Source organism: Myxocyprinus asiaticus, chromosome 6 (assembly GCF_019703515.2).
Source record: "Myxocyprinus asiaticus isolate MX2 ecotype Aquarium Trade chromosome 6, UBuf_Myxa_2, whole genome shotgun sequence".
NCBI classification, from domain to species: domain Eukaryota; kingdom Metazoa; phylum Chordata; class Actinopteri; order Cypriniformes; family Catostomidae; genus Myxocyprinus; species Myxocyprinus asiaticus.
This window is the reverse complement of record NC_059349.1, coordinates 37,411,075-37,483,163: the sequence shown is the minus strand read 5'-3', so window position 1 is coordinate 37,483,163 and position 72,089 is coordinate 37,411,075. Positions and strand designations below refer to the sequence as shown.

Here is a 72,089-nt window from a genome sequence, read left to right as displayed (position 1 = left end):
AATATATTTTTTGTGTGTTTTTATAATATTTATATGATATTATATTATGCAATAGCAAAATATTTCTGTCCTAATTTCTTCACTTTCACAATACTCTTTGATGAAACCCACGAGCCCTAAATTCACATGAAGCAAAACCTTTGAGATTTTGTTTCATCATTTTATCACTCAACAGAAATAGAGTGAGTGTGCATCAAGTCAACCTTTATTTATAGAGCACATTTAAAAATGACAGAAGTTGACCCAAAGTGCTTTACAGATCGAACAAACAAAATGATAGAGTGATATTAAAACAGATTGATTTAAGGTTAAATATAAAACATAAAATAAATAAAAAACATTTAAATGCAACATCATGTATTTATCCATTTCAAACTATTCAATGATCTATTCAAAAGCTACAGAATAAAATATGTTTTTAAAAAATATTTAAAAATGGTGAAGCTGACCTCACATGGAAAGGGAGACTATTCCATAGATTAGGACCTATCACAGAAAAGGCACGGTCACCCTTAGATCTATAGCGGCAACGAGGAACCTTCAGTAGAAGTTGATCAGAAGACCTGAGCACTCTGGTGGGGGAGTAAGGTTGTAGAAGGTCACTGATATATTGAGGCGTGAGACCAGATAATGCCTTGTATACAAAAATACGAATTTTAAAATCGACCCTGAATTTCACAGGAAGCCAGTGTAGAGATGCTAAAACCAGGTAAATGTGATCCCTCTTTCTTGACCCTGTTAAAAGCCTAGCTGCTGTGTAGGTAGCTGTAGCTAACTAGCTGTAGGCAGGATAATGCAGTTTGGGGCAGACCAATGTACAATGAGTTGCAATAGTCTAACCTTGATGTAATAAGTGAGTGGATCACAATTTCCAAGTCTTTATGAGAAAGAAAATGTTGTATTTTAACAATAGATCTCAGGTGGAAAAAGCTACCCTTGACAACAGCACTGATCTGCTTGTTGAAAAGTAACGAGGAGTCTAAAATCACTCCAAGGCTCCTCACATGATCTTGTACATTCGACGACAGAGGACCTAACTGGGCAACCAGGCCAGGTAAGGAGGACATGGAGTTTTGCTTTCATTTAATTGTAAGAAATTGTTTGCCAGCCAATGTTTAACATCTCTGAAGCAATTTAGGGGGTTCTCAGATGAACAGTTCTTGTCTACACTCACTGGAAAATAAAACTGCAAATTGTCCGCATAACAGTTGTAATGAAGCAGGTGAGGATGGAGGATCTAAATGCAGCTTTTAATATAAACAAATGATGAACAAGGTAACTCATAAATAAAATGAAAACAAAACACAGGGAACCAGGTACAGAACATGACAATACATGTGAAGACTGACAAACTAACCAGGGGAAACAAGGGCTTAAATACACAAGGGAAAACAAGGAACACCTGGGGAAACAATCAGGGAGAACCAATCATGAAATAAAACTACAAAAGGACTACAAAACTAACACAGGAATCAGGAACGGGGAACTAAACAAGAATTTCAACATAAGTCTAGACAAAAACAGGGAATACATGACAGAGCCCCCCTTTAAGGAGCAGATTCCAGATGCTACACACACAAAAAAAAAACAGTCCATGGGGTGTGGGGGGAAGGGGGAAACAGGTAGTTCAGGGGGGCACAAGGGATAAACAGGCAGTTCAAGGGGGCACAAGGGGCAATGGGAGCAGAGGAACAAGGCAAAGTCAGGGAGGCTTGAGACCAAGGTGGAGCCGGAGGGATGGAGAGCTAGGGAGGCGCTGCAGGCTCGGAGGACCAAGCTGGAGCCAGAGGTTCATAGGGCTGAGGTGGAGCTGGGGGCGGATTGAAACAAAGAGTCCTGGATGACTGGGAAACGATCTCCGTGGTTGCGAACATGGGAAGAGACTCGGGAACGACCTCTGTGGTCTGAAACACTGACAGAGACACGGGAATGAACTCTGTAGTCATAAACACTGGCTGAGACTCAGAAATGACCTCTGTGGTTGTGAGCATGGGCAGAGACTCGGGAACGACCTCTGTGGTCGTGAGCACGGGCAGAGACTCGGGAACGACCTCTGTGGTCGTGAGCATGGGCAGAGACTCGGGAACGACCTCTGTGGTCGTGAGCGCAGGCAGAGACTCGGGAATGAACTCTGGGGTTGTAAACACTGGCTGAGACTCAGGAATGACCTCTGTGGTCATGGGCATGGGTGAAGACTCGGGAACAACCTCATTGTTCGTGAACATGGGCAGAGACTTGGAAATGACCTCTGTAGTCGTGGGCATGGGCAGAGACTTGGGAACAACCTCTGTGTTCGTGAACACTGGCAGAGACGTGGGAACGTCCTACGTGGTTGTGGGCATGGGCGGAGACTCGGGAACGACATCTGTGGTTGTGGGCATGGGCGGAGACTCGGGAATGACCTCCATGGTCGTGGGCATGGGCGGAGACTGGGAAACGACCTACATGGTTGTGTACACTGGAAGAGACTTGGGAACAGAACAGAAGCCTTTCTTCTCCTCCTCCGGATGGCCGAAGTTGGCAACACTGAGTCTGGGACGAGGCTGGCAACACTGGCTCGTTGGCTGTGGCAGTCATGGGCACTGGCTCGTTGGCCATGGCAGGCGTGGGCGCTGACAATTTGTGAGGTAGGGTCTTCATGGCCCTACGCATTGACATCAGTGGAAGATCATTCAACTTGGAGACAGGGGCCATGGAAGGATTCGAGACTGGGGCCGTGGGAAGCTTGGAGCAAGGAGTTGCGGAAGGCTTGGCTGTGACATGGCGTGGAGCAGACTCAGATTTGGTTGTGACAAGACGTGGAGCAGACTCAGGCATGGCTGTTACATGGCGTGGAGCAGATACAGGCATGGGTGCTGGCTTGGAGCAAGGAGCCGTGGAAGGCTTGGACAAGGGAGCCGCAGATTCGATATTATATAGCATGCTATAAGTTTCCCTATGGAAGGCTTCCGTAGCTCATGTGGTACATGATTAAATGTGTTTATAAGGAAAGTTCAAAATGTTAAACTTTCATATAAAATTTACTAAGTTTAATTAAGTACCATGTACATCAGATTTGTAAGTAAAAGTTTCTGTATTACCTGAAATGTTACATTTAAATTGCTCACTCACTTTTATCAATATTATGTCATGAAGTTAGGTAGATTTTACTTAAATTTACTTAGGAAAAAAAGTGTGCAAAAACTTGCTAAATAAAAAATTAAGTACATTTTACTAGTCATTTTTTTCAGTGAAATACTGCTGACATCCTGTAACAAACATTATTTAACATGAATCCTGCCAGGAGGTGGAGCTATCTGAACTATTCTAGTCTGGTCTCAGTTGTTTCTAAACAGAGCACACAGTTATACATTGAGTCAGTTATACTCTAGGAGGAAAGTCTTGATCCTTAAACATCATTGCCTTTTATTAATATAGATGTTGCTCCTGATATTGATTATATTTTCTCTTCTAAAATGAGTTATTCATGTAATTTACTTTTGAAAATGACATTTATTATACATTTTATCCTGTTGACATCTGAATACTGAAATCTCAATAAGACCCTAACAAAACCATTCTTCACAGAGAACTTTTTAACCTGAATGTGGTCTTCAGCATGGAAGCAGCATTGTGCAAATGAATATGGTCCTTACACTCAAGCAAACAATAATTTACTGTATTTGCCATTCTTTCAGTCTGTGAATTCTCATCAAAGTCTTACAGACAAAGTCTTTCTCTCAACCATTAGAAGCAGGAATAACATGGCTAGAAGAAGAATATACTGTCATTGCACCTTCATTCCAAACCTGTTTGACTTTGTTTCTTCCATGGAACATGAAAGATGTTAGCCAGAGTGATGTTAGCCTTGTGGTGATGGAGACATGGAGTAAATTACAAAATTATTATTATTATATTTTTATTTATTTATTTATTTTTTGTAATAAATATAGGAATGTTCCATATTCAATACAGGTTAAGCTCGATCAACAGCATTTTTGGCATAATGTTGATTACCACAAAAATTTGTTTCGAATTGTCCCTTCTTTTATTTAAATGTGAGGCACTTACAATGGAAGTGAATGGGGTCAATAAAAGTGCTACACTTTAAGAGGTATGTTTATTTATTTTTTTACATACGGCGTATTTATATTTGTTTATATTTATATATGTACATATTCTAGCTAACTTTGTTTTCATTGATTTTTTAAAAATAAACATTTACACATTGTTATGTGAGTAATTGACATGAAATTTTAAGCATTGTCATCAGTGTCCTGCTGTGTGACACTTTCTTCATCTAACTATTTTAAACATCATTTTATGATCTTTTATAACTATATATATATAGCTACATAAATAATATAGTATTAGTATACTTGTTGTTTCCACAATCTCTTATTAACTAAGACAATAGATTATTTGCACTTCTAGAAAAAAGTTGAAAGATGATTAAGATCTTTAAAAACTTCTAAGAAATGCTGACTTGTCACAGCACATAAAATATAAAATTTCCCTTGAACATTCATGTACATTTTAACCTAACATCTGTATGTTGTGAAAAAAGTTTTCGGACATGTTATTTGTCTGAGCTATAAAGTGCTTATTTTTAGTGCTTTCTCTTAAAAAAAAAAAAATCAGTTTTAAAGTTATGACCATTTTTGCACTGCTGGGGACCGTTGTCATGACTAGCAGTCAAGAGAAATGTCTTATTTTAAAACACAAAAATTGGAAATTGAGCCGGATATGGTGTGGTGTGTTGCGGCTGGGTTTGGTGGGCCGCTCTTGGCCAGAAAGTCCAGGACCACTTTTTAGTACTAGTCCGCCCCTGAAATTGTGTAAACTTCACTGACATGAAAACAGATTATTTATTCTGCAAAACATTGCCAACAACACCACCTGCTGTTCAATAAGCTCTGGTACAGGGTAATTTCTAAAACGACTCCAAAAATATTTTCTATCCGATTGAATCAATACTCAAACTCATTTACATTATTTAAGTCAGATTCTTCAATGTACACACACACAATGCACATCTTTAATATTCTGCTCATGTTGATACTGTCTAATCAGTTGTACGGAATTCTTACAGTTCTTTCATGAATTGCTATTTTGTAATGTCATAAGGATGGATGTTTCAAAGTAAGTCTGATAAATCAATATCTAACTGTTATATATGCTCTGGTTACTCCACCTGGTCACAACAAGAGAACAATAACAAGACCAAATAATAATAATAAACCAAAATAGAGCACAAATCAGTAAAAAAAAAAAAGGTCAGCTACACAATCCACCAGCTTTTGTGCTGCCTTGCTTAAAACTCTCTGACAAAGGAATTTTTTAAAAACCTTCCATTAACTTAGTTGCCAGGAATCAGTAGAAATAATTGTTACAGCTCTTTAACTGGAGTATGAGCCATGATGTGTACAGGGGGAACTGAAGAGTGATCAATTAATTTATTATAACAGCACACACCCACATTTCCTGTATAGAATAAAGTCTTAAATATTTTAAGCAAAAACACATAGATTTTTACCCATTACCCCAATTTTGCCTCCCTCATTCTGGTGGACCTGTTTGCTGTCTTCAACACAGTAAATCAACAGATCCTCACAACTACCCTCTCAGCCAAGTAATTAAACAGCATTACTGAACATCCCCCCTCTCCCTTTCTGGCTGTCCCACTGCCAGATGGTCTTCCACGCCTGCTGAGAACATGAGCAGGATGAGGGGAGGGAGAGGGGAGAGAGAAAGAGAAAGAGAGAGAGAGAGAAGACAGAGGGAGAGACAAAAAAGAAAAAGAAAAAAGAGAAAAAAATAACATGCCGGTCCCTGATCACACCGCCAGTTGGTCCTCAGCCAGCTGTACATCAGGCAATGGTATTGGACCCCTCAGCCGTCCCTTTCGGCCGCCGGCTGACGCACTGCTCCAAACCCACCGAATCGAGCTCTCCCTCGGCGTCGTCATCCTCCATCAGCGGCAAGGGCTCTCTGACGGCACATCTTCCTCCAACTCCTGGGTTTCGGCACCAGCCTTCCCACTCACCAGCACAAACAGCTCCTTGTGTTGCTCACACTGTTGGCCTTCCCGGCTCAATTCAGAAGGCCAATGCAGAATGCACATGTTCATCAGCTGCATGTCCCTCATTCTGAACTCAACCCTGTCACACCAACAACTTTTAGCCCATAAAAGATTTGGTTCCACCCATATGTGACATTATAAACCAGAAGTGATCCCATTCAGCTTTCTTCAACAATGTGGTCTACATGAAATTAAGTTATTGTATATTTATGTGATTTTTGGAGCTTCAAATGTCTGGTCAACATTTACTTGCATTGTATGGAGAGAATTTTCGTTTTCAGAATCAGAATCAGCTTTATTGCCAAGTATGCTTACACATACAAGGAAATTTGTCTTGGTGACAGGAGCTTCCAGTGTACAACAATACAAAAACAATACAAAAACAGCAGCAAGACATAGATAATAATAAAAAAATAACAAATAAAACTAATTATACACATACATACAGACACACACACACATACATACATACACACATACACATGGGTAGTGCAAGTCTAATACAATCTGTTATGTACCGTGCAGAAAACAAAACATTTTAAGGCCTATATAAATTTATTATTTCAGAATAAAATGCACATAAGCAGTATTCCCACATGACGCCCATGTCAAATATTACACAAAGAAGAGCTGTAAAACAAGTGTGTGGTCTATGATGCAATAGCTCCATCTAGTGCAGATGATAAGATACTAAATGCATTTGTGAACAAAGAATTGCAAATTAGAACACTGTCAATAGGTGGCAGTAGGTACTTACACTATGCTGGAAAAACAAATCTGGACCAAAGCCCTCTACTGGAGGCTTCTGACACTGTCTTCAGATTAGGAGTTCAGCAGATTTACTCAGCAATTAGTCCAAATCATTTATGCATGATGTCAATTTAGAAATCTCTTGATCTGCACATAAAATCCCTATATGTCATGCATTCTTTAAAAAATGTGTTTTGCACATGTATGTGCATGCATATACAACAAATCATAACATGTTAATGTGTATGATAAACTGATTATAAAAATAAAAAATCTACATATGCAAGATGTCTATTGCATACAGGCCATTGCATGAGTACAAAAGGCAATCCAAAATATAATAGGCCATAAGATAAGGATGCCAAATAAATAAACAATAATACAAAAAATAATAATAATAATAACTTGAGGCACTTTGGCCTTCATGTTTTTACATGAGAACAAATTGGTATTACTGAACAAAAATGAGCACAATACAGCAACCGTTAATTGTAAAACACAATTTTAAGGAAAGCATAAAGGTTAAACACTGGACAGTCGTTTACAGCAGTTATGAAATCATTACTCACGAATGCTTTCACATCAGAAGTGTTTTATTTACTTGCAGTATACTGTATGACTAATAACACCCTGTATTATTACAATTAACTGAGTGATACGCAGACATTTCTGAAAAGTAAAAATAAGTAAATGAACAACATATGAGAGTGTCAAATATACATGAAATGCTGTACATTTAGGGACTGTCAATGAATTACACTACAGCTATTTATGTTAAAATTGCTTCAGTGCAAAACGAATAAAACGTGGAAGTATATAGAGACAGGCAAGCTTTACAAAAAGTTTTTAAACAAAATTTTTGCGGGGAAACAAGGCCTACATGATGGCAGATTATATGGTTCATAGTAGTCAACCGAAGTCATGCATGTGACACATTTCTCTTTCCATCTCTGCAAAGTGCAAAATGTGCATGCATCAGTCTTCCTGTCCTCATTTCTGTCACCCACCCATACACACAAAGACACATGCGCAAACACACACACATCCTGTCTTGCTTGCCTCAAGAAGAGAAAAACAACCACAGATGTCTGTGACGCAAACAGGAAGTAAGGCACCATTTCTTATTTCTGCACAGCGCCCACTTCCTGTGGAAAATAATACTGACATGAAAACCCTTGATACAAATCATCCCACTTACTACTTTCAAAATGATGCCAGAGGTTAGCTTTAAGACTTTTAAGGTGACTTTATATAAGAACAAAAATCATGCTGCTAAAAGATTGTATACATTTTATTTTATTCAATATTTAGCCTGGGTTCTTGCATTATTACAGCATCATCATAAAAAAAGGGTTGTTAGTACATGCAATAATATAATTATGACATGTGAACAATACAAAAAGAATAGCATTAAAACAACTGCATGCAATTCTAAACACAGTTTAGCGCACTTCTTTAAAGCTTCAGTTTAAAGAAGCTATGACATTTATAAATATCAATGCAATAGATTTTTAGATTATTTTAGATGCATTAAGTACAAAACAGTGTGAATGCAGTTGCCAATGGAAAGTGCAAGTATGCACATAAAAAACTGTGCCCAATTCTTTGTGCTGATGTTTTGTAACAGTAAGGGGTGGATAGCAATAACATACAAATATCCAGTCTTTGTTTCTGTAACTTTTGGAAAAAGTGTGTTAGACTTTTCTGTGTGGTTTTTCAAGTGCTTTTTTTAATTTTATTTTTTCTACTTCTTTTTTGTAAAATGCTCTTTCAGGTATCTACAGTTGAAGTCAGAAGTTTACATACACTTAGGTTGAAGTGATTAAAACTAATTTTTTAACCACTCCACAGATTTAATATTAGCAAACTATAGTTTTGGCAAGTCATTTAGGACATCTAGTTGTGCATGAGTAATTTTTCCAACAACTGTTTACAGACATATTTTTTCACTTTTTTTTTTTACATACACTAAGTTAATTATGACTAATTAAATTGGCATGTTTCAACAGAGCAAAAGGAAATATGTTTTGTTTGTTATAAATGATTTTTGATGGGAATGTGCCTTTAAGCAGCTTGGGAAATTCCAGAAAATGATGTCAAGCCTTTAGACAATTAGCCAATTAGCTTCTGATAGGAGGTGTACTGAATTGGAGGTGTACCTGTGGATGTATTTTAAGGCTTACCTTCAAACTCAGTGTCTCTTTGCTTGACATCATGGGAAAATCAAAAGAAATCAGCCAAGACCTCAGAAAACAAATTGTGGATCCTTGATCCAAATCCTTGGGAGCAATTTCCAAATGCCTGAAGGTACCACATTGGGAGCATGCAGCCATCATACCGCTCAGGAAGGAGACGCATTCTGTCTCCTAGAGATTAACGTAGTTTGATCAGAATGCTATTCTGAGATGTGGGTTAGCGCTGTTTTGGCAGCATGAGGGGAACCAACACAATATTATGGATAAAATGTGCAAACAACTTAAAAGATTGAGTGGTAAATGATTAGAAATGAGCATGCCTATTATTAACTAACTAGTTAGTTATTTAATTAGTTAGTTAGTTAGTTAGTTAGTTAGTTTGACACTTTTTGGTGTCTTAACCAACTTCAGCTTTGTGCTCCAGAGTCTATACAAAAAGCAGCATAGACATTTGAAGGTTACATCCATGTGGTTATCTGACAGTATAATTAACTTTTATTCTTAAACACAGGACAACGTTACAACACTATACTCATAGCCTTCATGGATTTAGTGCAGTACCCATATGGGTAATCATATGATCATATTTGTTTTCAAATAATGTAGTGTGAGAACCAGGATTGTCCTGCCCCTAAAATGCCTTTCATCACAATAAAATAAATTAAAAAAAATCTAAGAAATGTGGCTTGCAAAATGTACAATGAGGTCATCTTGACCTAATGTAAACTGTGGTCTGCATTAAAGGGCATATGGTTGTAGTGCTCATGACTGTGTGCTGATGAGGTGTAGGTAGGCCCTGTAAAAACATACTCTCCTTGAATACAACAGAATGATATAACCTGAATTACAATGCAGTTCTGGTTGTATTTAGGGGGTCATGTCTTCAGCAGTTACTGTAAATTTCCTTTACTAAAGATGGCCTGCTAAAATGTTAGATTTGACTTCTACTTTACATCAATCATAACATTATTATAATTTTGTTGTGTGCATTTGGTTTGTAGCAAACAGAGAAAAATGCATTTTTAAAAGGCAGAGCACAACATTTTTAGAATGTTGTACAGCCAAGATACATTTACATACGAGTATGTATGAGATTATATAAACAGGTTTCACCAGCCTTTATTCTAAAAATGCATTGTATGCTATTTATATCATGCCATTAACAGTTTGCAACATGATAAAACATTTAAGTACCTTATTTGTTATTATTATTTTTATGATGCTCAAATGATTATGACACAGAAAAACATCAACAGGAAGTGTGAGTGATATTGTTTGTGTGGAAAACAGGTGTTGTAGATGTGGGCTTTGAGCGGTGAGTTTATGTCTGTGTGGGGTGTGTAGGCATAGTTCTGACAGCAGGTCTATCTCGAGAGCTTGGTTTTCCGCTTTACACCGCTCTAGTTTTAAACCATGGAAAACACAACATACTTCCTGGATGATGTGGACAAGTTTAGAAATTTGGATGTGTACTTTGTTTTTTACTGTTATTTACAGATGTTGATTTAAAAAAAAAAAAATGCTTGGTTTCACATAACTAATTTACTGGTTACTGGCATTTAATTAAATTAACGACAATTGCAATATATTTCACTAAATGTCTTTTAAAGACATCAATAATGATTATTATACACTGAAAAAAGGGAAAGCAGCTCTATTGAAAATACAAAACCAGTACACTTGAAATCAACAACACATTTATGTTTGAGATGAGAACTTAACTATATTGTGTAAAGTCCAAGTGATATTCAACACAGTCACCAGAAAGTGAAATTATCACATTGCTATGAAGTGTTCAAATGGATTCAGACTTCTTACGGATGGTGTTCACTTACCCTGATTTTTACTGCTTGCTCAATTAACTTATTTAAAATGAGCTAATGCAACACAATTCTTTAGCATTTGGTCTCAGCTTAATTTCATTGTGTACAATCCATCATATGTTCACTTAATCCAACTGTGTTGGGACTATGTGAACAATATTTGTTGCATTGATGTATTGCTGAAACCAGGCAGGGGATTTCCAGTCCCCAATATGCTTTGAACAGGACTGGACTGGGAGAGTACATTTTTTATTTAAGTGTTATTTGAATGTATTTCTATGCTAAATGATACAAGTAGGAGCCTTTTTAGTATTTAATGTGTTAAATGTTTAAACTCTTAGTAGTTTAAGAAGTTCTGAATTTTTTTTTCTCCAAATTGTAATAGTAATTTTTCATGTTATTAATGTCCTGACTATACTTTGTGATCAGTTGAATGCCACTTTGGTGAATAAAAGTACCCATTTCTTTCCATAAGAGCAAAATCTGTACATTATTCCAAACTTTTGGCCACCATTGTGTGTGTGTGTGTGTGTATGTATATATATATATATATATATATATATATATATATATATATATATATATATATATATATATATATATATATACAATTTTATTACATGATTATGTATGTGTTGCATAAACTGTAACAATACATTTTATAACACAGTCTTTACACATAATATGTAGTCATCTACTCTAAATGGTTTTATATAGTGAGGTGTAGCAAAATTTACAATCCCCCAAAATGTTGACAATGAAAGAACATTTACAAAATAGTCTGAAGGAATTATAGTACACAGTCTACCTGAATCTGGGATCAATTTTCATTTAAATGAAAATTGTACATATACTGTGTATTGTATTTTAAAACAGACAACACCCTCAACTCATTCTACCCATCAGTTTTAACTCAGATTGGCCTGTAAAAAAACAAGTCAAAAGATCGAGAGTGCAGATTCAGAATAATCCAGTAAATGTTCAGTTTAATTTGTAATTACCATGAGCAAGTCACTACAGGAAATCCAGTTGTTCTGATATTATCACTATTTGTGCGTTCTTTTATGTTGTGCATATGAAAAATTAACCCAATGAGACAAACTGACACATACTATGCACTCCTACCTACGGTATTTCTTAGATATGTGAGAAAAACACATATGTGGGAGAGACAAGTTTGTGTATGAGGCATTAGTCTGGGTATCAAGCATGATAACCATCTGCCTCAGTCAGACATCAGATCTTTGATGGTATACAGTAAATGAACATCATGCTAGCAGTCAGAGAAACTGTGTTCCTGTAGCAGGAACTGTAACTAGTAGAGCATGGTGCTACTAATCCCATACAGAAATCTTATATATGGCAAAATATGTAAAACACATATACAGTCTGAAATATATGTTCATATATGGTTTTCACTGATATAAAAAGTCACATACTTGTACATATATGGAACATATATCTCAAAATACTACCCAAATGGCTATTTTAATCTACAGTATTTAATATATTTCCCAAATACTAATGGAATTTGAATATGTACATACAGTATACTGTATGTTAAAATATATGAACTATATATATAGTCATAGTATTTCAGATTACTGTATGGGATGCCATGCTCTAAAGAAATCCAGAAGTCGGTTCAATTTCCAGGGAACACACATACAGCAGCCTATTGATAAAAAGCAAAAACTATAATAAAACCTCAAATGCACTGTAAGTTGCTTTGAATAAAAAGTCTCTGCCAAGTGCGTAAAAGTAAATGTGGGGAAAACAGAAACATGAAATACTTTGAATGGTGACATAAGATTTAATCTATTATTTTATTTTTTTGACTGATCAATAATGGAAAGTAAACAACAGACTAATGATTATGGATGGATAAACAAATGGATACAAATATAAACAAACCTAAACATCACCAGTTGAAACTGAATCTCAAGCAGGCCTGAAGGGGAACATCACTGCAATATCAGAGACCACTGCAATATTTCACAATACATACTGTTACTCTTTTAAGAGGCATGTCATTTTTGTTTATTTGTTTGCTTTCTACATTTTTGTTGCCTAAAACTTGAACCTCATCATTCTTTGTGTAGCAGTGAAGCCTCCTCCCATCCATCTTCATTACAGGTCTCTTGCAGCCACCAGTAATTTCCAGCATGTGGCCAGGAGGGAAGGCCCCTGATAGAGCACTGCTGATGGCATGAGGACACACCTAAAACCTGTTGCAGTGTTTCGCAAAAGGGCCAAATAATGTAAAGTGAAATGAATGGCAGTTCTTAGCTGCTACTGAAACAAAATTCCCCCTTCTTTCTGAAATTCTCTTTGTGATTTATACAGTCTTTACATTAGGTGGAGTTGGTGGGAAACTAAAAGTTCTTAGTAGAGTCTACCAAATATTTTGCCCACACAGGCACAATTTAGATTCCATGTTTAGTGTTCAGTTTAGGCTAACTTTAATACTGGTATAGTAACTCTGCAACAGGTTTTTTGTCTTAAATTCAATGCTCAAACAGGTCATTTTGTATTCGGCCACAACTGTAAACATTTGAAGCCCAGTTATGCCATCTCAATCCTGAATACTCAACATTTCAATTAAGAGAGACTGGGCTATCACACTTTTTAATTATATTATCCTCTATGCAAGGAGAAATTCGATTAAACCTAATAGTTCTAAGTGTACAGTATTTCCGGATGTCTGTTTTTAACTGAAATAAAAATTAAAAAAAGAAGAAGAAAAAAAGTATCTATAACTCTGTAAAGGGCCATAGAAATAATACTTTAAAAAAGTGGTACAGAAACACAGCTTGCTCCACATTAGGGCTAAACTGTCACGCCAAGGCATAAGTCAAATCATTGAGGAATATGTGAATGATTTACGTTTCAATTAAAAATAAGAACATAAATTAGAAAGAACAATTTCCCAATGAACAGTCCTATTCCAGTCTTATTTTGCAGCACATTATTCACATTTTAATAAAAAAAAAACCAGGAAAAGGCTACATCTCAAAATATTGGAACATAGTAACACTGACACAGTTAACCCGAAGCATCTGACACACTTTTCTCCACAGGTTAATTTTTGTGAACATTTACATTTATGCATTTGGCAGATGCTTTTATCCAAAGCGAATTACAGTGCATTTATTACAGGGATAATCCCCCCAGAGCAACCTGGAGTTAAGTGACTTGCTCAAGCACACAATGGTGGTGGCTGTGGGGATTGAACCAACAACCTTTTGCTTACCAGTTAAGTGCTTTAGCCCACTATGCCATTGTGAAAATGCTTCATTTAATAATTGATCTGTAACCAATAAAAGGTTTTATACACTGAAAATTCACCAACTTGTATAATTTCTAAATCTGGATGTGTTTGATTTGACATCAAATTACAGTAGTTTTAACTACCATGTAGGTTTAGGCTTAGAGGTGAAAAAAAAAAAAAAAAACAGTTCAGAACATAAAAATGCATTTTGTTTTCTCATGTGGATCTTTCAATCACAGAAAATTTGATGGGCTTTTTCTGAATATATATATGTATGACAAAAATTAGGCACAGTTTGTTAGATAAAGGGGGTGACACAGCTTACCCACTGAACAGTGGCGTAACTTGAAGCCCTATTGCAAAGAACCTGTCAGGCCCCTTTCCTCCTCCTTGGGAGTGGGAGTCCTAGGGCCAGGGTCCTAGGGTGGCTGCCCACCCTGCCCTCCCTGTAGTTACACCAATGCCACTGCCACTGCCAAATCTTACCCCATTCTCCCCTATAAATCAAATATACATTGCACACAAGAGTAAACTGTAAATGCTTTATTCAATGAAATAGGTATGAGGGATTACAAAAAACAAGGTGACAAAAGTGCTGGGGAAGAAGCTATGAAGGTTAATTAGTCTTGGTTTTAGTGCTCTCTCCATTGGTCTGCTGGAGACACTGGAAGAGGAAGTGACTAGGATGCATGATTTTCAGCACCCTTCTTCTCATCCAAGATGCATGTAGATCTGAGAGGTCAGACATGTGTGGTTTTCATTGTGATTTCCATGAACTAGGGTTTAACCAAACAAAGAAAGTGGCAGAATGATTCTGTTGATTCGTAAAAAGACTCTCCTGACCATTTTTAGAGGGATTTACTCATGTGTTCTCCTGGCAGCTCACTTCCTCTCTGTATGTGGTTTCATTACCATTTGAAATGAGGTCAATTAGAGATATCGTCTGCCAACTGTAAAAGTTTGACATGTTCACTGTGAGATGCACAGTCATTAGTATAAATTGAGCCGAGTGTGCAAGAAAGCACATGGCTCTGTGGCGCACCACTTTTAAGATGGTGTCACTCAACCTGTCAGGCTGTATCCAGCTGCAGAGTTACAGCTCAGAATAGTACTGAAAGTCCAAAAACTAAATATGTACATGAGTATGAGAGCTGTCAGAGTACTTTAAGATTTCATGCAGTGCCATATTAATGACATTATCAACAGATCTATTGGTTTTCATGAACTGTAGTGAGTCTTGCAGAGCCAGTCCTGTATTTGAAGTGAAACAGTATGTCAATGTGTGCTTCATGACAATGGACAATAGGGTAACTAACTGGTCTGTAGTGGTTCAATTAGGACCTCAGGTAGGTTTTTTGTTTGTTTTTGTTTTAGATCTGAAATAATATTCACATGTCTATTCTATGTAAATAGGCAGTTCTATTATGATTAATAGAATAAAATGGAAGGTCTTTATGTTTACTGGTCTTTATTTATAGAGTTTATACCGGCCATATTATTGCTTGATGTTTTAACTGTGCTATTTTGCACCTTGAAAAGTATGAAAATGTATTGCAATGCTACTGTATGTGACATTAGCAATGTGTTGAGAATCAGTGTTCACCCAAATATCAAAAAGAGCTTAGAATGACTTTTTGGGCATTATCACATGTTTGAGATGGTACTCATAGAAATGGTACGTAAATGGCAGTGTATAAATAATTAGTGAATACCATTATCCCAAGGGGTTGATTCTCCCTTTTTCTTTGTTGTCTTTGTCTCAACAGAGTCATGTTGTGATGACCACTAACTGTGTATATATACAGTTGTGCTCAAAAGTTTGCATACCCTGGCAGAAATTGTGAAATTTTGGCATTGATTTTGAAAATAGGACTGATAATGCCAAAAAAAAAAAGAAAAAAAAAAGACTTTTATTTAAGGATAATGATCATATGAAGCCATTTATCATCACATAGTTGTTTGGCTCCTTTTTAAATCATAATGATAACAGAAATCACCCAAATGGCCCTGATCAAAAGTTTACATACCCTTGAATGTTTGGCTTTGTTACAGACACACAAGGTGACACACACAGGTTTAAATGCCAATTAAAGGTTAATTTCCCACACCTGTGGCTTTTTAAATTGCAATTAGTGCCTGTGTATAAATAGTCAATGAGTTTGTTAGCTCTCACGTGGATGCACTGAGCAGGCTACATACTGAGCCATGGGGAGCAGAAAAGAACTGTCAAAGGACCTGCATAACAAGGTAATTGAACTTTATAAAGATGGAAAAGGATATAAAAAGATATCCAAAGCCTTGAAAATGCCAGTCAGTACTGTTCAATCACTCATTAATAAGTGGAAAATTCAGGGATCTCTTGATACCAAGCCAAGGTCAGCTAGACCAAGAAAGATTTCAGCCACAACTACCAGAAGAATTGTTCTGGATACAAAGAAAAACCCACAGGTAACCTCAGGAGAAATACAGGCTGCTCTGGAAAAAGACGGTGTGGTTGTTTCAAGGAGCACAATATGACTATACTTGAACAAAAATGAGCTGCATGGTCGAGATGCCAGAAAGAAGCCTTTACTGTGCCAATGCCACAAAAAAGCCCGGTTATAATACGCCCGACAACACCTTGACACACCTCACAGCTTCTGGCACACTGTAATTTGGAGTGACGAGACCAAAATAGAGTTTTATGGTCACAACCATAAGCTCTATGTTTGGAGAGGGGTCAACAAGGCCTATAGTGAAAAGAATACCATCCCCACTGTGAAGCATGGTGGTGGCTCACTGATGTTTTGGGGGTGTGTGAGCTCCAAAGGCACGGGGAATCTTGTGAAAATTGATGGCAAGATGAATGCAGCATGTTATCAGAAAATACTGGCAGACAATTTGCATTCTTCTGCACGAAAGCTACGCATGGGACGCTCTTGGACTTTCCAGCACAACAATGACCCTAAGCACAAGGCCAAGTTGACCCTCCAGTGGTTACAGCAGAAAAAGGTGAAGGTTCCGGAGTGGCCATCACAGTCTCCTGACATTAATATTATCGAGCCACTCTGGGGAGATCTCAAACATGCGGTTCATGCAAGACGACCAAAGACTTTGCATAACCTGGAGGCATTTTGCCAAGACGAATGGGCAGCTATACCACCTGCAAGAATTTGGGGCCTCATAGACAACTATTACAAAAGACTGCATGCTGTCATTGATGCTAAAGGGGGCAATAAACAGTATTAAGAACTAAGGGTATGCAGACTTTTGAACAGGGGTCATTTCATTTTATTCATTGTTGCCATGTTTTGTTTTATGATTGTGCCATTCTGTTATAACCTACAGTTGAATATGAATCCCAAAAGAAATAAAAGAAATGTGTTTTGCCTGCTCACTCATGTTTTCTTTAAAAATGGTACATATATTACCAATTCTCCAAGGGTATGCAAACTTTTGAGCACAACTGTATATATTCATGTACTATTAAAAAATTAAATTGCTGCCAAAGAGGAAATAACATCAGGCAGAATTTAGTTGTTAACCATAGAGATTTGTTTTGTTCAGGAGGGAAATGCAAAAAAATCTATTTGTGATGAACTCTGACGTTGGCAGACATTTCCCTACATGCTACTGTTTTTAAATGAGGAAACTTTTCAAATCTTATTGATATTTACGTTTGAAACACTGAACACATTAATTGATTGCTGTGATATTATGCATGATAATAATTGTTTAAAATGAAATTAAAATACATGCAAAATATAAATAGTAATATATATATATATATATATATATAGGCTGTGTCTAGAAGGTAAAATGTCTGGCTGGGAATGTCTCGTGAGAATCTCATTTGCTGTTACTAAGCTTAGGTTTAGATTTAGGAGTAGGGTTTTGTTTTGGTTTAGGTTTAGGCGTAGGTGTAGGGCTTTTGTGGGACTCCAAATTAACACAATAAACACAGTGTATGAAAGTTGCATGCGACTCTCGCAAGACTTTCTCCAGACGGACGGTTCCCTACTAGACACGACCGAGTATATAAGAATCAAAAAATATGGTTCATGATTCACCACAAAACCTCAAAGGTGGTCATTTTGGTATTTTATTTTGATAACTTTTGCACACACAAAAAACAATGCCTGCCACTGCAGGAATTTAGAAGCACAAGTCAACTTGCTTGTGAGAAAATGTTGCAAAAATGAAAGCTATACTATGTTTCAGAGGTAATTCAGCTCAAAGTAATTTAAGCACAAGCTTTGAGGAATAATATATATTGCTTTATAGATAATATTGTGTAAAAAGCATTAAAATAAAGGGAAATGAAGATAAACAAAAACTAAATTCTAAGCATATCAAATAAATGCTGACCTATACTTCTATTGTATACTAAAATAGAACAGTTGAGCCAATATAATAAAAGCCTGTATAAGCATCTGACATTCAAATGTATATATATTTATTAAAACCATATCCACAATAGCATAACTGAGGGATGTAACATAATCTCATGATCATCATTTAACACAGCAAGTACAGATGTGATAGTTTTTAAAGTTTAGTCAAGTGTGATGCAACTTTCTCTTTTGTCTTCGATGAAGCCACTGATGAATCCAACTGATGAAAAATGGATACTGTTCTTTGTGAAATCTGAAAGACAAATAATTGATAAATTTTAATTCCGCAAACAGAACAAGCAAATATTTTGCAGATTTTCTCATGATATTTCAAGCCATTGTCATAAGAGGTGTTTAACTTCTTCACTCACGTTAGCTCATCCAGGCTTTGACAGTCATCAGGACGTTGAATACAACAGTCTTCAGAAACAGAATTCTCAGCCAAAAGATGCCCAGCGACAAGAAGTTGATCTTTTCATCTGCAGAATAGGTATATGATTAGTCCATCTACAAGATCTACCATATGCTTTTGTGGTACAATCTATTATTGCTGCAGTATTACTGACAAAGGAACACCAGAATTAATGCTTTTTGACATGCTAGTGGCCTCACAAATTGAAGTCTATATGATTATAGTTATTGGCTGTGCTTTTTGTTGCAGTTCTATCAAGAAACATTAACAGTTTGCATAATAATAAAAAAATATCTATTAAGCACAGCAGACTACAAATGTACAAAAAAGCACTTACCTTTTTCTATTCCACCATTTTGATCAGATGATTCTGCACTGCAGACACCTGAAAGTAGAAAAAAGCATATTAATCTAATGCAACACAATATTTTTGGGACAAATTTATCCGGGAAAATTTTTTGAGACTGTATGTGATAATTCTTACCAGTTTCCTTGCAGTGCTCTCCAGAGAATTCAAGGTTGCTGTAGTAGTTTTGACCCTCGTATCGTACTGCTGTATTGTTTGTTTGACTGAATGGCAGCACCTTATCCAAAGCATTATGTCTTGTGAAGTCAGTTGCCAGGCATGAATCTCCGACCTTGAAAATGGCTGGTTCTTTTTCAGTTTCTGTAAAATATAAGAAAAATCCAAAATGCATTACTTTCATATACAAGACCTTTAAGTGTTAGAAAAACTTTTTACAATGACCAAAATCTGTGATCCTCAGCAGACTTGGATGATACCTTTAGAAATAACATACTGCTGTTGGTTGCACATCAACTATTTAAATATAGAGAATTACACTTTGAACGATTTTACGACAATGCTGCTGATACAACTAAAGCCAAAGAAGACAAGCAGCTGTGCCATTCCATTGTACCACAAACTTTATGTCAACAAAAACTGTACCGGCATTTTTTCTTTTTACCAACATCAGTAATAAATGGCAGCAAATTCAGTCAGTTTCTCTCAAACTGTAAATGTTTTCTTTAAATGAAGTTAAGCTAAGAGTGATCGCAATAGACTAAAAGCAGCATGTGACCCACATACTGCGTGAAATGTTTTAAATTAACATTGATCAGATATAGCCTACCAACATTTCTTAACTAATACTGCATTGTAACTTTCAGTGTAGGTCAATTTCAAGTTTAGTGGTAACTTAGCTGGATTAGAATATACACTGATTAATGAACTAATTGAATTCATGATGATATGTGTTCAAATAGTTCCATGGCATTTCAAAGGCATTTTCATTTGGCACATTATTCCAGACAGAAATGTCAAATTAAACAAATAAATTATTTTACATTAACATTTTAACAACAAAAACTCAACTGCTTTTTGCATTTGGATTTTATAGAATAACTGCCTCATAAATCAATGACACCAAAACTTTTTTCATAAATGGACATTTAAAACCTAAATAATATCACACATTCTTACTTCAAAGGTGACAACTGATTTTCTCAAGCACACATGACGATGCCTCATCTCAAAAACGTTTTCACACTTACAAAGAATTCAATTTTTCCGTGTTTAGTTATTTTCCAGAGAAAACCACTCAAAAATTAGTTTACTGAAGGGATTGTACAGTATGGTTTGAAATGTAATATCTAAATATGTTTTTCTCTTATTTATCAAAAGTGTATTTTGTTGATTTGTCATCCTGTGTCAAGCAGTAATTTAAATAAAGAGATTTAATTATTGCACATAGCTGTTTCAATGCTTCTTTATTTTCATTTTTCTTTTTGTTAGTTCTTGATAAATCTAGATAAATTCAGTTGCATTACATTTGTTGGATTTATACCACAATGGTAACAAATTCAGGAAAAAATCAAATTAAACATGTAAATGTTTCTATAGTTTATTTCATTCCAGATTCAAACTGTACATGTCCCAGGTCAGGTTATGCAATGCTATGTTCATTAAAATGTATAATTAGATTTAGAATTACCAGTATATAAAATAAATAATTGATTATGTATTGTTAGAATTATTTAAAGATATTAATTTAATTGGTTAATTAATCATTTTAAGTCAAGTGCACTTATCCCAATGGATACAAACATTAATAGAATGGTTCAAAATTAAGGTTTGTTCTACAGCTATTAGCATATAGTATTAATTAATCAGATTGCACCACTAAAGATTGAATTAAATTCATTTGTTTCCTGTTTTGAAAGATCATATATTATATTATATTATATGATATTATATTATATTATTAGAACATTTGTGTTTTAAGTTAGGGCTATTGATAGCAAAGTTTTTGTTTAGGTTTTGTCATTCTTTTTTTCAGCATCATTAGTCAAATCAATCTGTTTTTAATGTCATTTGATTATGCTAAATGGAAGAAAACACAGGGAATGTAAGAGCCATCATTTTTAACTTGTTGTTACAGAAAGTGAATTTATCTATGTGTAGTATAATAAAATGTCCACCATACCCAAATCAAACAATATATGTTTACACATCATGATCAGAGTTCTTTAATTAAAATTTTAGTTGATTAAAAAAGTTGATCAAAAAGTTTTGTCTTACTTGATTCCACAGTTAATTTTGTTCCTCCTCCGAAGATTATTTTAATATTATCAATCACGCAGATTAAGACATCAGTACAAAAACCATTTGGAAGGTTCCTTTGTCTTCTGGATAGACAATGTAAAATTAAATATAGGTAGGTCTGTATTATCTATCAGATCTATACTGTGACAAAGAGTGAACCTTGCACATCATAGGATATTTAGGACTTATTTCACTCAATTTCCACTGTAATCACTAAATTAAAGATTAATCAGTCAGTACCATCAGTCATGGTAATAGAATGTTAATTTCTTATTTATATTGCTGCATTTTTTATTTTATGGCATTTAAAATGTATATGTCAGTTATTTATAAACTTCTGATGTTAAAACAATTGAAAAATATTCTTTAATAATGGTTAATAGTCATTTGGACAATAAATTGGTGGACTCTCCTGCAGTACTTTCTTAATCATATAAGGGTAGTCATCTTTTATTAAATGGCAAGTTTTTATTATCATTTCTATGATATTTATCTGATGTTGAGATGAACTAGTTACAAATATAAGTTTTTACTTTTACTTACATGACTGTACAAACAAGTGAGCTCCCTTCACAAATATAATTTTACCAAAGCTGCCAGTCACACAGTGACTGTCAGTGTTCTATATGCTTTCATAAACAGCAAACTAAATCTTCGGTGTTAACTTTTAACGTTAGTCCCTCAGTATTACATATTTTTGTCGATTTAATATTTTTATAGACTTTGAAATTCCAAAATGCATTGCATTAAATAAAAATAAAAAGCTGACAAAAATCTCCTGTCCTATCAGTGGATCAGTGAATACAACTCTAAAGTAATATCAGTTAACTAGTAAACATAAAATAAAGCAATTCAGAATTTACTCAATAACACAGTGAACAGAGTCCCATGTCCAAATATTAGTTTGGCACTATTTTGAGTTACAGACCAGAAATACGCTGTACTCTTTTCTTGACATAAATAAAGAACAGGAGTTTTAAAATTTTGGGACCCACTTTATATTAGGTGTCTTTAACTACTATGTACTTAAGCATTTGATACAATGTACTTATAATGTGCATACATGTTGTTGCATTGCACTTACATGTGAAGTTGTTGCATTGTAGTTACACTATTAAACTTACCCCTAACCCTAAACCTTACCCAACCCTAATCATAAACCCTAACCATACCCATAACACTATCTCTAATTACATTATTAAAATAACCCCTAAACTTTACCCTATCACAACCCTAAACCTAAACCTGCCACAACCTCAGTAGCATTATTGTGAGTTTTGCGGAACAATATGTAGTTACACATAAGTATACTGTATTGCATTGTATTGTATTGTATTGTATTGTATGTATTTTAATGTTAGTACCTAGTAGTTAAAGGCAACTAATATAAAGTGGGACCACATTTTTTAATTTTACAGAGGCCACAGTATGTTTTTTACAGTATATAATTCATTGAATTATTAAATGAATATTTGTCTGTGGACGAAGTGGATTTTTTGTTTCAAAAGAGTCTGCTGATTTGGTGATTCTGTAAATTAAATCTTTTAACTCCAAATCTGTTTAATCTAAAACTATGATAATTGTTATTTTATATTAATTAAAAAGTTGTACTCACTTGATTGTACATACAATTGTGTTCCCTTATCAAATACGATTTTGCCAATATTGTTATTCACATAGTGGTTAGTAGTGGTATAATAACTTAACATAAGCACAAAAGAGACTCTCCACCATGTAACATGATAATGATTTTTCTTATTAAAGTGATTTACAATAAATAAATAAATAAACAAATTCATGGGCTGGTAGCCAAGCACAACTTTTGAAAGAATTTCGCATTTCTATAAAGCACATCAGGTATAAACTGTATAAATGTCTATTTCTTTAATGTGCCTAACATCTTTGGAGTGGTCATCCTCAAATGTGATTTACAAATGTATATATTATTAAAAACTAGTGTTAATAACAAAAAATAATATAGAAAACTTAATATAATAATTTTATTTCAAGTTTGGTGCCTGCCCCAAGAAACAACATTTATCCTTTTTACTCAAGAACATTTTATATCAGTTTATTTTTATTTATTTTTTTGGTTTCCCAAAAACATAATGAAGAATTGTTTGATAGCAGTTTATATGGTAAAACTGCAAGTATTGCATTTTATGTTTTCATTGTGATAAAAGTAATTCTTCTTTTAGAGTACAATCACAACAAATCACAATTAATTACAGTAAGTAGTGGCTTTATCTCAGAATGAATTCATGACTAAGATTCAAACATAACTTACTGATTTGTACAATAAGTTTTGCCCCCATGCCAAAGTAAAGTTTACGTCCAGTATTCGCACAGCCATTGACCATATACTGAAAACTAACAGTAACCTGTTACAGGCATCGCAAGCAATTTTGTCATAATGCTTCTCAAAAAAGATTAAAGAAGGTGATGTGTTAATCCTGTTTTATTAGAGTGCTAAGGGGTTAAAATAAAAACCTATGTCTGTAACTTTTGTGTTTTTAAAATTAAAAAAATAGTTGTGGTTGAACAGTTCTATGTATATAATTCATATAGGCATATAATTCATAAAGGCATGCAATGTCTGAAATTCAAATAAAATTACATTCAAAAAGTGGTGGCAGTGGTGGCTCAGCGGTTAAGGCTCTGGGTTACTGATCAGAAGGTCAGGGGTTCAAGCCCCAGCACTGCCAAGATGCCACTGTTGGGCCCTTGAGCAAGGCCCTTGACCCTATCTGCTCCAGGGGTGCTGTATCATGGCTGACCCTATACTCTGACCCCAGCCTAGCTGGGATATGTGAAAAAGAAGAATTTCACTGTATATGTGCAAATGTATGATAAATAAAGGAAATTATAATTATTATAATTAGTTGTTGACCTCAACATATAAACATCCTGGCTCAGTTTTTCTCTCATCATAAAATTGGATAAAGGCAACTGTCTTCTTTAAATTCTAATTTAGTCTATATGTAGAGTATGTATTCAATTCTAAGTTATCATTCTATTTGCCATTATTCTATTATTCAAAAGATTTTTAAGGATGCTCTTTTGATGTGAAGCAAGAAATAGCTATTATTGCTGTTGTTGTTGTTGTTGTTGTTGTTGAAGTGCAGCTGTTACATACTGTATATTGAAAAACACAATCCAGAAGTTTATATTATGTTGTAGACATTTAAAATGGAAACCCACAAACAAAAACATCTACATTGTACATTGAATCTTTCTCTACGTATAACAAATAGTCTATGAAATTATTGTATGAATTACATATTACAATTATTATATTTAAAATGAAAAGTGATGAAGGATATGAATTCCTACAACTTGCTTGCTTTTACTATAAATTTGGCCTCCTTGCCAAATAACGTTTGAACTAATAATTTAAGTATTAAAAGTAGCGTTAAGCCTTAAGAGGCAGTGTGTTACAGTGATTTTTTAAATGGATAAGAGGCATTTTAGGCACAACGCAAACACCCCTTACATGGCGTAAAATTACACAGTCATGAATGGATTAAATGGATGGACTTACATTGCTGTTATAAAATGGTAAGAACAGCAATATAATAAAAGACACCAATATTCAATAAACTGTTCGATTTATCATGAATAATAATTGGAATAAACAATCCTTCTGCCGCGTAATATGGTTTCCTATAACATTATCCTAACTACAGATTTTGCAGTTGCCAAACTTTGTAGCAACTTGGTTCATTCAAGTTCAAGAGAATATTACTTTTGTTAAACATCAAATAACCCCCCAAACCCCCTTTTATCATTTTGTCAGCTGAAATGCTGCCCTATAAAGGTTTACAGCTTGAAAACAAATAGCTAATTATTGTGTTCACATTATATTTTAGCACTTTGTCAAAAAAGCAATGAACTCACTTGGTGTAACTGTTAGTCTGGTGCCTGTCCCAAATATGATTTTGTTGGTTCCAGGATTCACACAGCAGTGCAGCACAATACCTTATGCGTAGGACAACTCTTTTAGGGTGGCTATTTTTTATTACATTTAAACATGAGACATGATTCTTTTTCTAAAGTTAAACTTAAATACAGACTGTATCTTATGTTATTAAGTTTCATTCTTAAATATTATGTTTCCAGCATGCTTTTAGTTGTATTAATTTATAAATAATGTTACAATGCATTATCCTTTAATAAACCTTGGATGCATAAATTAAATGTGAGACTTACTTAACTGTACAATGAGTTTTGTTCCTTTGCCAAAGAAAATTCTATTTTGATTATTAACATCGCCATTTACCTTGAACCAGAAAGTAGCAACATCCTGATAGTACAAATTAATATAGAGAAGCTAGCATTTTAAAATACTGGACTGAATGATCACTTTAAAATCTACAGTAAATAATTAGTTTCTGTTTAATATTTGTGCATATTTTCTATTATTATCACAAAAATGTATTTTTGAGGTATGATGGCAATATATATATATATATATATATATACAACTGATAACCATGTGCCTTTTCCAAATATTATCTTTTTGTATCCAGCATTCACACATTAGTGTACCATAGTACATTTACCCTGAATACAACTTTAGCTGATGATTTTACAAAAATAGATCTCGAATGTAGTTTGATGATAATATTTTGAGAAATATTAAAGCTTTGAACCTCCATAGCCAAATAAATAGTGATAAATTGATATTACAATGTTATATCTGCTAAACATTCCTAGCATTTTTTATAAAAATAAAGAAAATGCATACAATTTAAAGTGATGAACCATAAGATCTTGGTAAAGCAATGACTTACTTGACTGTACTATGACTTTGGTACCCTTACCAAAGAAAATCTTATACCCATCATTCACACAGCCACTGACTATATACCAAAAACTAGCAGTATTCTGATAACACACATTGTACACCTCTTAAACAATAGATTAAATAAACTCTTTAAACTGTATTACACCAATATACTTTTGGTAAAAGTAAACGAGCATCATTGTTGGGTAAGTTACTCAAAAAAAATTTGTTCAATACAAATGACTAATAATTAATCTAAAACTGTAATCAGATTACTGACTTTACTGATTACCTCATCAAAAAATTAATCACATTACTAATTACTTTTAAGTTACTTTCTAAACACTTTTCACAAAAAAATAGCATTATTTCTTCCTCATAACAAATTTAAAATAATGTTTATTTTCCTCTGTTTATTAACTCGTTAGCAGGCACACACCTTTCAGATGTCACAGAAACACAAATAGACGTACATATTCATGTAATTCATGTTTTAAATGTATTCTACATAAAGTATATAACATTATTTTTGAAATATGTGTCACCGTAGTAAAGAACAGTACTTAAAAGTAACTTAATTGACAGACAGTAACTGTAATCTGCTTACAATAATTTGAAATGTAATGCACTACACTACTTTTTATACTAAAAAAGTAATTATATTACAGTAAATAATTACTTTGTAATGAGATTACACCCAACACTGCCGAGCATGCTCGTAAGTGATTTTTCAGAAGATTTTAATATTACAATGACTGAGAAAACCTATATACTACACTTTAAACTTACAGGTACAGCCTATACAGAAACTGTAACCAAAATGGCATCCTTGCAAAAATGCAACAAGTGCAACTGGACATTCGACTTGAAGTATGTAATTGGTTTTAAATTACTCAATCGCTAATTAATTAAACTTACAATTATTCACTTGTCTCTACTGTCACTCTAAAGACCAAAAATGACTTTCCAGCCTCCTGAAAACATATTAGCAATGAATGATGTATGGAGACATACATCTAAAATAATTTAACTTTGCCAGATTTAAACACAATACTAACTTTAAAGGATATAGCAGAACATAATGTTACATACTAATTTCTATTGCAAGCTCTGTCCCTAACACATACATTACTGTGCAAAAGTTTTAGGCACTTGTGAAAAATGTTGCATAGTGAGGATGTCTTCAGAAATAATGACTTAAATAGTTTCATTTATCACTTAATGTCATACAAAGTCCAGTAAACATAAAAAGCTAAATCAATATTTGGTGTGGCCACCTTTGCCATTAAAACAAAACACCAATTCTCCTAGCTACACCTGGACACAGTTTTTCTTGGTTGTTGGCAGATAGGATTTTCCAAGCTTCTTGGAGAATTCACCATAGTTCAACTATCTATTTAGGCTGTCTCAGTTGCTTCTGTCTCTTTATGTAATCTCAGACTGACACGAATTTCAGTGGGGGGGCTCTGTGGGGGCCATGACATCTGTTGCAGGGCTCCATGTTCTTCTATTCTAATCTTTTCTGTTTGCAAAAGTAATGTTTTGGAGCCTAACATTTATATTTCCTATTGACACACTAAAGCTGAAGATAAATAACCATCTTAAGACAAATGCTTTTGTGAAACATTTTATGTGCCTAAGACTTTTGCACAGTACTGTAGTCAATTTTATTTGTGACAGTCACGCTTTGCATAGACTTAGTCGCACAGGCGCAATCTTTCTAGTAAAACTGCAACAACAAAACAAAAGTTATGTCAAATTATATAATTTTTTATCTGAAAAGTTCTGTGAAATAACTGGTTCGACCATGCAACAGTTTCTTTTCCACAGTTTGTAGAGGTCCAAAAAACAAAACAAAACAAAAAACAATAATGTTTAAGTTTTAAAAGACAGTCTAAAGAACTTACTTGTTTGTAATAAGTTTGCTCCCCTTCCCAAAGATAATCTGATACCCAACATTCACATAGTCATTCGCCATGAACTAAAAACTTCCTATTTTAATGCTACCAGTTATAGGCGTTTAGCCAAACTGTTACATCACCCAAAATTTACTTTAAACATTACCAACAATTCACCTGAAAGTTATACTTCAGGATAGGTCCATTTATGACGAGCAAACACTTGGTTACTGTTTAATTACATTTTGATAATGGAAATGTTTTTTTTTTTTTTTTTTTTTTTTTTTTAAGAAGGATGTAAAATATGGACAATCTAAACATGACTGTATACTGAAGCATAAAAATATTCTGTGATTAAGCTGCAAGATAACAATACAACAAACATCACTGAATACAACTACTGTAAAAATAAATAAATAAATAAATACAAATTATTTGATATTCAGTATTTATCTACAGTATGTACTTTAAAGAAGTTTGATTTGTTTGGCAATGTAAACTTACTTGTTTCTATGGTGATTACTGTGCCCTTTCCAAAGATTATCTTTTGAGCATTAGTCACACATGTGTTGAGTCCATAGCAAAAACCATCAAACCTTGTTTTGAGTGTTGTGATTTTAAGTTATTTTATATTTAAATACAAATTAGAAATTAATTAGATTCTTTTAAGAAGAAATAAAATAAATGACATTTTGTCAGACTTAATCACACTGGGCATTATTCATGAAACTTGAGCTTTGTGTAAATCCTTCATGAATCCATTCTTATGTAATTTACCTAAGAAAGGATTTACTAACAAATTACAAACAAATTTGTTTAATGAATTAGGCCCATTGTTTTTTGTTTTGCAATTAGTTAACTTTTAGAAGATTTTCAATAAAATATCATCATATTCTTTGGTATTGTTAGTATTATACTTAATGTAAAAGAATGATTAAAAACTCACATGAATTAAAAGCTAATTTTGTCCCAGATCCAAATGTGAGCATGCCAAATCCTTGATTCACACAGCATATATACTCATTACAATAAGTTGTGCCATTTCTAAGCTACAGTGTATGGACATTTGTCATATATTTACTTAATGCTGCTATTTTCCTTAAACATTTAAAATACAGTTTGAACATTAAATGCAAGCTCTGAATGGTAAATTTGCCACTGATTTTGCTGACAGATTGATTAATTACAAAAGGCTCTGAATTTCATTTTTTACATTACAAAACTATTTACCTTCATCTGTCATGCAACATTATTTATCACATTAACTTAAATATCGATCCTTTGAGACTTCTACAACTAATGTTTATCCTTTAATAGACATCAAACTAAAAATAGCAGTATATTCTAAATGTTTTAGGACCTTTTTGTTTTGTAACTTTGTGGTTATGAATATTTGCATTTGGAAAACCACACAAAAACATTTAATTTTCCAAACACACAGGACTTACCTGCTTGTATGATGAGTTTTGTCCCTTTGCTAAAGAAAATTGTATTAGCATTTTTCACACAGCCATTGAGCGTGCACCAAAAACTACTTTCCTATTTGAACAAGGATCGCAATGGAATCCACGTTTAATCCCTTCGCCAAAGACCATATTTGAAATTCTCAAGTAATTCTCAAAGCCATTGTTTTAAGAACCAACAGCTCTGGTGATACAATTATAAGCTTTTACTTGTAATAATCCTTTTCCACATTTCAAATATCTTTACTCTAGGCTACATAAACAAATTGTGTATGAACGTCTATTTTTATATTAGTAATGTTCAATCGTATTAAAGAAAAGAGCAAAAACTGTGATGATTAATACTGTTTTAGTCATTTATTTAGAAACATGAAAATGTTTCCTTCTCTCAGAAACACGATAATAATCACAAATATTTGCTTTCCAAATGTATCAGATTTAATATCATCACAATTTAATGGCATTTGTGTCCTTTTACTTCCCATGAACTTTAACACGTTTTCTTTGATTAAATTATTTTTGTCACTTTTGAATGTTGAATGGTTGCTATTTATTGTAATATAAAGATAAAGTTTCAGAAAATGCAAAAAACGTACTTGATTGTATGACAAGCTTTGTGCCACTGCCAAAGAAAATCTTATACCCAGCATTCACACAGCCTTTGGACATGCACCAAAAACCTTACCTGTCAGCCTCAGTTATAAGCTGCATAATGTTACATTAAAATCAGACAAATATGCTGCCAAACATTTAAATCTATTAGCACAAACACAAAAACTGCTAATCTAATATGGTCATGTATAACTAACTATTATTAGTTATAATAATAAACTATTATTTCAGTAGTCAATAACTGCTATAGAAAAGCTTAAAGGAATGTTCCAGGGTTCAATTAATCTCAATTAACAGCATTTGCACCATAATGTTGATTTCCATTGTAAATAATCTCCATGTAATTTCCATCACGGTATTAGATATAACTTTATAACTTTTAGTAAGTGATATTATCACAATAAAGTCATATTAATATTTAAAATGTTTGCATCTTGTGGCAATACTTTTGAAATGTATTTTAATGTTTAGGGACTGGCCCCATTCACTTTCATTGTAAGTGCCTTACTGTAATTGTTGTTGTTGTTGTTTTATAAATGAGGGGTGAGTCGAATTTTTATTTTGGTTGTTATCAACATTACTTTAAAACAAAACTTTTTTAAATACTACAATGGCTGAAGTAATGGAAAATTATCACCTCTATGTGACTAATACAAAACTAACACACCACTAATATTTCATCTAATCTGAGGCAAGGAGTCATAAGCACAGAATATAACATTTATCAATGCTTTGATTAATACTCACTTTTCTCAACTCTCAGTTTAATTCCTGAACCAAAAATGACCTTCCAGTTTGTCATCACACATTGAAAGCAGTGCTCTCAAAAACTGTCCCTAACATGCTTGAAGTATTACAACTCTTTCCGCATTATTCTCTATATTGCACTGAGAAAAAGGAACTTATTTGGACAAGTATCTACAAAATTGTAGATCTATCTAATCAAAAATCTATCCCATCAAACATAAACTGCATAGAATCCCAAAATACTGAATCTTAATGAGGACCATTAATTCAAAATGTTTTAAGCTGAAAACATTCACACTTACTTTTTTGTTTTTTGAGTTGAGTCCCTTTGCCGAATATTATTCTAACTCCATCAGTCACACAACCTCTGACCCCATTACGAGCACATAATGCTAATATCAACAGTGATCATTTTCTTTCTCTGGGACAGCTCAAAAATATTGAAGTAATTTTTTAAAATATATTTCAACAAGAAAGAAAGCATTCCCAGTTTTGCGTTTCCTAAAAGAAAAGTTTTAGAAAGTTGTAGAAGACAAGTGTACAGTAGTTGAGGATTATTTGAACATTAAACTTTGAAAAAGTTGTTGCTAATATACAAATTTCATAGTGTTGTCATATTTTTTAATTTAAAAAAATAAATAAATACAAAAAGATTATGAAAAACTCACTTGAATGAATAATAAATTTTGTCCCAGAGCTAAACGTGATGTTTCGAAATCCTTAACTGACACAACATGTGTACATACTACAGTAATTAGTTTACTATTGCTAAGCTAAAGTGAATATTTATTCAATTACATATAGGCTATTTACTCAACACTGCCATTTCACTTAACTTTAAATCACTGAACTTAGAACAACAAAAGTCTCAAATGACTTTGGAAGGTAATACCAATTAATCAGTAGACTCTGTATTTTATTTTATTTTTATAGATAAATAAATATTCTGATTCTTACTGACCGATTTTCAGTAAATGTTTTAAGTAGAGAAAAATTATTATTGGTTTTGTTTTTTTGTTTTTTCAAATGGAATTTGTTTTCCTGTTTATTGTGTGATTTTTTTAAATTTGGCTCTGACTTTTGTGGCCATGTTTGATTATTTCTTTAAAGAAAACTACAAATTAAGACTTGGATATCGGGAAAAAGTGATTGTTATCATAAAAAATAAAATGACTTACGAGTAGTGACAATGAATTGGGTCCCTCTTCCAAATATTATCTTACTCCCAGTATTCACACAGCGATTATTCACAGCACAAAAACTGAATGAATATGCCACTCAGTTGGGCCTTATCCATCAAACATGAGCAAAGAATTTATGTGTAAAATCATACTTATATAAATTCTCCACTAAATTGAATTGAATTCCATAATTTTTCCAGTGATTTAGAAACATATTTGCTCTGCTTGTGTTTCATGAATAAGGCTGAATGTCAGAACACTAACATGGAAATGTATTACATCATACGTAGAACATAAACACCAATATTAATGTACTAATGTGTTGAGCACTATACTCACTAATTTGAACTTTCAATTGAGTCCCGGCTCCAAATATGACTTTTCCTATTCCACTTAATGTCACACACTGGCATGGCCTCTATTAATAACTACTCTACATAGTTATTGATCAAATTAGTTATCGACCTCTATCTCTAACTGTAAAATTGACGCTGTAATCTTACTGAAGCAGAAAGGTAATAAATTACCAAATTTGATTCTGCTATGTCCAGTAGATGTCATTATATTTATTATTATGCAAACATGATGCTTCATTATGCTTGATATGTGTGCACTTTTCTTTTAAACGTATTTTATTGAGCATCATTTGCACTGTATATAGTGATTTTTAAATTATAATGAGATTTCTGCATTTTCCACTTAAAGTATCTTTCAGTAATTAAACAAAACACATTTAATGATTTAACAAACAAAATGAACAGTATGATAATAATCGCAAATTACTTTAACTGAACTTGAAAGTCAATCTGATTTTAAAAAGAAACTTCTTACTGGATTCTACTGAGAGCAAAGTTCCACTTCCAAAAATGATTTTGTATGTCCCATCATACACACATTGCTCAAGCTTTCAGCAAAAAGGGAGCTTCAACAAAACATATTTAATTATATAAACAAAACCAATTAACAAACTAAATGTGCCCATTAAACTATTATCCCATGGACGTGTTAATATATTTATAGATGAATAAATATTTAGATTCTTATTGAACGATTTTCAATAAATGTATGAAGTCGAGAAAAATATTAATGGTTCTACTTTTGTTTTGTTTTTTTCAAATGGGATTTGTTTTACTATTTATTGGGTTATTTTTATATTTTTATAATAAAAAATAAAAACATTTTTTAAAGGACTCTAATCCTCAATGCTAAGAAACTACAAATTAAGACTTGGATTTCAGGACAAAATGTTTGTTATTATTAAAACAGAATGACTTACCAGTAGTGATAATTAACTGGGTCCCTCTTCCAAATATTATCTTATTCCCAGTATTCACACAGTGATTATTCACAGCACAGAAACTGAATGAATTTGCCACTCAGTTGGCATATTCTAAAAATGCAGTAGCTATAATCTTAGGGCAATTTCATTTCCAGTCTTTTCAATTTTTCACGACTCATGATTTTTCCAAAAGTTGTATTTTTTTGTATTTTTTTTTTTTTTCCTAGATTTTCTTCATTGATCATATTTAGAAGAGATTTAAAGCCATTCTTTACCATTCTGTTAAAAAAATCATGATAGTATCAAATCAAAAAATATATAATCACTCACATTCTTTAACATTTACTTGGGTTCCTCTTCCAAAAATTAGCTCGTAATTGCCAGTCACACAGAGAATAGCTACATAACAAAAACCTACCAAATTAACGTTCTAGTTCTAGCACATATGTCTTTTCTCATTTTTTCACTCAAAGTAGAACAAGACAATTTAGTTCTTGCCAATATGTTATATATCATGTTGTTGTTTTTTGACTGGAATACATGAATACTCACTTGCAGCAACTGACAGTTTAGTTCCTTCTCCAAAAATGATTTTTCTTGCTCTAGTTGTCACACATTTCCATAGCTTTTGACATTAACCTTTCACCACAGCTTACAGTATGTTTTGCTGAAGTAATTTTCCAGGTTCAGTGCAAGTTAAGCTAAATCGACAGCATGTATGGTATGATGTTGCAATTTTTTGCCTCCAGTTTTTGAAGGGGTTAAAGACAAGCTCATAATTGTGTAAAAATCACACATAAATTCTTCTGTTAAAACTGATTTATTATTTGAGCTTTAAAGTTGCTTAAATTGTTTGTACGGTTATTTTAGGGTTTACAGTATTGTCATCATAGCAGCAAAGTTGTAAAATTGGCTATAACTTTACACAGAAAAAGTTAGTGAGCGATTTGATCACACTAAAATCCTGCTAAGACGCATATATTGGCTTGTGACTATACTTTTGAAACAGTGAGTATTCTACCGTTTAAGAATTTCGTCAATGGCCAGAATTTTGCATATATTTTTTTCTTTTTAAAGAAAAGGGACAAGTTGAAATTAATTTTTGTATTACCAACTTTATGCCACAAAAACTGTCAATTGAGCTTAACTTGTATTGAACCTGGAATATTACTTTAAAGACAATATTTAAGATTGCCTCAAAAATTGTTGGTTTAAACAAAGAGGAGAATTTTACAAATTAACAATATTATAGAAAGAAATTTCTTGGTCTTACGATATTCCACTATTAGCCTTGTTCCAGCTCCAAAGGTGATCTTGTTATAATTCACACATTAACAAATACCTCAGCGAAAACTCTAGGGACCCATTAAATGAACTGTGATGTGTGATCTTGCTGCTTAACGTCTATTAATATATTATTTGTGTTTATTCACCAGCATAAATTTAATATGACTTTAATTTAGGCATTAAATGTAAAAGATTTGGATCATTTTATTAAGTAAAGGGTTTTTTTGCTTAAAACTGACATGATATTAAAAATTAATTTCGTTAACACAATAGATATTGTGTAGAAATGGTATTACTCTTTGTTATATAAAATACACTGTACTTACTGGAGTTAACATGTAGCTGTGTTCCCTGACCAAATATGAGCTTGTTGCCGTAATTCACACTGTGTCAAATACCAGAGCAACAACCTCTGGATTCAAGTGGGATGCATAACCAGGCATTATTTCTGCCTTTACTTTTGCTGTAAATCCTGACACCTAATGAATAAATCTACGATCTAAAAAAGCTGTCTTCTGGACACAAACAAGTTAGTTCAACATTTGAAAGTAGAAAACATGATCAGCTTCTTATTTGCTTCTATGTGTAACATCGTCCCTTCTCCAAAGATGATCTTGTTTGCACCATAAGTCACACAATATAATTATCCTTTACAAAAACTACTTAGTAACAGATTTGGCAAAATCAGTGTACTACTCCAAACATAAAATTACTATTTACAATGGTTAACATTAGTTCAGAGCTATTTTAATATAATATTATTAATAATATTTTATAAAATAATCATATTTAAGCTGCACCAGTCTATGTCACAAAACAGTCAGTATCAATGACTTTTAGCACAGGGCAAGTTTCTCAGTTTTGATTTCAGAATAAAATGTGTACAACTAACATGACTTTTTCTTATTTAACTTATTTAACTAAAAATTTGTACAATTATTTTAAGGTACTGTAAAATATGGCATTATTCAGAATTTTACCCAAAAGTTAATGGCTCATTCTTACGGGGTCTATTATCTATTACGAACTGATGAAGAAAATAAGTCTTACGAGATTCAACAATTAGTGTTGTTCCACCTCCAAAGATAATCTTGTTGCTCCCGTAAAACACACAGTAACAAACACTCAAGCAAAAATGTCCTTTAGGGTGGGGCCCTTAAAAAGCACCAAATATTTGAGCTCTTAACTAACTATCCACTTGAAAACAAGATTACTGTGGATTTTTGTTAGCAAAGGTCAGGCTCGGTCAAATATTGTTTGTGTTATTTTGATCCAGAGCAAGAATGTGACTTCAGGCCATTACAAACTGCAACAGATTCATTATCCATTTTCATATTACTAAAAGATTTTAGCTGGGGCTTCATATACTGTAATACACGCAGTTATATTTCATATACATTTTTGAACTACTCTCTGCATAGTGCTGAAACGACAATTGAAACTATATTTAACATGCATTCTAAAGAATACTGAGAATAAAAACAAATCTCTAATAAATGTACTTACCTGAATAGATATTTAATTTTGTTCCTTCCTATTAGTTTGTCACACATCACACTGCATCAAGTAATAAAGCAACAACCTTTGGATACAAATAGAAATGTCTATAGTTCTCTCTGCAGGTTTAAGGATGAGATATTTCCTTAAACATATTCAATTATGTATTTCTTCGGATCAGAGCACTGAAATTTAACATAATGAACACTATAAACTTGGTTTTAAACCACTTAAACGATCTGCATTCCCTGTAAATTAGGAGGGACAATCACATATAGTTTGAACTACATAGCATTTAATTATAAAACTATGTATAATCTAATAAACGTTTGCACCTAACTACACACCCAGTCAATATAGTCAGATTTAAACTTCACTTTGATACTAATTATATGTGCAAAAAGTTCAAATGGAAACCATTTTCCTCCTTTCATGCCAGAGAAAACTCAGTTATTTCTCAACTTCTCTATTTTTGTGATGGCTACCAATTGGAGGCGTAGATTCCAGGGGGGATGGGGGAGAGTCATTCACAAGAATCTTACTTGCTTCTACATGTAGCATTGTCCCATTTCCAAAAATGATCCTGTAGCCCCCATATTCACACAACTGAAAAAGCCCTCACAAAAAAAAGCTCATCCAAGCACCATTAACATTGAAATTTCTATTTACAATCATTGTTCCATCGGGTGAGATTACATAGAAATTGTCCAAATTGTTCCAAATATGATCTTAAAGATTAATATTAAGCATTGCTTGGATGCTCAACATATTCATGCTCACTATTTGATTGCTACCATGGACATTTTCTTAATACTGCAAGGTATATCAAGTAGAGATTGCCTAATTAATTTCACATCTTAAACATCAGTGTAATTATATATAAAATGGGAAGAGAAGTTGTCCTACCTGGATCTATGAATAGTCTTGTCCCTGATCCAAAGATTATTTTTCATGAACCATCATTCACACAGTGACATGCTTCTCTTCAAAAAAACTTTCAGGTGCAACAAGGCCTCTGTTCTACATTTTTATTTTCCTGGTAAAATCCAAAGCTTTGTTCAATAAAACAACGTTCGGTGAATAGTTTTATTTTATTTTTTTCTCAAATGATTTAATGTGTCACTGATGATGTTATTTTAAAAGTTTTACTTAGCTGTGTCGGTATAAATTTAGAATGAATTGATATTTTTCTTTCTTTAAATTATTCCATTATTCACATCACAACAAACAACCCATCAAAAGCATTGAAAAGTCAATGGCATTGAAAGTCTTGTTGATTGAGTCTTGACGACTTTTTGATGAATAAATATTATTTGATAAAAGCAAATTCTTTAAAAAGATTACACTCTCTCAGTGTCAGTGCTGCAGCAATCTTATTTGTTAGTATTGAACTGGTTAATGGAGGAATAAACAATTTTATAAGTTACATCTCATTATTGCTGAATTTGTCTAAAAATAGGAATTTCAAGTCTCTTGATTCAACTTTTAGAGATGTTCCTTGACCAAAAAGGATCTTTCTCCCACCAGCATCCACACAACAGAAACAATCACAACAAAAAGTAATCCAACTCCCAGGAACTGTTGCTAATATGTGTTAGATTCAATACATATAATTATTGCCAACTGTCAAACATACAGTATATATTGCATTAAAACACTATATTAGGGTTTGGGTATTTTTCTAAGTACTGAATATTTGTCATTGTGGCCTTTTTAACATAACATTTATTATTACCAAGTCTTTTTGTTTATGGTCATTTTTTTAATTTTTTTATTGGTAACTTATGTAAATTTTGTATATTTGTAAAAATATATATATATTTGAAAATAAAAGAATCAGATCAATTTCTTATGTGACTCCACATATAATGTTGTTTCTTTTCCTGAAGCTGAATCTTCTGAGTCCTGTCATTCACACATTAACTGACCTCACAGCGAAAACAATTTTTGTTTCATTTTAGGGTTTATGGAAATTTTTTATGGAAAAATTAGTTTATTCTCTTTTTTATTATATTTTTTACACTTTTCTGATTGCGTTGTATTTAATGTTTACTTTGGTTTAAGATAACAGCAATTTTAAATGTCAACATCGATAAATTAGTAAAATTTGTATTGCCAAGAAAACAGTCAAGATTTAAATACTCAGTGTAACTGTCAGTAGTGTGCCCTGACCAAATATAATTTTGTCTCCAAGAGTCACACAGTGTTGTGCACCTTGGCAATATCTAACATGCAATTTTGAATTCTATTTAATAAAGGAAAACAGATGCTTGTTAAATATTATATACATGGCAGTGCCAACATAATATAGCAACATTTAAGATTTGCAAAATGTAAAAGTGGCTTCAGAATTTGGTTTTACTCTCATGTATCCATGGATATAATGTAGCAATTTTTTAAATAATTTATTAATTTAATTTAATAAATGTACTTTTATAAAATTTGTATAATGAATAAATCTATTTATTCAGTCAATAAATTTTAATCATTCAAGTAACTTCATTTACACTTACTTGAATGAACAGTTAATGATGCTCCAGACGCAAACAATATTTTTTCCACACAGTGGCTAACACCTCACCAATTACATAGATTGCTCTAGTATTACAAAATCTTAAGTAAAAATATTTACTATAATTAAAATAAAAGGCATATAATAACAATGAGTAATTATATGCCTTTTCCAAAGATGATCTTCTCAAATCCAAAATTCACAAAGCAAGCAGCAGAATTACACATATCTCAAGAAAATGGTTTTTGGAGATTGAATATATTTTATAACCCTAATCCTAATCCTCAACGATAATTTGAGACCACAGACAGATATAGGTCAGGGCCGTTTCGGACCATTCTGGCGCACTAGGCGAGATCCCTATTGGTGTCCCTGTTCTGGGGGGGGTGAGGGGGTGTTTGGGGAGCATGACAGCGGCCTCCTCTTTGGCACCCCCCCAGTAGGTGGTGCCCTAGGCGAATGCCTGGAAACGGCCCTGATACAGGTACTAGAATAGTAATTAAACTCAAAAGATACATCAGAACAGCTGGTTCTGTTGTACATCATTCAAAAATATGTTGTATTCTCATGTATGATAAAAAGAAATTTTCAAATGAAACTTCTCAGCCGGAAATACATTTACGCGACTTAACTGTAAATTTCGTTCCTGTTCCAAAAATGATCTTCCCATATTCCCCAGTATTCACACAATATAAAACTACACAACAAAAAGAATAACAGTCAGAGGAGAATTAGTCTCCCAGTAATTATAATGATAACTTCAATGGCTACTTACCTATTTCAACTATTAATTTAGTTCCAGAACCAAAAATAACTTTTGAATTTGCAAATCCATACACACACTGTTTTACGTCGTACCTTTAACCTACTGATAGCTTTAACAGAACCTCTCATGGGACTTCCTGGCATGTTAATTCAGAATTAACATATATCCTTCGTTTTTAAAAATGACAAATTTCATATCTGACAGACTGTTAGTCTGATTACCGATATTACCGATATTTCTTGTTCCTTTACTGAACAGAATCATGTCTCAGTGTTGGCAACTGATTCAGTTACCCTCTTCAGTAATAATTGTATACTATAAATTATTTATAAATGGATCATAGACTGTCACAGTTTACATGTTTACATGTTATTTATACGCATTGTTTACGCATTCATAAATGTAATCACATTTAGTTGCTTCTATTAAATGCTCAATGAAATTACTGCATATACAAATGAAGAATAATATGAGAATTGCCACTTGCACACACAAGTTACAGTAAGCTGTGAAGATTTTAGAAGTTTAAAAAAAAATGTTGGCAACTAAGGATAGGTTGAAATAGAGGGGAAAAGTTGGAAATAATGTTGAGATGTTGGGAAATGCAATGTCCACTTTGGTTCTGAAAGGGAGTTTTATATAAACACATAAAATAAGTAAATGTGAATGTTATATTGGTAGATTTTAGCAATACCTGAATCGAAAATATGTTTGGTTCCTTTCCCAAATATCACACGTCCTGCTGTGTTAGTCATGCACAGTTATATAGCTTCACATAAACTGAAGATGACCTCTGACTTCAACACATTCTAATTAGTTATAAAGTAATTTCTGCCACCATTTGTTTTAGTACAACGTTTAAGAAATGACATGGATTGATGTAGCCCTATTGAGAACTTTAGTTCTCTTTAGAATTTATAGTAAAAGCAATATTGTTTTTACAATACACAGAAACCTATACAATCTGTATAATTTGTATATAATGGAACTTTGGGGAAATAATGAAATCAAATTAATCCACAGGGCAGATCACTTAAGAATTTTAAAATAATTTTAAATTAATCAACTTTTTAAAAATAATTTTCCATTATCCCATATTTATGATCACCCTTGTTTCTTGTGTTATCAGAATAAGTCACATAGTGCAACCACATGCTTTATCTCTTGCAATTATTTCAAAATCTTATTGCCTGGTGGAAATACGTTTTGCAATCTAAATAATTTTTTTTTTTTAATAGTACAGTATTTTAAATGTTTCCACATTCTGGAAACTTTGGCTGCATTATGTCATGCATCTGAAGTGTTTGTACAACATTTACTAACTTATTTTTTACAAATACTGGTGAGTGGAAATAAGGGCTTAGGAAAACTAAGCACTACCTGAGCTGACGGTAAGTTTTGTTCCTTTTCCAAATATCAGTTTCCATCCTCCTGTATCAGTCACACAGAGGTACATGCAACACTAAAACATGCTAACTACTTAATGTTATACTGAGAAACTAAGGTTTGCTCTCTAATATTATATATTGCTAGAATTGAAAGAAAGGTTAGGTGAAAAATTATTTTGTTATATTCTTTTGTCCATACACAAGAGAAATTAAAATGTACTTACTTGTTTCAATTACCAATTTTGTGCCTGTCCCAATCATAATTTTGTTTACTCCAATTCCATAAGTCAAACAGCATTAGACAGCACAGCAAAATCTCTCCAGTCTGAGAAACACTGATCTTGAAACTACAGACCTTTACTGATCCACACAAATATGAGTACAATGTCCAATTTAAGTAAACGTAATCGTAATTTTACAAAAAAACCTATGACTCTATTAAACCCCTTAAAAAATGTAAGTTCACATTTTTGTTCATGTGTCATAAATAACATTGACTTTATTTAATATCTCTTATTGTAGATGGAATATTTGTAACTAAATTAAAAGCATTTGTTCATTTATTTTATTTACTTTTTTCAACATTAATTTTAGTTCCAGAGCCAAAATAGATTTTGTAGTTTCCAGTTCCAGTCACACACTGTACCTTCCCTTAGCAATTACTCTACACTCTCATTTAGCATTAAATAAGCATCATCTATGGAAGTTTCAATACAGAATGGAGGGGATTCAATATTTTTTATTATAGAATCTTATACCTTCTATATATTTAACTATTTCCACTAGCTATATAAAATTACAGACTTTGTTTATAATATATAAAAACTGAAAATTAAACACACTTGGATTGTTTCTAATATTAGAGTACTGTATTGTGAAAGAATTGCAATACATTCTGCCAGTGTTTTCCTTGCCTACAGTGTAAGCTCATGTTTGTTGGTGTTCCCTAAGTAACACTGACTTTGTCTAAGATCTCTTGGTTAAATGTAGAACTTCATTACAGACTTTACAGTAATTGTTATTCACTCACTTGTATGAACAATAAGTTTGATTCCAAAGCCGAAATAGATTTTCCTGTTTCCAGTTCCAGTGGCACACTACATTTCCTCTCAGCAATTACTTTACACTCTCAAATAACATAAAATACTCATTTTCTATAGACGTTTGTACTGGTAATTGGGAATTTTGTAGTTTCACTTTGGAAAATGAAACAGATTTGGTTATGCTTAATAAGATAAGCTGATGGTGAAGGATTTTGTATATAACAAAAACAAAGTCCATTTAAAATAATATTAGGCGTTCAATAAGAAGTTAAGCTCAATTGGCAGCATTTGTGGCATACTGTTAATTTCCACAAAAAATAAATTCGACCCTCCTTTTCTTAAAAAGCAAAAAATGAGATTATAGTGTGGCACTTACAATGGAAGTAAATGGGGGCCACTTTTTGAGTAAGAGTAAAGTTGTTTAAATCATAATTTTTGTGGTAGTTTTAGGGTTTATGGCATCATGTGGTCATGGCAATGAAGTCATAAAATTGGATATAACTTTACACAGAAAAGGTTAGTAAGCACTACATTACTCTTAAATCATGCTAACATACATTTTGTTTACGTCTTGGCTATACTTTTGAAACAGTGAGTATTTGAACGTTTATGGATTGGCCCCATTGTCTTCCATTGTAAGTGCCTTACTGTAACCAAGATTTTTGCATTTTTAAAGAAAAGGAGGGACAAGTTGAAGTTACTTTTTGTAGTAATCAACATTATGCCACAAATGCTGTCGACTGAGCTTGATTTCTATTGAACACGGAATATTCCTTTAATATAGTCTAAACATAGTAAATGATAGAAGACTGTAGGAACGTTTGAAACCATCTATGAAATGTAAATAGATGGGTAAGGTTCTAGATACTCACTTGTGTGGACTTCTAATTTTGTGCCAGACCCAACGATTAGCTTTCCATATGCACTGCTAGAATCTACACAGTGCTAAACCTGATAACCATAACTCTATACATAGGACTGATTGAGACTTAACAAAACATTTAGCTAAATATGTACATATGATGTACTTAAGGCCATTAATAAACTGCTTTTAACATTCCTGTACATCTAAACATAATTTTCTACTCTCTATTATGCTTCAGATTAAACACACTATCAAACATCACATGATCATATACCGTATTTTTGTGGCCATAAGCTGAAGCTTAGTTTGTTGTAAGTAGTGGCCTCAATATGTCCTTAAATACTCAATAAAATACATTACATGCACTGTTAAAATAAATAAATAAATAACTGGCAGCTGTGGTTGCCAGAATAATTATGTATAAAATACACTACAAATGTAAACAACTTTACAGAACAACCTGTAAATTTTTGCTTAAAATTTAGTTTTTTATGGTATATTTTACAGTGCAGTACCGTCGTTTATATTATTAAATGATAAACTTAATATATTAACCTTCTGAAACTGTAAAATCTGCTGTTCTCTTTATAATGTATTGTTAATTACTGTAGTAATTACAGAAGGGCTCATGGTGACATGAAGTTCAACAACAGTGGGTCTTCCACGAGCAATGACCAATAAACCTGAAGAGACAGTGCTCAGTGTCACTCACACAAACACTAAACACCATCAGGGTAACACATGTGAAATTTAAATAATGTGGTAAAAATTAATTAACTACATCAAATATAACACAGAACACCCCGGTGTACGTAACTAATATTAAAAATAAGAAGAAACATTACTATTCCCATAAAATAAAATGAAATGAATAGGGTCACGCAGGGAATTCTGGGAACGCCTGATTACTGTTTTGTTACCATAATTTTATCAATAATTTACCATAAAAAGTAAATGTACTCTCTTGTTAAACATAATATACATTTTAACCGTTAATCATACGGGAAAATCATACTTTTTACATCTAAAAAATGTAAATGTATAATTTTTTACAACATTTTACCGTAAAACTATGTATTGTCTTTTTAAATATATATTTGTTTAAATTACGTAGATATTTTACAGTAACTACTATTAACCAATTTAAAAAATTTTACTGTAGCATTTTTACAGTCTTTTACCATTAAAATTACGGACATTTTTTATAGTGTGAGTTTGCTCCATATTTTAAAGCCAAAATTCTTTTTCCAGCAGGTAATTGCATCATGATTATGACTTGCATCAACTGTTATCATAGTTGTGATTAATGCATATTTACAATAGAATATGCTTACATTATAGTCAGGATGACGATTTTTTATAACTGTCAGTTTATTTTTGTTTTAGACACCTGATGAAGTCTAAATGAAAAGTGTTTTTTAAACCATTTAATTATGAACTTCTTAAAATTCTTTCTATATGTAATATGAATAGCAATTAGTGGATATTATGTTATACACTTACTTGTTTGAACAGGAAGATTTGTACCTTGGTCAAAACTTAGTTTCTCTCTAAAGTTATTGGACATACAGCGCTGAAATTCATAACATTTTCTGACTGCTCTACCAATGTTCTCTCAATAGAGAAGGACAATATCTACACTGTACAATATCTACAATAAACTACACTGAGCTTTGCAACAACAGTTTTACAATATAATGTAATCTTAGAAATGGTTGATAATAATTAACTTGTTTTGATGATCAATATTGTGGCTTTCCTAAAAATAAGCTTTTGCTCAATCTATACACTCTCTGATTAAAGCTTGATCACCAAACACAAAACAGATTATATACATAGTAATTACTACCTTATGCAGAATATGGTGCGTTGTATAAACTTAATCTGATTTGAGGAGTGGGATTGTGGACACTTACTAGAGTACACTTGTAATTTTGTCCCTGATCCAAAGATGAGCTTTCCTTATCCAATACCAGCATCCACACAATGCTAAACCTATGAACTCTAACTCTCTACATGTGTCTGCTTGAAGGCCCATAGCATTTGTATTAGGATAATACACACATTATTTTGTTTAAGTTGTTTTTTTTTTTTATTGTTTTTTTTTACAATTTGTCAAGATAATGCGAAAATAAATTGTGTATTAAAACTTACAAACAAATTTTATGCCTTTAGATACATTTTAAGTTGAATTTCAATTGAATATATATATATATATATATATATATATATAGTCTAAATTATCATTTTCATAGTTCAATATTAGTAAGTAAGCACTTACTTGTCTCAACAAGTAGGTTTGTGCCTTTGCTAAGTACAAATTTCCCTCCATAGTTCGTTGACACACAGTGCTAAGACTCATGACATTTTCATTTATTCATGCCATTCTGACTGCTCAGCTAAAGTTCCTCTTTTATTTCCTTACTTTTTTATCTGGTTTTGCAACCACATCTACTGTAGATTAATATACTTTTTAAATATTTATTATGGATGGGTATATTATTTTGGATGATTTAAACTATAAATATTTTTTTGTTTCATGTTTAAAACTCCAAAAGAGCCATATATATATAATTTGAGAGGAATGAAAGGAAAATAAATCAGGGAATATACCATTTTATCATACCTGATTGTACTGTAATCTTTTTTCCTGTCCCAAATATCATTTTATACCCTGCAGTGCTAGTCACACAGAATAATCTAGCTGTACAAAAACACCTCAGCCTTTAAACTAATACTAATTACTATTATTATTATTATTCACTTTTATTTCGTTATTTTTTTAGATTTAGTTTAATTATTTAGATTATTTTAAGACACATGAGGGAATCATGTGCAGTGACACCAAGTTAGGACCTTGAGATTTATCCTTATACTTCATGTTTAAATCAATACCTTTCACAGTATAATATAAACAGGATATATAAAATAACTTGTTTGTATTCTTACTTGTGACGACTGTCAATTTTGTGCCTGTCGTGAAGAATACTTTATCAACATTAACTCCAGTAGTCCCACAGTATATGACCACAGAGCAAAAACTATGTAGCCCGAAGGACACAAATCTATTCAAGTTTAAGGTGAATGTTAAAATCACTGATGTTCCCTAGCTGATTCCCTAGATTAAGCATATACTGAATGAATCTAGATTTGTTGTATTAAGATTAAAAATAAAACAGTAAAAAAAAAAAAAAAAAAAATCTTTCAACATCTGACCAAAATAATATAAATCTTTATCCATACTATTAATGTATGTAACTATAATATCTTTTCAAAGATATTGCTCAAATTTTATTATATGTGTTTAATATCAAGTTCTCACTGTCCAGTATGTATTTTTATGCTACTGTAATATGATCTACTGTTTTATAAATGTAACATTTTATATTTTAGCAGAAAATACTGATTTTGGATAGATGTAATGTCATAATGTTTCCTAAATTGTTTGCAGACAACTTACTACTTTCAACTATAAGCTTGGTTCCAGAGCCAAAATAGATTTTCCAGCTTCTAGTCTGAGTCACACACTATATTTCATCCCTACCATAACTCCCTCACACAGTACCTTTACCACTAAATGAAAGCTTGTAAATTTCACTCACTACAGTTTCCTGTGGTATTCATCCTTTCATTCAATAAAAGGCAGGATACGGCACCAGGTAAAACTGTCTAATACCCATTCAAAATATGACCATCCCATTAATAAATGTAAATTGATATGAAGTTACTGGTGCAATGTTAAATTATAGATAACAGATATGAATAATAGGTTTTAAAATCATTGCATGATTACAATTTTTTAAGAATCATGGCCTCCCACAACAGGATGTTGCATTAACATTAGTATTCATTGGTATCGCCTCAGGTGAATGAGTTCAATCCCATAGCAGGACTTTCATTTATCTGTTACAAAGGGAGATACATTTTAGATGCTGTCAATACGCTTATATTGATGCTTCAGTATTTAAACAAACGTATGAAAATGTACAGTTTGAGTGAACAACATTTTATGAATACCTACAAATTACATTGTCTGCAAGGGAACCTAATTAAATAGTTACAAATAATATATCAGAACACATTAAACAGCACAGCTAATTATGAACTTACTTGTTTCAACTATCAACTTTGTGCCTGTCCTAAAGATAAGCTTGTAAAGTCCACTTCCAGAAGTCACACAATGTAAGACTACTAGGCAAAAACTACCTGGCCAGAAAGACTTAAATCTGAGCAAAACTGATTACTGTTAATCAAAGCATATTAAATATGCATTTCGAAGCATAAAATTAATAATTTTGATGGCATATTTTATGTGTATAAACTTATATTCATTCATTCATTTTGAGGTATTAATGTGATTAACTTATTAGATGTGTATCTTGATATGCATTGCTGATTATGAAAAATGTGTTGTTTTATAGCCATTTAGCCATTGCATATCACTTTTTAGCCTTTAAAACACTTACTTATCAGTTTGGTTCCAGAGACAAAATAGATCTGCCTCAGTCCAGATGATATCACACAATGCTGTTTAACAAAGCAATACATTTCTACTGTACTCTACTATATCAACATTTGTATTAAAAGTTGCATAATGTTATAATAATGTTATATAATAACATTATTTTACTAAAATTTGAAGGACTATCCAGTGAGAGTGACCATTGCAATTGTTTATTTCAAAGCTCAACTTAAGTTGTTTTGTTACTATCACAACAGTATCAACTTGACTGTTTTAAAGTCTTCAGTTACTAGTTGTGGAAAAAAGATGCAAGCATATCCGCTTATTATAAAGAAACATCAAAATAAAAATGTGGTGCACACATGAGAGCAATACTAACATTAATAAACATACTTGTTTCGATTATTAGGTTTGCGCCTGTCCCAAAGATTGTCTTATATCCAGATCCAGCAGTCACACAACGTGGCAGCATACAACCAAAACTTTTGAACACAAGAGACACAAGTCTGCTCTGTTTTTATGATATGCTTTCACATATTTTTTTAAGTTTAATGACAGCAGATGCTCTCGTTTCTGTTATTTATTATTTAACATTTTATTTTGTGGACAATTAAAATTTTGTAATATCGCATTATATTTTATGTAAGATTAATCTTTAATCTCTTACGGTCATTTTTCATTTTTATGTAAAGTTGGCAACAGAAGAAAGAACACAAGGAAATTTGTTGGATTCTGTATACTCACTTGTATTGACATGCAATTTTGTGCCAGACCCAAAGATAAGCTTTCCATATCCACTTCCATCATTCACACAGTACGCAATGTCATAACTAACAGATTACAAAGTTCTGGCTGAGAATTTTCAATTTTCTATATTCTTACTCATCTAAAATCAACCTGCACATTTTGCACTGATTTGTATTTGCACCTATAGCGCAAATGGAAGCAATGGTATTTTGGAATGGAATGGATTTTTTATTTTTTATTTTAAATAGTCATTTTTTGGTATATCTTATGAAAAGAGATATAAAAAGAAGAACAAGACGGAAGACACATTTTACCTGAATTTACAGTGAGCTTTGTGCCTTTCCCAAATATTACTTTCTGTCCTCCAGTATTAGTCACACACTGTTATATAGCTACACAAAAACATGCTCACAGCGAACGCAAACACCAGCTTCAATACAGATACAAATATTATTTGCCCAAAACCAAGGCTTCTCAAAATCATCAAATATGCCATTAATACATTTGGTTTACAGTAAGTAATAATTAACTTTCTTGTTTCAATAATCAGCTTTGTGCATGTCCCAAATATAAGCTTACCGAGTCCACCTCCAGTCACACATTGCAATACTAACCAGCAAAAACTAGACTCACTCTGTGTAAAACTCATTCACATGTGTCCAGATAAATTGATCTTTTTGCTGAAAATTTAAAACCTCATTCTAAAATAGGCTGTATCCACATTCACTAAAATCAGAATGTGAATCCTATTAAATTAGATTTAGTTGCCTGCATAACGCACTGTCTAAAAAATACAGATCTGTATTGCTTAATGAATTTCTGCTGATAAGACCCAACATTATCATTCATTGTCATCTAAATCCAATGTATTTTCCTGTCTAGTACCAAGAAAAATGTGTCTATCAATTCAGAGACATCTGTATTATTTGAGACATTTGAATAAAGGTTTTCTGATTAAGGCCTTATTAAGGAACAAAAGAAAATAAAATAATTCAGTTCACCTCAAGCAACACTGATCATTATAAACGTACTTGTTTCAACTATCAACTTTGTGTCTGTGCCAAAGATAATCTTGTTCACTGCACCTCCATAAGTTGCACAATGTAAAATTACCAAACAATAACTATCTGGCCTGAACAGCTCAATCTGACTCTCCTTTGATAACTGACTGAGATGTGAAAGCAAATACTGATTATTGTTAATAAAATAGTTTTCATAATCTTATTATGAAATAACATTATTTATTACAACGCAGCATTTAAAGTGAAATGCTTAAAACAGTCCAGGTATATGAAGTCACACATATTTTCAACTTCATCTTCTCAAAACACATTTATAGAATGGAAAAAAGTTATTTGAATCCATACTTATGATTATGACTGACAAATTAAGCCTTGACATTAGGTTCTGAATGTAGTAATGTAAATCTATAAGGCTATATCTAGATTATGTCTGTGATAATATGCATGTTTGCTCTTATTTCAAGTTTTACCTGCATTTACGGTGAGCTTTGTGCCTTTCCCAAATATTACTTTCTGTAATCCAGAACCAGTCACACACAATTATATAGCTACACAAAAACATGCTTACTGTAAGTGTCAAGCATTTGTGCTTCTAGATTTTGCATTATTATTTAAAGGTTTATTCTAGTAAACAAATAAAAAAAAAGTAAAAAATCAAAGGTTCTCATATAATACACCAAAACTGCCAGTGAGTTTAAGAATTTGGTGTACTATACAATTGTTATTATAAAAATTAACTCACTAACAATATGACCCAGTAATTCTACTTCTAATTCAAGTAGTTAGTATGTGTAAAAGTGAAAAGTTGCAAATGTGAACATGTGAATACTAATGAGACCTTAGGGGTCTAAATCTAATGGATGTTGTAAAGAAAAATAAAGTTATTTAGAGTTTTGCTCATATATCAGTTCCAAACATGTTTTAGAAAACCTCTTTACAGAGTTTAGGAAGAACCATTTTCTTGTCATTTTTAAGACTAATGCAAACCAAGTTCACATTACTGAACATATGTTAAAACAGATCCTTATGCATGACAACTGGTTATTGTAAGACTTCCGGGTTCTTCAGAGTAAATGTCAGAGTACTAAATGCACTACAGTAGAAAATGTTGATAGGCAGTTGAGAACAAAACCTCTGATTAAATTAAATGCTTGACTACAGTATGACAGTTTCAGACTTAGACCTGAACATTTGGATAGACATTGAAATGTACAATATCAATGTATTCACACATCTAAAACGTATGTGCTTGTACGTATGTAGATCTTTGGATACATGCAAAATCTTTTGCCAATCCTATGGCAGTACTTAAGATTCTCTGAACCCCAACTTATACATAAAGTGTGTTCAATCATGCGTATATTTAGGCACGAACACTTCACACTTCACAAGATCACATTGGCTAATCTCAGCAGACAACTAGTTTAAGACACAAAATATTATTCACTGTCATGAAAGCAGTGCCAAACATAATTAACTTACTTGAATCGACCCTTAATTTTGTGCCTCTCCCAAAAATAATCTTTCCTGCACCTCCAGTATTCACATAATGCCAGACCATGCACATGGGACACATGTCTCTGAGTTCTTTTAAAACTCTGGCAAACACACATACACTTAAAATACAGAAAAAAAATTTAAACTCTACAGACCCGATTCCATTCTTTAAAAAAAAAAAAAAACATGATTTCTGACCAAAATATTACATGACTCTATGCCTATGCCTATACTATTTTTTGTCAAAACATAATTAATCTGTTGTATCAAACTCACTGCCAAACTAAAGAGTGCATTTGCATATGATAAAAGATAATGTGTCTAATTTTCTGAAATAGATTTAACATTGTACAGTATATTGTCAAAAAACTTACTACTTTCAACTGTCAATTTGGTTCCAGAGCCAAAATAGATTTTCCAGCTTCCACCTTGAGTCACACAGAATATTTCATCCTTACAGTAACTTTCTCATGTTGACAGTACCTCTACTACTTCAAATATACAACAAAGCTTAAAAATGTCCCATTTACCAATAGTATTCTTTTAAGACATGGTATTCTTCCAAGTACAAAATGTCCAATACCATACTTACAGTTGAAGTCAGAAGTTTACATACACTTTAGCCAAATACATTTAAACTCAGTTTTTCACAATTCCTGACATTTAATCGTAAAATACATTCCCTGTCTAAGGTCAGTTAGGATCACTACTTTATTTTAAGAATGTAAAATGTCAGAATAATAGTAGAGAGACATTCCCAGTGGGTCAGAAATGTACATACTGTACACTTTGTTAGTATTTGGTAGCATTGCCTTTAAATTGTTTAACTTGGGTCAAACATTTTGGGTAGCCTTCCACAATCTTCTCTCAATAAGTTGCTGGAATTTTGGCCTATTCCTCCAGACAGAACTGGTATAACTGAGTCAGGTTTGTAGGCCTCCATGCTTGCACATGCTTTTTCAGTTCTGCACACACATTTTCTATCGGATTGAAGTCAGGGCTTTGTGATGGCCACTCCAATACCTTGACTTTGTTGTCCTTAAGCTATTTTGCCACAAATTTGGAGGTATGCTTGAGGTCATTGTCCATTTGGAAGATCCATTTGCGACCAAGCTTTAACTTCATGGCTGATGTCTTGAGATGTTGCTTCAATCTATCCACATAATTTTCCTTCTTCTTTATTCCATCTATTTTGTGAAGTGCACCAGTCCCTCCTGCATTAAAGCACCCCCACAACATGATGCTGCCACGCCCATACTTCACGGTTGGGATGGTGTTCTTCGGCTTGCAAGCCTCACCCTTTTTTCTCCAAACATAATGATGGTCATTATGGCCAAAAAGTTCCATTTTTGTTTCATCAGACCACAGGAACTTTTTCCAAAATGTAAGATCTTTGTCCCCATGTGCACTTGCAAGTTGTAGTCTGGCTTTTTATGTCGGTTTTGGAGCAGTGGATTCTTCCTTGCTGAGCAGCCTTTCAGTTTATGTCAATATAGGACTCGTTTTACTGTGAATATAGATACTTGTCTACCTGTTTCCTCCAACATCTTCACAAGGTCCTTTGCTGTTGTTCTGGGATTGATTTGCACTTTTCGCACCAAACTGTGTTCATCTCTAGGAGACAGAATGTGTCTCCTTCCTGAGCAGTATGATGGCTGCGTGGTCCCATGGTGTTTATATGTGTGTACTATTGTTTGTACAGATGAATGTGGTACCTTCAGGCATTTGGAAATTGCTCCCAAGGATAAACTAGACTTGTGGAGGTCCACACATTTTTTTCTGAGGTCTTGGCTGATTTCTTTTGATTTGTCAAAAGATGATGTCAAGCAAAGAGGCACTGAGTTTGACGGTAGGCCTTAAAATACATCCACAGGTATACTTTCAACTCATTACACCTCCTATCAGAAGCTAATTGTCTAAAGTCAAAAGGCTTGGCCTAAATGACTTGCCAAAACTATAGTTTGCTTATATAAAATCTGTGGAGTAATGAGTTTTAATGACTTCAACCTAAATGTATGTAAACATCTGACTTCAACTGTAGATGACCATAAGTACTTAAATTGGAAAACAATAAAGAATTTAGTACATATATCATGTAAAAAATATTATGAAACTTACTTGTTTCAAACATTAACTTTGTTCCTGTCCCAAAGATAATCTTGAAGCCTCCACTCCACTTCTCACACAATGTAAGAGCACTGAACAAAAACTGGCCTGAAAGACTCAAATCTTCTCGAACTCTTTTTTTTAAAACCCTTTTACCTTTCAAATTACAAATACTTTAGGTTTCATAAGATGCATAAAATTAAATATGCCATTAATAATGTCCTTTCTCCATTATTCACTGATAAAATAAAGTCCTGCTATGGGATTGTGTCTCAGTATTGAGCTTGTTTGCCTCCAGCGGTATTCTCGTAAAAATTCCAAAAAATTTGGTTCTGATCAGTGGACAGAGGATTCCTATAGATTTACACTTATATAAAGCTGTATGTACAGTACATAAAAGCTTTTATGTTTTAGATGTTCTCAATACATTCAAGTTGTACGTTTCAGTGTCTATACAAATATACAAAATGTGAATACTAATTTGAAAACTAATAAGATCACTTTGCAACAATAAGTTTGGTTCCAGAGCTGAAATTGATTTGAGTCCAGATGAAGTCACAATGCAGTTTACCAAGACAATTTCTACTCTTCTAATTTAATGATATTTGTAGAACGAAATGATATTTTTCCAAACTCATTTCTTTGAATACACAAATTTACCTTTGAAATGACAAATATCCTAAAGGTATATGGATACAGACTGTGACGGAGTGAAATAAGAAGAACTTTCCATTGGGAATGACCAACGGCAACATTGTTAATTTCAGGGCTTTATTGTGTTTAGTGCAAAAATGTATAAGTATTAAGGAATTTTCCTCTGGCACTACCATAACATAATCAACATGAATTGTATGTTATAAAGTGTCCATTACCGTTCTTTTCTTTTTCTTTCGTTTGTTTTTCTTTTTGTTGTTGTTGTTACATATTTTATCCACTTTTCTCATTGTAATGTTTTTTTTTTTTTCAGCTTGCAAATGTAATGACCTATAATATCATTATAGTCCATTATGATACATTTGTGCACATATGCTGAAGTTTTACTTAATAAACCATTAAGTGTGGGGGGGGGGTGAAAACATAAAAACAAATAAAAGCTCAAACGATAAATCTTTGGAATGCTATACAGTATGTACATGAAAGAGCACCACTGATATTATAAACTTACTTGTTTCGATTATCAATCTTGTGCCTGTCCCAAAGATTATCTTATAACCTCCTCCAGTAGTCTAACACAAGAGTCACAAGTCTGCTGTTTTGATTAATCTGCTTTCATGTATTTAAAAGTATAATGTTAGCATATGTTGCAGTTTTTTGACCCGTTATTTAATATCTGACACTATTTGAGAAATTCCTTTTGCCACAATCACATTATTTTCATATAAAATTGTAAAATATTGTAATTTATCACCTACAGTTGCATCCATTTTATATGTAGAAAAGTTTGTGACAGTAGAAAAACATGAAGAAATATGTAAAATGAATACTTGAATTAACATGTAATTTCATGCCAGATCCAAAGATCAGTTTTTCAAATGCATCCTTCACACAATGAAAGGCATCATAACTTTAACTGCGTACAATGCACTGGCTGAGTATTTCATCAGCAGTCCACACTGTCTATAAACTTCATAAAAATCCACTTATCAACACTTCCACAATTATTCTTTGTGGTGAGCAGGGCGACGCCAAGCGGTGTCTGGGCAGAGCGAGGCCGGGAAGATAAGTGGTGAATGAGGTCCACCTGTGTGCCACACCGGTCTCGTGTTCCAGTAAGGGGCAGCGAGAGTATTTAAGGAGAGAAGACAGCGGCAGATGAGAGAGAGAGACGCACGAAGCTGACTGTGTGTAGTGTTGAGCTGAAAAGCCAACAGAGTTTATATGTAGTGAAGCTGAAAAGCATAACATATTGTGGAGCAGTGTGTTATTGTGTGCGACTGAAAAGTGCAACAATAAATGTCTACTTGTTTTGTCAAGCCGGCCCCAACTTCCTCCTTTCCACGAACTGTTACATTCGTATTATTTTTTTTAATTAAATACACCAAATTTTCTTACATGCTTGACCGAAAATCAGCCTCCAAGCTTGAAGTAGCCTATTTCTATATGTGCACTATAAATAATAATGCAAATGGAAGCAAGATTATTGATTACATGTTAACTTGATTATGCCTACTGTATATAAGATATGTGAATATTAAGTCTATCTAAAATGCAACATGGAACCATGTTTCACCGGCACATACTACATACAACAATACTACAACATGAGTGATTCATTCTAGCAAGAAAGAACAGTAACATGAGAACTGCTGCAATACAAAGTTCTAGAACTGCTCAGCTATATTTACTTGTTTAAACAATCAGTTTGATTCCAAACTAGATTTCATAGAACAATCTGGTCGGGTCTAAGGCCACGTCCACACTAATACGTTTTCATTTGAAAATACATTGGTTTCGCAATGTTTACACCTCTCATCCACACTAGAATGGAGAATTCTAAAATGCTTTCCAGTACTGCATACTTTGGAAAACAATTATATTGGGAAACTGAAAATGAAGGTTTCAAATTTAAATGAATTAGTGAGGACCTGGCCTAAGCCTGAAACTGATTCCAAAGTTCTACTGTATGATCCAGTCATGCATATAATTCAAAAAACAATACATTTTCAAAAAAACAATTAAATTCACAAGCAAAAACATCATATAATGTGTAGTTGTAGTGTTTTCAATATAGCAAAGGGTGTATATAATTTACAAATCAATCCTTTTTTTTATAAGCATTTTTCATACTGTCCCAACTTTTTTGGAATTGGGGTTATACTTGCCTGATTCAACAATGAGTTTGGTTCCACCACCAAAAGTAATCTTGTTATTTCTATTCACACTGAGCTACAACCTACAGTATACCAAATACTCCATGCACCATCTATCACAGCAGAGAAATAACTGTAGAAGTGTTTTAATAGTGATTCCTCTATCATACGACACATTATTTTTTTCAGTTGTGCAATATTACAGTTGATGAAATGGATACATCAACAACAGGCCAGCAAAAGTTATCTTCATTTGTACAAAGTATCCCTTTAATACATTATTGAAGCTATATCTACTATATTATTGAAGAATAAATCAATAAATTAAACTGGATTTTGTCACTTACTAAAGATAATGGCAACTTTTGTTCCTTCGCCAAAGACAAGTTTGTTTGCATTAGTCCCACAGCATAAAAGGCTTTAACCAAATCCTGCAGGATATTTACTTTAGTAATTTATTATTTGTATGTATAGGTTCTAAACAGTCATTTATAAACCTAGACACAACTGTTATGTTACTGTTATGACAAAATTAATAATTACATTTATGGCAGTTCAGTCAATATGATTAACTTTGATTTCTTTGATATTTTTTTTTTTTTTTTTATTATTATTATTATAATACTGTCTGAAGGAGTGATGGGGCTGTGTATTCTTATTATTGACGTTTCAGGATATCTCCATACTTTAATTTACTGTCAGTTTTGTTCCTTTTCAAAAAATTATCTTCCACAAACCCCCACTGCTAGTCACACAGTGCTTTATGGACTGTTACGTCCCAATACGTAATCTTTGTTTGGGTACCTGTGTGTGCTTCTTTGTTTTGTTTTTTCCCCTACTCTGCTATCACAGGATCAGTGACACCAGCTGGCTTCAGTTATCATCACTGGGTGTGGCTCTCCTGATTTGCTCCTGGAGGATGGCACACCAGTATAAAAGTGTGCCTGGTGGAGCCCCAGACAATGTTGTGTTGGATCTTCCCAAACTTTGTGTTGTATGGTTGAACTATTGACTACAAACCCACTAAGCTAATTAGCTTATGCTTAGTCATGGAGGAAGCTGCAGGGAGTTGGGTGCCATTTCCTTTTATATACCTTTTTTTCTCCTGTTTTTATGTTAGAGAGTGAGCTAATTGTAGCCCTGTATTTTTTTTTTCCCCCTTTGTGAGCTTATTTAGTTTGTTTACGAAACCGGTAGAAGCTTTTTGTTTCTTTTTTTGGCCTGGCCCTCTCCTGAGCTATTTTTGCTTCTGTCTTTATGTATTTTTCCCTTTTGTATCAAACTGAGTTATACTTCGATAAATCTTTGTGTTACTCTTTTAAAGTTGTGGGGTCTGGAAAGTGCTGGGATAGGAGACGGGAGCTCAGACAAGTACAACATTTTGTTTATTAATTTACATCTTGTTTTGTTACTCCTTTACCCTAGACCAGGGAGGATGTAACAACTAACAAATACATGTTGATTTTCATGGCACCAACATAAAACAATAACTGCTGATCAAGAACTTGTATCTTATAGATTTTTATATAACTTATTTGCTTTACATTCCTGCTACATATTTACATGTATTCTAATTTTCAAAGATATTAGTTGACATGCGGTAAATTCTACTAAACCTGGTACTAGAGCTTGACTTTTTACAATGGACAGACTAATGCTATACCTATAACACTTTCGTTTATTACATTAGTTTTCAATTTTGCCATTGACTATAATTTCAATTAAGCTAATGTGCCTCAGTGTCCTTTTATTTATTTATTTTTTGCCATGTGTAATGCAAATTAATGTGATATCCATCTAAATATATTAACTTAAAAAGATGGGTTGCATCCTGTATACTCACTTGATTGAATTTATAAAACTGTGCCAGACTTGAAGAGCAGCTTTCTATATCCACCTCCAGTATTCACACCATATCCTTTACTCAGAGCACAACAGTTCTGAGTTGCTAAACTTTAGCAACTTTTGAATGCTACCTAAAATAAGTGTTTAAGACTGATACACTGTATTTTCACACTGATTTCAGTATGCAATTCTTTGCATTGCATGTGCAGAATAAAACATGCAATCTACAAGCCAAAATGTTAACCTATTGTACTGAACTAGCACATACACATGACAAACAAATACTATTCACCAGACAGTATTCCCATCCCATCATACCAAATATTCATTGCGTGTTTGTACTTATCTAATCTTTGCCATTCTTAATAAGAATTTATGTGCACCATAAAACAAATGTGATTTACATGCCAAAGTTTTTAAGAGATAAAAACCATCATGATTTAAGCTTGCCCATAACTACACAACTAAATCAAATGACACAATAAAAAAAGACACCATGTTTCATTTGTTTTCCTTTCACAGTATTGTCTGTATTTCCATGATTTTCTCGGTTTAACTTTTTGATGACCAAATCATCGCACTCACGGACACAGATACAGGCTGGGTTTCCCAAAGCACTAAGTAGAACGTTAGTAGCACTTAAGTAGTTCTTAATCTCTAAGGCACATTTCCCAAAAGCATCGTTATCTAAGTAGTTCGTAAAAAGGTTAACGAGAGCTTTAAACCTATCTTAAGCACATTAAGTGCAACTTAAACATATTTTTCTGGCATTTTATCAAAGATAATGGGACATTTAATAAATTGCATTAATATATTTTAATCATTGGAAAGCCATTGTAAACTATTTCAGAGGATAAAAAGTGTTTACAAAAATTGCTTTGAAATTAATAGGCAGTCTCCGCAGTCTGTGAATGTGACGTGATAGATCTAAATTTACAAGACACATAATACAGTATAACGTTAAATTAGCCTTCTTTGATAAGCATAATTGTAATGGCAATAGAAAGATGAAATGTTCTTATTAAACAGATTATTTAAGAAGACAAATGTGAGTAATGTGACCATGCAGTTTAAAACTTAATAGGCCAAAGTAAATAATTAAAATATAGTTTAAAAAGGAGATTAGAGTGAGAGTGTTCAATGAGAGATTCCCTCTTTCTCTTCCTCCTCGACTTCTTCCTTCCTCCAATGACTGGTTCAAACAGGCTCGCCTATATTCTTTTTACAAGGCAGTACAAATTGCATGCTGCATAATGGCAAGTACACAGTGCCTCGGTAGGAGTTAAATCTGTCCAGTGCCTTGAAGTCTAACCAGATAATCTATTTGTATTTAGATACAGTTGGTCTATAAGTAGATCAGTACTGATGCCCGTCATTTTAATTCTGTTCTATGTGCATTTGTTCAGTTTCCAGCCAAAGTAATAAAACTTTAGGCTACGTGAGAGCCCCTTATGATTCACATAGCATACATTTATTGCAACTTTCAATAATCTCTAAATCTATTGAGCATCAATACATCTGAATCTCTGTCTTACTAAAGCCACCATTATTTCTTTATTTAAATTCTGTTCTAGTTAATACATTTTGGTGCCTCGACAAGGTTACAAACAACTTCCATGTTTGTTAGTATTGCCATATTATTTTCATGTTGAGAGGACAAACTCCTAGACATACTGGCCAAAGTGATCAGCACCAGTCTGAACTGGACAGCTCCTGTAACGAAGCACTTAAGTTCAACTTTAAAATGAGCGATCTACAAGCCGGCTTGGGAAACAGGTGTTACTCCATCATAAAATAACGAGCAACGTTAGTTAAGATGATCGTAAAAGCTTAAGTTGCAACGTTATAGGGAAACCCAGCCACAGCCAACAATGACTCTTAAGAGTCCACTAATCTACAGACTCACAACAGTGTATGAAATGACCCTTCAATAGCCCATTCATGCAAAATCCAGTGAGACATTTATCTAACTATATTTATCTGAAACATTCACTTACTTTGCTCTATAATTAGCTTTGTGCTTCTCCCAAATATTGTCTTTATTCCAGCATTATTCACACAGTTACACATGTCCATTCACAAACCTTACTGTGATTCCCTGTGATATTTAATTACAGTTATGTTCAGCGCTTGCATTTTGTTTAACTCAAATTCTTATATTGCAGTACATTTAATCTATGGTTTAACCCACTTACCTCTGTTTTTAGGATTTAAAATGAAAAATTTGACTATGCATGTTTGTTGATCATGTAAAATGTATGTAGCTCAGGAACTAAACAATTAGGTTAACAGAAAAAAAGTAAATCAGTTTGGCTGCCATTGTCACAATGATCATAGTTATCATATAAATTTGACTAACTGGTTTGAATTAGCAGCTTGTTTCCATTGCCAAAATGATTTTGTCTACACTGTTAGTCACACATAGGGACGCTCCATGCCAAATACTGCCAAGCACTGGCTCCTATTTTTCATTCAACAGGTCTATAATAAAAACAAATCTTTTTATTTTTACTTCTACACATTTGACAGGTGCAGAAAGCTTTGTTTTAATTGTTTAAAAAAAAATTCATGCATGAAATGAATTCACCTCACTTTCTCATATTTTCTATTATCTATTTTGTTATTATTATTATTTATTAATTTCAAGTTTTGATTTTAAATACATTTTGAATATCACATTTTGATTATCACAATATGTTAATATTGTATTATTGTACAAATTTAATATCACAAAATATCATTGTTCTGTGATATTTTTTATATTTGCATTTACTGATTTGTTTACAAAAACAAGCAATTTCTACAAGTTTTTTGTTGTGGTTTGTACTTTTTACATTTTTATTTTAGTTAAAATAAACTTTCTATTTTTTCATTTGGTTTTATCAAATCCAAATATCCTTCATTGCAAATAGCCTCACATGATGAATTTCCATCTTCAAACTAAGCTATATTCATTTTTAACTTATTCAACTACGTTTTGGTTCGCAAAAAACAAAACAAACAAAAAACACAAAAATAAATAAAAACATTTTGGGCATAACTTTTCATGCTCTAAACAACAAGGAAAGCAATAAAAATTAATACTTACTGGACTGCACAATTAATTTAGTCCCAGATCCCATGAAGAACCTGAAGCCGAGCCAGACGACCACAGTGGTGTACTCCCAGACATAAAACCTCTTCCCACAGTGTAGAGATAAAGAAGTTAGTATTGAAAGGAATCTATTCAAATCAGTATTTACCAAACACTCAAAATTAATGATAATGATAATCAGTATACTTGTATATTGTTAAAAAATGTTCTTCAAATTCCATGTTTACCAAATGATTTTTAAAAATAATAATTTCCATAATGTTATACATTATATATATATATATATATATATATATATATATATATATATATATATATATATATATAGTATACACCTATACACCGATCAGCCACAACACTAAAACCACCTGCCTAATATTGTGTAGGTCCCCCTTGTGCCACCAAAACAGCACCAACCCGCATCTCAGAATAGCATATTCTTCTATTTATTGATTGTACAGAGCGGTTATCTGAGTTACCGTAGACTCTGTCAGTTCGAACCTGTCTGGCCATTGTCTGTTGACCTCTCATCAAAAGGCAGTCCCGTCCAGAGAACTGCCGCTCACTGGATGTTTTTTTGTTTTTGTCACCATTCGGAGTAAATTCTAGAGACTGTTGTGCATGAAAATCCCAGGAGATCAGCATTTACAGAAATACTCAAACCAGCCCATCTGGCACCAACAATCATGCCAAGCTCCAAATCACTGAGATCACATTTTTTCCCCCATTCTGATGGTTGATGTGAACATTAACTGAAGCTCCTGACCTGTATCTGCATAAACAGCTCCTAAACTTGTTTTCTTCCGGCATCGTAGCGCTGTCTACACTGCTCCATTGGTCATGTGCAGTCAAAGGAATTTGGGTAAGTGGGGATCAATAATTTGTTTGATTGGGCTCTTTTTCAACTGATTCTAATTGGTAGGAAATTTGGTTGCCTCATTAGAAATTTGTATTTGTGATTTGTTTGAAATTACAAAAATGGATAGGTTGGTGGAGTTTTTGTTGTTGTGCCCTCGGAGGAAAGAGTTGATTGTCTTACAAAAGATCAGCTGTGGAGTGTTGAACACAATTTTTTAGGTATCTTTATCTAAAAGTACTAAATTAAAACAGCTTCGGAAAGTGGTTAAAGAAAAGATGGTTGTAAGGTTAATGTTGACTTTAGATACGTCTGATGAGGATGGGCTGTCGCTGAAAGCCACCTCAACCCTGCATACAGTTGCAGGAGTTGAAACTGGTGGGTTAACTTTTGAGCAGCAAATTCGAAGCCATGAATGTGAATGGGATCGCCAATTAGAATTAGAAAAGGTAAGAATTCGAGAACGTGTACATGAACTAAGAATTGAAGAAGCTCAAATGACACAAGAAGCAGAACATTTGAGATTGATTGCTGAGGGTGCGCTAATTCCTCTACACAGAGTCTACACAACTCTGCCACGTAAATCTGTTGAAACCTTATTACAGTCGTGTGTCCAGGTCAGATGCTGCTGTCCATAGTGCTGAAGTGAAGTCCGTTGCGTTGGTCACAGGATTTGAGTCCATCACTTTTTCACCTATGGTAGCAGTTTGTGTTGAAGAGGAGAATGTTCTCGATAACTGTGTTCAACCTCGGCTTCATAATTCAGAGATTTCTATTCTTGTGTATTTTATAATTCTATTTTTGTGTATTTTTCATACTAAATTGTTTTAGATCTTCAAACGAGTCATTACATAAAACAAAGGCAACCTGAGTGAACACAAAATACAGTTTTCAAATGTACATATATTTTTTATTGAAGCAAAAAAGTTATCCAACAACTATATCACCCATGTGAAAAACTAACTGCCCCCTTAAACTTGATAGCTGGTTGTGTCACCTTTAGAAGCAACAACTGCAACCAAACGTTTCCGATAACTGGAGATCAGTCTTTCACAACACTGTGGTGGAATTTTGGCCCGCTCTTCTTTTGCAGAACTGCTTTAGTTCAGCCACATAGGAGGGTTTTCAAACATGAACTGCCTGTTTAAGATCCTGCCACTGCATCTCAATTGGGTTCAAGTCAGGACTTTGACTAGGCCACTCCAAAACTTTAATTTTGTTTCTTTTGAGCCATTTAGAGATGGACTTGCTGCATAATCCAGTTGCACTTGAGCTTCAACTCACGGACTGATGACCGGACGTTTTCCTTTAGGATTTTCCGGTAGAGAGCAGAATTCATGTTTCCCTCAATTATTGTTCGCCCTGGCCCTGAAGCAGCAAAGCATCCCCACACCATCACAATACCACCACCATGCTTGACCGTAGGTATGATGTTCTTTCTGTGGAATTCTGAGTTTGATTTACGACAGATATAACAGGACCCATCTTCCAAACAGTTCCACTTTTGACCATCAGTCCACAGAACATTCTCCCAAAAGGTTTGAGGATCATCAAGGTGTGTTTTGGCAAAATTCAGACGAGCCTTAATGTTCTTCTGGGTTAGCAGTGGTTTTCGCCTCGCTACTTCCATGGATGGCATTTTTGCCCATTGTCTTTCTGATAGTGGAGTCATGAACAATTTATTGATGCGAGAGAGGCCTGCAGTTCCTTAGATGTTGTCCATGGCTTTTTTGTGACTTCCTAGATGAGTCATCACTGTGCTCTTGGGAGGAATTTTGGAAGGTCGGCCACTTCTGGGAGGGTTCACTACTGTGCCAAGTTTTCTCCATTTGGAGATAATGGCTCTTACTGTGGTTCTGTAGAGTCCCAGAGCATCTGAAATAGCTTTGTAACCCTTCACAGACTGAAGTATTTCAATCACCTTTTTCATCATCATTTCTGGAATTTCTTTTGACCTTGGCATTGTGTGCTACTGGGTGAGACCTTTTAGCCAACTTCATGCTGCTGAAAAAGTTTAGGTGTTGATTTGATTGAACAGGGCTGGCAGTAATCAGGCCTGTGTGTGTCTAGTCCAGCTGAACCCCATTATGAATGCAGTTTCATAAATTTGGGGACAAATACTTTTTCACACAGGCCCAGTTGGTATTGGATAACTTTTTTGCTTCAATAAATAACATTATCATTTAAAAACTGTATTTTGTATTTACTCAGATTGTCTTTGTTAGATTTTGTTAGAATTTTTTAAAACAATTTAGTATGAGATATACACAAAAACAGAAGAAATCAGGATGGGAGCAAATACTTTTTTACAGCACTGTATGTTTGGGCATTTGTCGGAGGAAAATCGCATTCAATTAAAGTCTCTTATGTCTGAGTTTCCATCACTCTTTTCAGATATGCACTCGTGTACTGCTTTAATAGAGCACGGTATAGATGTGGGACATTCTCATCCTATTCAGCAGAGATTATGTTGCGTATCGCTGGAAAAACAGAATATCCTGAATGCTAAATTCAAATATCTTTTGGATAATGACTTGGGGAAACCTTCCCATCTGAATTGGGCATCACCTTGTCTGTTAGTCATTAAGCTGGATAATCCATTTAGATTTTGTACAGACTGCAGAAAGGTGGATAACATTACAGAGTTTAGAGGTCCATCATATTCAAGGACTGGACAAAGTTATGGCGGATGCATTGTCCCGTTCCCTGACTGAATAATATTGCCAGTTTGTCTGTCTTCTCTCTCTCCTTGTTTTCCCATGTCCCACTTGTTCAGTGTTTTTTCAGGGCGCCAGAAAATTGCTGGAGGATGGGGCTGTGGATTGTTGCAGTTATAGCATACTGTGATGTCAGCTGGTTGAACTGCTGGAGTGTTCTGGTGACTGTTCAAACGTCTTCTGTAGGTTCCAAGGTTGCAGAGTCCCTAATCTAGGAGCCTCTGTTTTAATGGGAGAGGTGTTATGACCCTGGGTGTTGATGCTAATTTTTGTCCACCAGATGGCATTGTCTCTTCCAGGGTTGAGTTTAGAAGCAGGTGTTCTGAATTGCCTGAGATGAGAGCTGGAATGAGCAGCCCATAAAAAGGCCCTTCTCCCCAGTGTGTTGGCCTCTCCTCTCACCAGCACCTGATCTGCTTTTTGTGTTCTTTTATTTTTAGTTTATTTTTTGGATTTATTATGTTATTTGTTTTCTTTTTATATATATAATTAATAAACATATATATTTTTGTTAAAATCTTATCCACGTGTGGCCTCCCCTTCATTTTACTCTGCCTTGAGCCAGGTGGTTTGTAACTAATATATATATATATATATATATATATATATATATATATATATATATATTAACAGTAATATTACTACTTGTTTCTGGTGTATCCAAAAAACATAGTATTGGTGAGAAATCAAGAGTCTTAAGTAGCTATAGATAATCACTGATAGCCAGGATATGAGAATATTGTGCAGTGATGCAAAAAAAAAAAAAAAAAATTTAAACACATCTAATAAAAATAAAATAAAAAGATATGCAGTGAAGCACATTTAATAGATTCAAAAGTTCCTTACCTTAATGTTACTGCTCCCACTGTATATCACATCCTTAGATGTTTCTGCACATCCTCTGTAATATACAGTGTATTAATTTAAATGAGTGAGTTTCGCTGCACATTTAACAACTTCATTCCAAACCAGAGAATTTAAATGACATCATGCCCAACTAAACATTTTATTTTATTCAAAGATAACAATTCAAATGGGGGTGCATTGTAACTATCCTCTTAAAGTAGACAGCAGTGTTCTACTGACCTAGTTTTATCATGACACATGGCATTATTTATTATCATTCTTTGCTCTAATGCTGCACAAGAAGTGTCATAAATAATATAAGAATATATGCTCAAGCAATACTTCATACTGGCAAGAGAGCTTTTAAGTGAATATCAGCACGACTGTGATTCAGCCGTTGTGACAATGCCGGACAGCCTGCTGATATTCAGAACAACAGCATGACTGTGAATGTGATACTGCTTCAAATGTATATAAACAAGAAGCTAATGTCGAGATACCTTACATTTCAGTTTACTTAATTTCAATTTCTCTGAAAATAGCTAAAAACGAGCCAAAGTGGGATGACCAATACATGCCTTGAGCACAGACTGATACAAACAAAGTCCCTGGATCAAAAACAGTGGTGTTGCAGTAGCTTACTAAATATCAGGACTCTTAAATGCCGCTTGTCCAAACTAACTAACTTTTGTAAACAGAAATATAGTTTTTTTTTTTTTTTTTTTTTTAAAGCATATCAAAATTGAATAGCTTAAATTTCCTCTCCCACTTAATAAATACTTAAACTGTTATTGTTCATTTATAGTTTGCAAACACACTTGATCAGGATTTAAAGGGTGAAGTCTCAGTTAATGTTTCTGCTGCTCTATACCAAATCTGAAACTTCAGGGAGCCACTAGGTGTCACTCAAGTCGAAAAGAAAAAATGTATTCGAGTTGGTAAGCATATTCCCACTAACAGCCACAAGAGGGCAGTACACACGTTAGCTCATGGCAAGGAGGTAGGTTTATGGTTCCAGACATTGAGTACCAATCATTATAATGGAACGAGTGAGGACATCACTCACTTAAATTTTGTAAACTCGTTTGTTAGTAGAACAGAGTGATTTGATAAAGTAGTGTGTTGTTGTGTGGAATATTTTCTGTCAATGTAATAATTTATTATAAAAGGACTCAGAAACTAGTGTTAGGCCTACTTATAGTGGTCTCACTCTTTCTATTACAGAGGCACTGCAAAAAACTAAGCAACAACACACATTGTTTCTTGGAACCCAAAGCGCGCAGTAGATGTTTATCTGAAAGTGTGGTGAGAGTGTGCCTCCGGCATGTGTGTGCTGTTGAAACTGTGGTTTAGACATACTCATATGAAACTTCTCTTTCATCAGATATTTTATTTTTTGAAAATGTTAAAATGTCTTCATATAACATGTAAAGAGCCTTGCAAAGTCAAATAATTATTCCATTATACAATTAGACAATGTAAAAAGAAATACACTTTTAGACCACTTTGCAAAAAATAAATAAAAAAAATAATTCTTTAAGTCAAAAAGCAACACACACCTGTCTTTCTGATTTGAATTTGTTCTTAACAAAGTTTAAAAATGCATGAATAAGTGCAAAACACAGCAAAGCAATTAATCTAAGAAAGAAACTCAATTGATATGTCAGGAAAGTCAACATAACAGAGGTTTACTATCTATATTTTAGCTACATTACCAACTATATGCATTTTCCCTTATTTAACATTCATTGACATAGAGATAAATGCTGACATTGTAACTTGCTATAATCGCCCTCTATTTGTTTTGCATGGTCCGTTGAAGCTTCAGATTTGGCTTAAATTCTCATATGCCTGAATTTAACTCTTAAACTAGAAATACCTTAACAGTCATCAAAACATTGATTGCAACACATTTAGCAAGCAGAATTCTCAGACCTGTCACAAGAAGGGTCATGGAGTTTGCCTTAGGACCATCTAGGGGAAAAAATAAACAATTTTCTTTAGTGTCATTTGACTTAAGATGATAGTAAATTGCATTTAAAGCATAAAATCCAGATAAATTCTCTACATTGAAATGCTAAACAAATGTCCAATCTCAATATACAGCGTTGGAAAAAATAAAGAGACCACTCCAAATGTTCAGTTTCTCTGGATTTACTATTTATAAGTATATGTTTAAGTAAAATGAACATTTTGGTTTTATTCTATAAACTACTGACAACATTTCTTTCAAATAAAGATGTTATCATAAATATTGTGCTATCAGACCTCGAATAATGCAAAGAAAACAAGTTCATATTCATTTTTAAACAACACAATACTAATGTTTTAACTTAGAATAATCCTGATTTTCAATCACAGATTTCATGAGTCTTTGCACACTTTCCACCAGTCTTTCACATTACTGTTGGGTGATTTTATGCCACTCCTGGCTCAAAAATTCAAGCAGGAATTCAACAGAAAACTGGAATGGAATGACTGCCATACATGTAGAGATGCTGATTTATTTGGAGTGGTCTCTTAATTTTTTCCAGAGCTGTAGTATAGTTAGTTACTCAAAAGTAATAGTATTAATGGTACAGTGTAAATTTATTTTATTACTAACCAGTGTTTTTGAACTCTGAGTATTTAGTTTCACAGTGTAGTGGAATCAGTCTATCAGGTTTATCTGTAGAAAAAGAATTAACCAGAACAAAACAAAAAATACATTAAAAAGCATTTACGATATAAAAAAAAAAACTAAATAAAAAAAATAAACATTAAACAATAATTATTAACTTAAGTACAAACCTGTTACGAAAGTGTTGAGAGCTTTGTTTTTCTCAACTTGATCCATTTTGCATTGTTCGATATCCTTATTGTTGAAGCCAGCATAATAATAGGTTTTGGTGTTTGTAAACAAGAGGGCATTGCTGGTACTTTGAGTCTCAGAGCTTTTATCATTTGCAATCAGAGTCATATTCTTTTTTGCAGGAAAAAACCCGGCGGCCAGACAAATATCCCCTCCACTGCCCTTCAAAGGGGACAAAATGGACAGTGTCGGGGGAGTTTCAGGTACATCTTCTGTGTAAAGACAAATATGGAGTTTTCATCACTTTTTTCAATCCTGTGGCAAGACAGTACTTTCTTCACATGAATACAGTGGAGCGAAAATACAATGTACAAAAACATAACAACAGCAAGTCTTGTATTTGCAAAACAGTAATCATTATGTCAGTGAAATAGCCAGAAAGCATCCCAGGACAATCGAATAATTTAAATTACCGCAAACGTTTTTTTCAGTGTGACAAGCCAAGTTAACATTCGTATTGATCACCTTAAAGCTGAACTTATGCAATAGTCCAAGACCAACTGCCAGAGACCATTTCAAGCTAATTGACAGAATTTCCACTACTTTTTATAGCGCATGTGTTGGTGTAGAAGCTTGTAATGTTTAAAAATCTAACTGAGCCCTGTAAACTCAATCTGACTGATCAAAGTTCATGTTTTCACTGGTTTTAGACCATGGGCTAAAGAACTGCATTATAATCATTTTAAAAGTTGATTTACTTACTTGGTATGACGGTGAGAGTGATGGGATTTCCAAAGGCTAGAGGGTCTGCACTTCATTCAACCCCCTAACAATATCCTTTAGTGTTGGAAACTATCCCCACATCTTAACAAATATACTATACACTGATCTGGACTGATGATGTCGAATATCCAGTTGGAGGAGTCCAGTTTGGTTTTCTTTGAAAGACAATTCCAGCTGCTTGTGCATATCCATAATAATTCAGTGCCTGCTCCATTCAGATACAAACAGGTGGAACAAAAGCCATCAAAACAGAGACAGAAAATACTGAAAGATCCAAAACTGTGATAGTCCAGTCACATTTGAAAAGATAAACCTGAAAGTTTTGGTTTAAATGTATCAATATTGTTCAAAACAGCAATACGAGTTGTATGAGATTTTGTACAGTGCTGAATAATAAATGTGTCACTGTGGTAGTCCAGCCCACGATGAAAAACATCAGCACAAAATCTCCATGCAATTAAACCTATATCCAGAGGGTTGTCTTATACGGAAGTGAGACAGAAACATTGCGTCCCATTTTACAGTATGAAATGCTGTCTTGTGATTGAATCTTCTGAATATTTCCCTAAAACTATTTCAAAACCCACGGCCATCACTGAGACTGGGACAAAAATGGTCAGCTTAATATCTAAGATGACAGAACAACCTAAAAAGAATCATTTAGTGCAGCAACAGGCATTTAAACTCTGAGCTGTTCAGGGAGAGGTTTTTGTACGAGGCCAAACCAGAATTGCATCACTGTGGTACTCCAGTCCACACTGACAAAACTCTAAACAAAAACCCACAGTCTTCCTCTGTGTGAAAAAGCACACAGAATGACACATGAAATAAAATAACTCAAGAATAACTGGTAACACTATACAATAAGATTCCATACTTTAACATTGGTTAATATATTAGGTACCATGAACTTACAATGAACAATATATATTTTACAGCACTTATTAGGCCTAATATTTGTTTATAGTTAATAAAGATAATTATTCATTGTTAGTTCATGTTAGTTCATAGTGCATTAACTGTTAACATATACAACTTTTGATTTAAAAAATTTAATACTATATGTTGAAATTAACATTAATAATAATAAATGATGTAAAAGTATTGTACATTGTTAGTTTATGTTAACTAATGAAGTTAACTAATTTTTACAAATGAAACCTTATTGTAAAATGTTACCGAATAACTTTGGTGCTATAAATAAGAGGATAAATGGGTGGCTAAAAACACTTAGCCTGAAACTTTCTTTGGACACTGGAATTTCAGTAAAACAGATATAACTGACTTTCAGGAGAATAATTGGATCATACTTTACACTTGCGTTCAAATAACGTTGTAATTATACAAGTAAATGTGTAATAATAATGGACAATGTGAACTTAATATGTCATCGTTTTGTGAAGCTGTTCGTAATTAAATGTTATGGATTTTGTTATTAATGATTATGTTTTAATTTTTTATATGTAATTTTATTCACAAATAATATGTGAAAAATGGATACTCTCATGCGAAATGTTACTTACCAGAATAATTTGTAGTAAAAACATTTTTTTGTTGGCTGGTGTATTTAACCATACATTTCACCAAACTTGAAGAAAGGTCAGATTAAAAACAAATCTGTGATTTATTGGACTTGCCTTTAAAAAAAAATAAAAAGTGGGAAGCTGAAGACCATTTTAGTAAACAGTAATAATCATATCAGAAAAACTTATTTTTATTACTTCTAAGACGCCATACAGGAAATGATGCCGTATCATCATCAGCTCTATTTATTCCTAAATTATGATTTTTGCCCTTTTTTTTTAAATGTATTTATTTTTTAGGTTTTGACCAGTAGGTGGCAAGTGCACTTTGTGACAGTGCCACCTACTGGTCAAAACCTAAAAAAAAATAAAAAAAAACAAATAGGCCAAAAATCATAATTTAGGAATAAATAGAGCTGTTCAGGTTGTAGTCCAAAAACATTGGTAATTAGAATACAGTTACATTCAAAAAATATTTTGATTACTGAAGAGATTACTTTGCATTTTATTGTCATTTGTTTCATTTAATATTTAGTCCTTTCAGATGGAAAACATTTATACATATAAATGATGCGATCCAAAGTGCATTTGAACAGCGGTGAAACACTTTCTTATGATGAGTTACATTCATACAAGCAGACAGAGAAATAAGTTTGAAGTAAGTTTGGAGCAGAAGAAATAGAAATAATCCTTGTGTAAATGGTCAGCTTTACGCTAAGCTAAAATGCTATTTCTAGCCATTTTACATGCACATTACCAGGCAAGATCATATTTCTTTTTTTTTTTTTGTCAAGAAAATTAACGTTAATACACTCAGAATTTATTTTTTTCTAGTAAGACCTTTGATATTAGGGCAAAAATCATATTCTTGATAATACTTTTTGTATTTTTTTCCTGTAAAAATATCTAAAAATCCTTAAAACAAGATCAGTTTTAGAAACAACACTGCATAAGATATTTAGGTTCTTCAGAGAATGTATTTTTAACGTGTATTTTGTCTTACTGTACTGGCAGAGTTTTTATAGTCAAAACAAGTGAAAAAATCTACCAGTGCTGAAGAACTAATCCGAAGTATTTAGAATACGTTACTGACATTGAGTAATCTAACAGAATACGTTACAAATTACATTTTACAGCATGTATTCTATAATCTGTAGTGGAATACATTTCAAAAGTAACCCTCCCAACCCTGCACATACATTTGGTTTATGTGATATTATGTTGACCACCTACTGGTCAAAAATTATTAAGTTATAAATAATGGTTAAATCCCCCAAAGAAAATTGTAAACATTGAACAATTACCAAGCATTGAAACTAGACATAAATTCTTAATTTCTCTGAACAGTTACGCACATTACGTCATCAGCTCTTTGAAACAATTATGATTTTTTAAAAACCTGCCAAATGTCCCACTTACCGGCCAGACCAGGTAGTATTCAACAGCTGGCTATGTAAATGCCAGGGTTCTGCCAACCAGTTGCTTCTTCTGTAAACTGAATGAATGGGCAAGTGTAATCTGACTACTGGGAAACTACTGGGTGAACAAAGTCAAAGCAATAAAACATTTTATTTGTGAAGTGAAATGTGTGTGAATCTTCGAAAAAGATTAGGGGCTTGGAAAATAGATCAGGGGCTTAAGCCCCCAAAGCCCCTCCCCTTGCAACTCCCCTGGATAAATGTAATAGCCTTGTCCAATTTTCCTGAGTACTGCAACCACTACTACATACTTTATTAAGTTTTGGAGTAACAAATACACATGCAGGAGAAACAAAAAACAGCTAAAATGAAAAGGCACAATTACTGCAGTGCCTACAAAACCTTTATAGCATTGGTACTACTAGAATGCCAAAAACTGTATATGCAGTTAAGAAGTATATGTGCTGCCAACAATACTGAAGTACAATAAACAAAATGCAATTAAACATGGCGAAGAAGAGCCAGGCTGCCAGGCCATAATATAACTGAGGTTCTGGTAAAACTGAAATTATCGTCATAACAAAGTAGGAAACAGACACACATTTTGAAAACCATGTGCCTCGAGTTTTTGCATGGGGCTTATCAAAGATTGATTAATTGTGGTACCCAAGTACACACTGAAATATTTAGTGGCAAAAACAGTTCAATAGAGATTGCATTAAGGAGAAATGTGACAAGGCAGCTGTCATATGTGGAAA

General features: G+C 33.3%; 1 protein-coding gene across 2 annotated transcripts; it reads right to left on the bottom strand.

Moving 5' to 3' along the window:
* Positions 1-19,443: 19,443 nt before the first annotated feature.
* Positions 19,444-70,010, bottom strand: LOC127442236 (uncharacterized). Of its 2 annotated transcripts, none has more exons than XM_051700116.1 (8): positions 69,914-70,010; positions 69,136-69,184; positions 68,370-68,414; positions 67,607-67,879; positions 67,422-67,484; positions 66,752-66,790; positions 64,817-64,871; positions 19,444-19,552 (listed from the first exon to the last, which is right to left on the bottom strand). In XM_051700116.1, the coding sequence occupies exons 1-7, from the start codon at positions 69,935-69,937 to the stop codon at positions 64,843-64,845; spliced, it is 522 nt and encodes a 173-aa protein (XP_051556076.1). In that variant the 5' UTR covers positions 69,938-70,010; the 3' UTR covers positions 19,444-19,552; positions 64,817-64,842. The 2 variants fall into 2 exon arrangements, with proteins under 2 accessions (XP_051556076.1, XP_051556075.1); XM_051700115.1 differs by lacking the exon at positions 19,444-19,552 and adding an exon at positions 60,429-60,482.
* Positions 70,011-72,089: the final 2,079 nt, after the last annotated feature.

Excerpts from the sequence above, each read along its gene's own strand:
- LOC127442236 (XM_051700116.1), bottom strand. The coding sequence starts at position 69,937 with ATGTTTTTACTACAAATTATTCTG. Across the intron at positions 67,485-67,606 it reads TCTCAACACTTTCGTAACAG|ATAAACCTGATAGACTGATT; the intron begins GTTTGTACTTAA and ends CTTTTTCTACAG. Across the intron at positions 64,872-66,751 it reads CATGACCCTTCTTGTGACAG|AGGATGTGCAGAAACATCTA; the intron begins GTCTGAGAATTC and ends TGTATATTACAG.